Source organism: Panthera leo, chromosome B1, assembly GCF_018350215.1.
Source record: "Panthera leo isolate Ple1 chromosome B1, P.leo_Ple1_pat1.1, whole genome shotgun sequence".
Classification (NCBI taxonomy): Eukaryota; Metazoa; Chordata; class Mammalia; order Carnivora; family Felidae; genus Panthera; species Panthera leo.
The window spans coordinates 54002226-54074314 of NC_056682.1; the positions used below are offsets into that span (position 1 = coordinate 54002226).

The window sequence follows — 72089 nt, forward strand, 5'->3', positions numbered from 1 at the left end:
TTCTTTCTACTCCCTTGTCCTTGCTCTCAGATCTATTTCTGACATCTCGCTGGTTCACAGTAACAATTAAGATCATGTTCACCCATTTATGGTTAAATTTAAATTTCATTTTATTCATTATTCGCAATCACTTACATCTCCTAATTCTTTTTCCTGTTGTTCCCATTTAAGAAGTACCAGGGAGCCATTCCAAAGTACCTGGTTTTCAATTTTATCTAATTATTGCCCCCTTCCTCTAAATGTTTTGCTAAAATCCAGTCCCTTGAAATGTATTCCAACTTTGCCAGGAACTCCCCAGGATAAATTAACATCTAATGATCTTCCTAGTATTGTGCTGGATAATTTCACATCCGTCTTATCACTTGACCTGCCTGTTGATATCGTTATACAAGCTATCATCCTCATCTCAAATTTTATATAACTGACCTGAGAAAGATTAAGTAACTTGCTTCTGGTTACACAGTTGGTAAAGTAGTAAGCGGGGATCGATGTCTACTGCTCTTTGTACTTTGGGTGATTTCCCTTACCACTCTTTCTAAAACTCATCCAGAAAGAGCTTGGTACTTAGCACCACCTAACGAGACAGTTACCCAATGCCCAGTGTCTTATTCCTACTATACAGTTCTAAAATTTGCCCAAATATAACAACAGTGTCTTCCAGAAATATCATTCATTTCAATGCAAGTCAGACAAAAATAGTAGTATGTAATAAGCCTCATGAAACTTGGTAGACTTTCAAATGAGCCTGCTTGGGATTCTCTCTCTCTCTCCCTCTCTCTCTGCCCCTCCCTTTCTCCCTCTCTCTCAAAGTAAACAGACATTAAAAAATTAAAATTATAAAAAAAGAAGAATAGAGGGACAAGGCATAGGCTGTGTCACATTGGTCATTTATGCCATTTCTAATATTTTTAATGGTGTGAAGTCATACAATTTACTAAATATATCGGAATCTCACTTTCCTCTTCTGTAAATCAGAAGAAATAATCATTCCAACCTCACAGCATCATTTCAAGGAAGAAATGAAAGAATGTGTGTAAACCTCTAGGTTTAAGGCCATCACTGAGAAAAGTTAATTTATTAACTTAATGAATGTTAACCACCATCATCATATTCACTGTCATCATCATCATCATCATCACTATTTTGGAAACATGCACCAGGAAAAGAATGCACATCTGATCTCACCCAAACTGGCCACTGTAATCCGAAACACAGAAATAAACTCCTCGTAGTCTAACGTGAGGTTCTGGGTGATTTTCGGTATCTGTAAATCTTGTTGTTGTTTTCTTTAGGAAGATGGTTATGGAGCACAGAATGTTCTCGCTGGATCATTTGATCTAGCTTTCAGATAGGAACCAGTCAATAAGAACCGTGTGACTGAAGAAAAGACACCTTATTGCTTTATTCTGCTCATGCATAACATAAAGGAATTGGGACAAATCATAAACAGCAAAGACTCGATCCGGATCAAGGTTCCGAGATTATCTATTGGCCAGGTCCACCTTATGATAATTAACATCTGGGGTAGCAAAGAATAAATTGCTCTCCAGTTCCAATTCACTAAATTGATTTCTAGCTCTTGGAGAGAATTATTACATCATTTTAACTCCAGAAATAAAAAGACACAAAGGCACTTCTCTCTAGTAGAGATTAATAAAGTATTTTATCCACCCCCCCCCCCCAATCAATGCAATGCCAAATAGACATAGTAGTACATTCTTTGGAATAAGTATAGTCACCTGCCATGATCTATTACCTCATTAACTCTCACAAATTCCCTATAAATCACTTAAGCAGTATGTTGCAGAGATATTTTTGTTTTAGGAGAAAAAAAATGTATGTAAAATGAGGAATTTGCATATTTTGCCTAAATTGTCCCATAACATTGAGGAGAAATCTGGAAGAAGAAACTGAATTTGGGAGCTTCCATTCCCGTGTCCCTAAGGAAGACGAGACATTGTGAAATAAACAGATGAGAAGTATAGGGAGAGGAGAGATCTTTTTCCTTCCTTTACTCCAGCCTGGACTGCCTCCAAAACCCAGATCAGGCAAATTTCCAAAGTGTCCAATCTTCTAAAAAAAGTTTACGAATAGTGGTATTCTCTCCATACAATGGAACTGTGCAAAAACTGTATTTTTCTTCACAGTGAGTGACTGGGAAGACAACTGATCTTATCTGACCATTAAGCCAGTCATGTGTATTGCCACCGTTATTGAGAGCTGCCCTTCCTGAACAGTCACTGTGCTTCACAGCAGACAGACCTTGATTCCCAAGCAAGGGGGTTGAGATATGCTAATGTTTCCCTCCTTCCCTTTCGTGTACTCCCTCCCTTCTTTCTTCCTTTCCTCCCTCCCTCTCCCCTTCCTTCTTTCCTTCTTTCCTTCGTCCCTCCCACCTTCCTTCCTTCCTCCTTTCTTTCCTTCTTTCCTCTCTTAGTTTTTGTCTCTGTCTCTGTCCTCTCTCTCATACTCTTCTTTCTAAACTAGACTATCCCCCTAATTTCACAGGATACTTAGGCTGCTTGCAATAGTTACGATTAAAACCCAAAGGGGCTATCAGTAGGGACTTTTTCTATAGTTAGCTTGTACTGTTATTTACACAGTGTAATATAAGATCTCACCTTCTAGCTTCAAAAGGTTGACAGCAATTAGGAAAACTAAATTCCAAAGCAGAGTGAAAGCAAGCTAGCATATTTATACAAAAGTAAAAAATCTTGTAAAGACCTCAGTGTCAGGATTCAGTTAAAAAACTGATAGCTCAAGTTATCTAGATATGTCCAAACATATTTTAAATCAAAATGAAACAAACTGTAACATTTTTTAAAAGGAGTATCTGGGGGCGCCTGGGTGGCTCAGTCAGTTGAGCGTCCGACCTCGGCTCAGGTCATGATCTCATGGTTTGTAGGTTCGAGCCCCGCATCGGGCTCTGCATTGACAGTGTGGATCCTGCTTGGGATTCTCTCTCTCTGACCCTCCCTGACTTGCACTTTCTCCCTCTCAAAATAAATAAATAAACTAAAAAATGTTTAAAAAAAATAAAAGGAGTATCTGGAAAAATACACTTGTCCTAACTGCCTTGATTATTTGTGCTCTTTTGTGACTCATAGAGAAAATGAAAGGGTGAAAGGCTGCTTTGATCAGGGATAGCTCTAAAAGTTCTAGCATATTCCCTGATCAATGAGAGAATATTCATTAAATGCACTCAATAAGTTATAACACACTTAACTATTGCTACTTGTTATTTTTAGATCATCTCAAAGAAGTCAGTTCATAAATATAGGACAATTACAGGTCAATGACAATAACTTAAGTACAATTTTTCTCAATCCAAAAGTTAACCTACTTGTCCCCATTTGAAGTAAATCTGTCTATTCATAGGCTTCCGACATAAAGATGGCCAGTTCAAATTCTATAGTGTAATATATATTATTTGTTGCAGTTTGTGTTATTAAATCCAATATAGCAGAGACCTACACCATAAATTTCATAGTATTAGCAAATGTTATATCTAGCCTTCATATTGTTTTCTTTCTAAAGATTTTAATTATGTTGTTGTACAGCGGCACGGATCTTTCGCAATATTTCAGGGGCAGAGAGCCTCTGATAAATGGAATGAATAGATGTGAACCGTTGCAGCCTGTGGTCTTAGCCCTGTCCTCCTCTCTCCTCCTAGCCATGTTGCCTTCTCTCTTTTCCCACATTATCAAGGGTTCAAGAAGCTCTGAGAGTCGGGTCCTGTAAGAATCACCCACAACAATCTCTTCCCTGTCCTATTATCATTCTTTGCTTCCTGTTTGCAAAAATGTCTAAGCCTGACTTAGAAAGAGTATGGGGGGAGAAAGGGAGGAGAAATACAGAAAAAAGGAGGAAAGAGGCAGGGGATTAGGGAAGCAAGGAGAAGCAGAATCCTTAGAGGGACTCTCCACTTTACCCAAGCTGTGATGTTACAGCTGAGAAACCTGAGCATTTGGTCTGCAAATGCTCACATGTGGCTTATTCACATGGGCTCATACCAGGGCAAATTCTCTTGACTTGCAAGTCACAAATCCTAAAAGTTTCCAAGTCTGGATTTCTATTGTGTATTCTAACTCTTTGTACCAAAAATAGATTCACTGACTGTTTTTTTTGCCCTAATTTATGAAGTTTGTTAAATTTATTACCTTAAAAACCGTAAGAATTTATGAAACATGGAAAATCACATATTAAAAGAGTCTCTTCAAAGTTTAGGCAATGGGCTTTTGAACATTACCCTTTATTGTTACCAGGTACTAAAGACCAGGACCCGTATCGACATCAGCTCAAAAAATTCTCATCACCAATGGCATATCAGCAACATTCACACATTCTAGACTCTAAATCTTCCCTCTACAGAGGATTTTGGTTGTACATTTGAGTGTATTGAGGCTTAGATCAGTTGTCCTGATACTTTCCGGAAGGCTTCCTGTCTGATAAGGCCTCCTCTCCCCAAAAATGAATGCAGTAGTTCTCGCCCTGATGCGTAGGAGGGTCGGAAAATGATAAAGAATCTCCTTACTTGCAGGAAATTTACATTTCCTTCTACTCACCATACTGGGAAATGCGAAAAGACTCATCTGATTGCCCTTCTCTGACCAAGACAGTTAAATCGCCAAAGAGACAAACAAGCCCATCCTAAAAGATTTTCTAGGATGTTACCCAAAACTTCAGCAAGAATAAATAACTTCCCACAGATGAACAGCTCAGCTCAGTACAAAAAAAAATTGCCTTCCCCAAATTTAAAACCCAAATGTGCAAAGTCCTAATATCCAGAATTATATATATATTTTTTCACTTTTATAAAGGGTGCTACCAACTCTAAACAGAAAACAAGCCAATGCAAACGTGAATGGGCGATTGTCACCAGAGATTTCATTGATGTTCTTCTGCTTGATTCTGTCCTGTGAGGTTGATTCTAGTGGTTGGCATCCTGATGGAGTCTTCAACTCCCCTGCTGTCCTTACCAGTGTTCGAATCCCTTTGTCCTTCCCAAGCCCCTAAATTCTGTAACAGTACAACAGGATAAATACAGTCTTGCCCCTGACTTCAACTCATTCTCCAAGCACAACTAAGCTAATCTTTCAAACGCCAAAATCTGAGAGGTCTCTGGTTTTTAAAACCATCCAGCGACTTCCTACCATCCGAGAGTGAAATCTGAAGCCCATTTCATGGCTTAAAGAGTTCTTTGTGGTCTGGTTCTCGCCTTTTTCTCCAGCCTCATCTTCTGCATTCCTATCCCCCACCCAAGCTCTCGTCTTTCTTCTGACGGTTTGAATACATAGCACTCTCCCTTCCCGTTAGACCCCAGAATCTTCAGATCTCCCTGTTTACACCACCCTCTCTCCTGCTCCCTCGAGGAGAGACATCTGTCAGGTTTCAGGAGACCTAGCACTTTCTCAAGGAGACTAGCCTCTCCCCAGTCACACCTTACTATGTTACCTCCCTCTGACATGTGTGTGCTCCCACACACCTGCCTGTGTCCAAATTATTGTCTGCCTCCCCAGTCAGGTGAGGTTTTAAGCTCCATGGGAATAGGGCCCTGTGTTTATTTTAATGCATGTTCTCACATCGTGGTGCTGGACATATCTTTGGTGCCTAAGAATAAATCATACAAGTCATATAAACATAACATATTAACTAGGCGTTACTTGAGAGCAGTTGTTTACAAATGATGCTGACCAGCATCAGGTACAGCAATTATTCAGATTCTTTTCCCTCAATCCTCAGATCTCCTGCAAGAAAGGGATTTCTTTTTCCTCTCCCTCCTTGTCACAGATTACCAACACATGAGCATTTGGCAGGTATAACCTTGACCATTCTTCTCCCATTATTTTTGCCTCCCAGCCCTTACTATTCACAGGACGTGTCGATTACAAGTCACAAAACTGGCTCAATCCTTAATGCGTGTATAGGGTTCCCCAATGCAGTGTAGTCAATAAGCAGACTTCCAGTTCCAAACTGGAAAACCTATCTGTTGTGGGGTGAATTGTGTCCACCGCCGACTTCTGCAAATTCATTGGTTGAAGCCCTCGGTACCTCAGAATGTGAGTATATTTGGAGATGAGGTCTTTAAAAAGGTGATTATGTTAAAAAAAAAAAAAAAAAGGAAAAGAAGGCCTTTAGGGTTGTCCCAAATCCAATCTGACTGGTATCCTTCTAAGAAGAGGAAATTTGAGGGGCACCTGGGTGGCTCAGTCGGTTGACTTTGGCTCGGGTTATGATCTCACGGTTCACGGGTTCGAGCCCCGTGTCAGGCTCTGTGCCGACAGCTCAGAGCCTGGAGCCTGCTTCGGATTCTGTGTCTCCCTCTCTCTCTGACCCTCCCATGCTCATGCTCTGTCTGTCTCTGTCTCAAAAATACACAAACATTAAGAAGAGGAAATTTGAATAGGCAGGGAGACACCGGGGGCATGTGCACAGAGGAAAGATCAGGTGAGGCCACAGGGAGAAGGCAGCCATCTGGGAGCCAAGGAGAGAGGTCTCAGGAGAAACCAGACCTTCCAACACCTTGATCTTGGACTTCCAGCTTCCAGAACCGTGAAAAATAAATTTCTGTTGTTTAAGCCACAGCGTCTGTGGTATTTTGTTATGGTGGCCCCAGCAGATGGATACACTGTGAAAGTTTGAAATTAATTACCTGTATTCTGGAGGTGAAAACCTATCCTTCTCATCACGGTTTTTCCATTTTTAACAAAGTCTTTATATCTAAATCCAGGAAGAAATATGAACATTAAGGAAGAACTTAATACTAATAATTCATGGGTCACCAAATATGTGCCAGGCACTGTTCTAGGTGCTTCATGGTATGTCAACCTATTCTGCACTGAACAGCTCAGGAAGCAGGACTACAGAGGTTGAGCGATCAGCTCCAGATCGTACAATTAGCAGAGAGGAAAAGACCACATTTGAATGTACACCTGCCTGAGACAGCAGAGTCGTAAAGGGAGCAAAGGCTCTGGAGCTCCATGGCTCGGTTTGGACCCAGGTTTGCTGCTAAAAGTCAGAGTGTGAACTTTGGGACAGGTCACTTGTCCTCCACGAGCCTCAGTTTCTTCATCTGTAAAACGGCGATAATAACATTGATCTTGTAGGCTTGGCAAAAGGATGAAATGAGAGAACACACAAAAGAACAAGAACATAGTATATTTTCAAAGCTCGCCTCTTCTAGCTCGTGCAGGCGGAGTCAAAATGAGAATCCTTGACCCTAATCCTTGCAGAAACTGCCTTATTTTAGCAGTGCTTTTTGGTTTTAGTAAAGAAAAGAATCTACTTCTATATTGATTTATATGTGAGCATTTAAAAATTAATAAGCTGATACCTATCAGGTGACTGATTTGCCTCTCTCTTTAAGCTGGGCCTGTGACTAGTTGTATCTTGGGATGTCTGCGTTCACCCCAGGCAGGGGATGTAGGAAAATCAAGTTAAGACTGGCTTGTCTTAACAGGTCAGAACTGAACCAACAAAGACTAGTGTGTGTATGAAAATATATATATTTGATTGGGAATTCTGACTTGAATTTAAATCTATTTTTAACTTGTATTTCTTAAATCACGATTTAATCACGGCTAAAACTACTGCTCTGCTGTGATTACCTCGAAATGAAAAATTTAATTAAAAACCAAAAGGGACGCCTGGGTGGCTCAGTCAGTTAAGCATCGACTTTGGCTCAGGTCATGATCTCACAGTTCGTGAGTTCAGGACCCTCATTGGGCTCTGTGCTGACAGCTCAGCCTGGAGCCTGCTTCAGATTCTGTGCCTCCCTCAATCGTTCTCTGCCCTCCCCCCCTCATGCTCTGTCTCTCTCTCTCAAGAATAAATAAAACATTAAAAAATGCTTTAAAATAATAAATAAATAAATAGCAAAAAGAAAAAAGAAAAAAGTACCACTCAGTACCACATCTTGACTCAAAAACACTTCCTTCAATTTTCTAGGTAGATGACCTTGGCCAAATTCCCTAATGTCCTTAAACTCATTTTCCTCATCTGTAAAATGGCCACAATGATTCATTGTTTGGTCGTAAATGATAAATGCAGTGATACACACACACACACACACACACACAAACACACACACACATATATGTGTGCTTCGAGAAAAAGGCATTTTCACAGCATTTGCTATGTGCCAGTCACTGGCCTGAGCACTTTACCTGAATTTATTTAACTCAGTTTAGTCTTTACAACAACCTTATGAAGTAGGTATTATTTCATCCTCATTTAACGGATGAAGAAGCTGAGATTCAGAGAGTGAAGTAACTTATTCAAGGTCACAAAGCTAGTAGGTAGTACTGAGAAAAGCCACCCCTTTTAATTTGACTGTTATTGAATTTCATTTTATCTGTTTTCATTTAAACAGAACTTTGTTCAAAATTACTAAATAAGGGGCACCTGGGTGGCTCAGTCAGTTAAGCATCCGACTTCGGGTCGAGTCATGATCTCGCGGTTCACAAGTTCAAGCCCCACGTCGGGCTCTGCAGCTAGCTCAGAGCCTGGATCCTGCTTCGGATTCTGTGACTCCCTGTCTCTCTCTGCCCCTCCCCTGCTCATGCTCTGTCTCTCTCTGTCTCTCAAAAAATAAATAAATAAACTTAGGGGTGCCTGGGTGGCTCAGTCGGTTAAGCGTCCGACTTCGGCTCAGGTCATGAGCTTGCGGTCCGTGAGTTCAAGCCCCACGTTGGGCTCTGTGCTGACAGCTCAGAGCCTGGAGCCTGTTTCGGATTCTGTGGCTCCCTCTCTCTGACCCTCCCCCGTTCATGCTCTGTCTCTCTCTGTCTCTCAAAAAATAAATAAACTTAAAAAAGTATTAAATAAAATATAACCTATAAATAAGAGTACTTCACAAAATTATGTGATGGTTTGTTTCAGATTTAACTTAGTTTTACCTAGGAATTATTTTTTTAAGTGTACAAACTATATTGATGATAAAATTGTATAGCTAATGTAAATGAAACTAAATACTGCTATCACATAGAAGCTGAGAAATATATATTAGAAACCACAGGGGTGTGCTTACTGGGTATAGAATATACTATATATAATGTCCTGTAGACATATTTTTTAAAGTTTATTTGTTTATTTTGAAGGGGGGTGGAGAAAGTGAGTGGGGGAAGGGCAGAGAGAAAGGGAGAGAGAGAGAGAGAGAGAGAGACAGAGAGAGAGAGAGAGAGAGAGAGAACCCCAAGCAGGCTCTGCACTGTCAGCGCAGAGTCTGATGCAGGGCTTGAACTCACAAACCATGAGCTCATGAACCAAGCTGAAATCAAGAGTTGGACACTTAACCAACTGAGCCACCTGGGCACCCCTCCTGTAGATAGTTTTAAGTCAAAATGTACATTTAATATAAAATATCAAAACACTCCGCTTCAAAAATTACCATACCAATGTACTTTTTTCCATTCTTACTTTTATGTTATACAAAAAGATAATCATAATATACAGGAAATCTCACCATCTAGTTCAAATTTTCCATCTTCTGTCAAACACATCTTTCATATTTATCTGTACTTTTCTTCACCCCACATGTGCAAGCACACACTTTGGGTGGCCTTGTACTGGATGCTGGAGATATCCAGAGAAAAGGACCCTGAGCTGGACACATAGATGGTAAGCTCATCAGAAGGATATGATTGGTGTTTCCACTGTAGAGTTTTCATAGATGAATTGGAAGACAAGAAAAGAAAGTGGGTGGGGAAGTATCCTCAGGCAAGCAGACAAAGAATGGCAAAGACCTGGGGCTTGGAAAGTGGAGTAGGTTTGAAATGATTTTGCTTCCTAGACTATAAAGAGGAACTCCAAGAAAGATGTGGGCGTGGAATGCCCCACCTCCTATGCAGTGTCCTAGAGTCTGGATATTTTAAGGACATTAAAAGCAAGAATGTCCAAACGTGACTGGATCTATATTTTAGAACTTTTACTGGGAAGAGTGTGGAAACTGAATTGGATTTAAGAAATTTGTGGGCAAAGTAATTCAGGATGTTAACAGCTACTGTGATCACAGGAGAAAGTATAAGAAAGTATGTGATCACTGAACAAAGACAGTGACAATGGAAACTGAGAAGAAAGGTAGTTAAAGGTGCTAACTTTGCTCTAGATCCCAGTCCTTCCTATGTGCTATAAACAAACAAAAAACTGTTTCTCACATTTTTTTCTATCTCTTGTATATTATTTATTAACAATCCAGAAGTAATTAGTTAAAACAGATATTTATTGTATTACTGTGTACCAGGCATTAGAATAGTGCTTTATAAGTAATACCTAATTTAATTTTCACCAAAGTCTTATAGGAACTGCTACTTTACTAAGAAAAAGTCTGAGGCACAGAAGGTAAAGCAACGTGCCCACGGTCACCCTGCTGGTCAGTAGCAGAGGCAAGATCCAAACCCATTTTGTCTGAACCCAAAGCTGACGCTCTTATGTCTCACCCACCCACCTCCAGACTGTTTCCGGTTCCTCTTACTCTCATGGACTCCTTGCCTCATAAACTGAATCAGTCCTCCTGTCCCTCCTTAAAGGACAAACTTATTTTCCCTCTAATCTTTCCAACTGCTGTCCAATCTATTTCTTTCCATGTAATGTCTTGAACTCCTGCAATACCTATCTTCTTGCCAGCCATTTTCTTCTTAAATCTCAGCCCTTTGGTTTCTGTGCCTTGTAAATTTACTCACACTAATTATTGTTTTGAAAAATTCAAAGCATTTCTCCATCCTCCTTTTCATTGTGCTCTTTAGGATACTTTGTGTAATTAACTGCTCCTTTCTTCTTGAAGCTCTTTTCCCCCATGTGTGCTGGCCTTCCCAGCATGGTCCGATGCCACTGTTGCAGTTCCTTCTCTGTTTCTTTTGTCAGTTCTTTTCTGTTGAAGAACTTGTTCTTCTATCCTCTGTGCATGCTACTTGAGGTTTTTATTTCCTTTTTTTTTTTTTTTTGTCCTCTGCTGTTCTCTTTCAGTATGATCTCTCAACTTACTCTTCATATTATGACTCTTTTAATTATTGTGATGGAATGTAAGTCTCTCTCTCCCTTCATTTCTCAATATTTTTTGAAGATCTAATTTCAAACTAACTTGGAGGTCTTTCTTCCGAGGCTTACTGATATGTATTTTACAGGGCCTTCCCAGCTTCCCTAAACACCTTCACTGCTGACCGGGTCACCTTCCCCCATATCTCCTGTAAACAGCAAAGTACACAAAGGATTCATTCTGCTCTTAGTTTAAAACCTTTTTCCTGACTTTCATCTCCCTGGTGCTTAGATTTCTTTGTTCATAAAGACAAATGCCAACCTGGTATTATGCTTACAGGATTAAAACTGAAGGGGCGCCTGGGTGGCTCAGTCATTAAGTGTCCAACTTCAGCTGAGGTCATGATCTCGCAGTTTGTGGGTTTGAGCCCTGCTTCGGGCTCTGTGCTGACAGCTCAGAGCCTGGAACCTGCTTTGGATTCTGTGTCTCCCTCTCTCTCTGTTCCTCCCTGGCTTGTGCTCTGTCTCTTTCTCTCTCTCTCAAAAATAAATAAACATTACAAAAATAATTTTAAATAAAATTGAAACCTGCAGGTGATAACAAGGGGGGAAAAAGTGACTAGGTCAGAAGAATAGCCATGGCGAAAAATAGCCATGGCTGAATCCATCTTGGATACACAGCCGGCACTCAGGCTCCTGAAAGAAAACTTTCTGTCCCATACTTGCAACTCAGAGCCTCCACAGCTAGTATGATTCAACGAGTAAGCATTCCATTGAACCAACAGTTCACCAGGCTAAAAGCGACTCTGGAAGTCCTGGGCAAGTAAATGATTACCATTCTTGTGGAGCCCTCTCAAGATGACACACGGTTGACACTGATCTGAAACAGAAGTGCCAAACCTTAAAGTCCCAGCCTTGAAGTGATATGATTCAGGGGTCTTCGGTCAGAGCGCAGTTCGATTATCTCTAATGTCTGTACAAGACTGTCAACCGCACAACTAAGTTAAAAAAAGAAATAAAGAAAGAAAGAAAGAGAGAAAGAAAGAAAGAAAACAATGGTGCTAGTTACCTCTGCACCCCACCCCCATCCGCACCCCAATCGCCATGAGATGGGAATTCAGACATAAACTTGGATACAGACAAACAGCAACACCCCTAAAATTTCTCTTCGTTTGCTTGTTTTTGTTTCTGATTCGGAGGAGTGGGGGGTAGCAGAGAGAGGAGGCCCTGAGGGTTGGAGGGGGACACCAAGCTCCCAAGCCCCTCCCTCCTCCGCTCTCCTTTTATCCGGGGGGGTGGGGGGGTCTTCGGCGCACTGAATGAAGGTAATCTTTTTTAGAAACAACTTCTCTGTTTTCCCTGTCAGCGCCCTGCCAGCCACAGGCTCTGACCCGGGCAGCGAGTCAGGAAGGCAAAGATCGCGAAGCCTGGCGCCCCGGAGCGCTCAGCGCCAGGTGACACAGCCGTGGGCTCCCCGGCGCGGGCTTGACAGTTTCATCCCCGCCCACTCGCAGGAGAGCGCCCCGCCGGGCTGCACGCGCGCGCGCAGGGGGCCATAAAAGCTGCGGCGGCGCGGAGACGCCGAGCTCGCCCACCGCCCGGAGCAGCGGCCGCGTCATGCATGTGAACGGCAAAGTGGCGCTGGTGACCGGCGCGGCGCAGGGCATCGGCAGGGCCTTTGCGGAGGCGCTCCTGCACAAGGGCGCCAAGGTAAGCGTTGGCGCCCGCCCCCCTCCCCCCCGGGAAACGTGTCTTCCCACCCGGAGACTCGCCCACCGGTCAGAGGACTCCCGGCGAGCTCGGGGCGGGAAGGGGGGCGGGGGGTTGCTGCGCCCCAGGTTGCCCACCTTTGCCACTTTCAAAAGCTGCTGAGGCTGACGGTCTGGAGCAGACCTCGAAGGCGGTGGGGAGAGACCCCGAATTTTAATTGCGGAGTTTGAGGTCCAAGAAGGGGGAGCGTCCCGGTGTGTATTTACTGTTCGTCCGGCTGTTTGTTTCACAAGCTGCGCAGAACCTCGATTCCTCTGCTCTTTATAGGTAGCGCTGGTCGACTGGAACCTTGAAGCAGGTGTAAAGTGTAAAGCTGCCCTGGATGAGCAGTTTGAACCGCAGAAGACTCTGTTCATCCAGTGCGATGTGGCTGACCAGGAACAATTGAGAGGTAAGAGAGGGGAATCAGTCCATCAGCACGGAACATGCCTTGAACAAGCAACAACCTGAAGGCAGCCGGGCCGCAGCGCCAGCTTGGTGCAGGCATATGCAAGGCTACCTCCTGGAGAGCAGCTATTTAATAAGCTCCAAGGCTACCTCCTGGAGAGCAGCTATTTAATAAGCTCCGAAAGATAGCTTGGACTGTTATGTTTCCTGCCGACATCCCCATAGCCATGAAAACTAAGAGGGGGAAAACCAAGACTGTTTGAGAAATCTTTTATTTTATTTTTTTTTTAATTTTGGCAGCACGTAATGTAATCAAAATTCCTTTGTGTATTCAAAGACCGTGCTGCTACAGGGATTATTAAATGATTGAAATTGCAGATGGAACTTGGAAAGCTGAAGTAGGCTAAGGGACTGTGGCAAACAACTTCTTCCAGAATGCTGGAAGATGCAGAGTTCAATGACAACCAAATGTGGCAATGTTTCCTTTTAAACATACTAGAATGCAAGATCAAGGATCATCATCGCAGACGTGCTAGATGCAATCAACTAAATGTTCTCTCTGGGTTTTCCCCTATGAAATGGTACTTTAAAAATAATAATAGCTCTACTGCAGTGTTAGAATCACAGAAGAAAAGTTTCTATCAGACTTTCCTCAATGCTTTCCTGTTTCCGTCTACTCCCTTAAAATAGACCCATCTACTTGTGAGAGATCAAGGACGGTATTGGCACGGAGACTAAACACAATTGGTCATATGGAGGTTTGGTAGATCTGCATGGAAAATATACATTTTTTTTTTCTGGAAAAAAAAAACCCAGAAAAATAAAATATACATATTTCACAAAGTTTTATTGGAAGACTCAGTAAATGTGGGGCACATCTTTAATGAAGGGGCCAGAAATTTTCCATAAAAGTCATGCTAGTACTCCTGTTCTTAAAGAACACTGGATATGTGAATTTCTTTGAAAGTGTTGGGCTATTCTGTAGGAGAGTAAAGATGGAGTGGTACATTAGAAGCGGGTTTTCCCCTGCTGTTAAAGGAAATTGTTTTATAGGAAATTATGTAATTAAATCTGAAAATGCTAAGACTTACAATATGACTTACAAGCTTAAGTAGAAGAGATCTGTGAACACAGTGCTAGTGGAACATATTTTGCAAGAGGGTAAAGTTTTGTTGATTGTGCATGATATTTAGGATCAAGGATAAAGTCGTGCCAGATCCCAACATCCATGCTGATGAAATAGGAAACAGTATAGATCATCTGAAAGCTATTTCTGCCTGAATTTATGTAGTTTCACATGTGACATTTAACCTTAATTGTTTTGCTTCCCAGTATTTAAAATTAGTATCTTGGCTGTAAACACATTCCTTAAGGATTGTGGAGGAAGAAATTCAGATACAGGAGTGACCAGGAGAAAGCATGTTGATCATGAGAAATCCACACATTGTCTGGACATCAGCATTTATTTGCATTTAAGGAAGACATGGCCTTGACTCTTCCAATTTCAGGATTTAATTCTGTGTACGAGTTTTGAAACTGTTTAGGTGGCGGCCGAGGGAGACTTCATTAAAATCATAAAAATACAGAGGTGAAAACTGTCTTAGAGATGATCTAGACAGAATTCATTTTGCAAATGAAAAAAATAGTGTGGAGAATTTAGGTAAATTACAGAGTGCCTCAGCTTATAAATGTCAGCAAGAGCTTAATCGTAAGCCCCGTGAGCCCCAAATTCAGTGGTAGATCAGAAAGAGAATGATGTATTATCTACTGATATGGGCAGAGTGTAAGGTATGCAGTAGAGACCAGGAGGAGGGAAGAAGAATTAAAGAAGCAGTTAGACTTACATACTTAACAACCGAAATCCTATAAGATGAATGTGGGGTTTTGAATTTTTTTTCCTAACGTTTATTTATTTTTGAGACAGAGAGAGACAGAGCATGAACGGGGGAGGGTCAGAGAGAGGGAGACACAGAATCTGAAACAGGCTCCAGGCTCTGAGCTGTCAGCACAGAGCCCGATGCGGGGCTCGAACTCACGGACCGCGAGATCATGACCTGAGCCGAAATTGGCCGCCCAACAGACCGAGCCACCCAGGCGCCCCGAATGTGGGATTTTGAAGAGTAGAACATGCTTAGGATAGATGCAAAAATAGATAGATAGATAGATAGATAGATAGATAGATAGATAGATAGATATTCCTTAGATGTTTTCTGCTGGAGGACCTTTTCCAGAATCAATTTGACATTTTAAGCAGTTTAAAAATTCCATGAAAAAGTAAACAGCTTTTATTTTGTTGTTTTCTATTCCAGTATGGTAAAGTACTGTAAATAATGGCCTTCGTAATATTTCTGGCAATTAGCTTGCATAGTGATTTACCCACTTGGGAACTGATGAGCCCGTGTCCCCCTCAGTATGTCTCACGGTTGTTAGTAATTCTAGATTTCATTTCAATCAAAATAAAGTTTCTGTGACTTTACTTTTTTCAAGGAACTCATATACTGACCTTAAGACCAGAGAAGACATTTCTGTCCTGTGGAAGAACAACCCCAATTGTTATCTGTAGTCTCAAGTAATAGAACTAGAACCAATGGTAAAAGGCCCAAGGAATCAGTTTAAATCTATAGAAGTATGTCAAAAACTGCTTTGATGATAAAGCCAAGTATGAACTGGCTAAGGAGGGTTTGCAAGGACTGGATATGTGGTTTGACAATGCCATGAATGACTTTCATGCCTTAGCATCTATGTGGGCTTTTACCCTGGTTGAACATAGCTTTTATACAAACTAGGAATACAAAACAGCAATAATAGTGAGAAAGAGAAAAGAATGAATGGTACATAATTCAAGTTGCAGTACCCAAATCAACTGAATGAAGTATGTACACTTTTACTTCCTGGGCTATTAAAACTCCCTGAAATGGCCATAATGGATCTGAATACACAAGAAGACTTATGTTTAATATTACACTTTATAAAGATAGTACAGCTTATTGAGAAAGGATGTTTGTCATAGTCTAAGCCAGAGAGCTTCAATAATGTCTTAAAGACAGACTGATACTGGCTGCCCAGATGGATTTGTAAGAGCTCTTAGTTTAGGATGCTCAGTTGTCTAAAATTTACTTCATTAAATTAAGAACTTCAGTGTATACGTACAGGTCATCTACAGACCTTATTAAAGTTAAGATTCTGATTCAGTAGGTCTGTGGTGGTCACAGATTGTGCATTTATAACAAGTTCTCAGGTAATGCTGATTGATGTTCCTGGCTCACAAACAGTACTTCGAGAAGCAAGGCATTAAGTCACTATCTAAGAGTGTAATTTTCATTATAAGAGTGAATACATGAAAATTGATTTCAGGGCACAGGGTAGGACTGAAATGTATATATGGAAAACAAGAACATATCTATATAATGTCTTCTTTTTTGGAGGCGCCTGGGTGGTTCAGTCAGTTGAGCGTCTGACTTCAGCTCAGGTCACGATCTCGCAGTCTGTGAGTTCGAGCCCCGCGTCGGGCTCTGGGCTGATGGCTCAGAGCCTGGAGCCTGCTTCTGATTCTGTGTCTCCCTCTCTCTCTGCCCCTCCCCTGTTCATGCTCTGTCTCTCTCTGTCTCAAAAATAAATAAATGTTAAAAAAAAATTTATAATGTCTTCTTTTTTTTAATTAGATACTTTCAGAAAAGTTGTAGACCACTTTGGAAGATTGGACATTTTGGTCAATAACGCTGGAGTGAATAATGAGAAAAACTGGGAAAAAACTGTGCAAATTAATTTGGTAAGCTATCTTAGCCATGTTTTTACTGCCTGAACTTATTTTTTAAAAATGATGCTTTTAAAGGAAAAAAAGATTCTTACATTCATGAAATCAATACAAAAACCTACAACGTAGAAAAAGGGAAGTTACAGAAAGCTAGGAAAAAAAGCATTTCCTTTTACAAATAGGAAGATATTTGAGACTTCTAATTATGCAGATAAATCTGTCTTAAAATCTTCAAAGGAAATATAAGAAAAAAAAACCCACATAGTTTATTGCATAACTTAGTAGTTGGCAAACTATGACCCACAGGCTCACCTAGCCTGTCACCTGTTTTTGTATGACCTGCAAGCTAAAAATGAGTCTTATATTTTTTAATGGTTGAAAAAATGTAAAAAGAAGAATATGAAGTACATAAATATACGAAATTCAGATATCAGTATCTATATAGTTTTATTTGAACACAGCTACAGTCATCCATCTGCATATTGGCTGTGGCTACTTTTTGCTACAACAGCAGAGTTGAATAGTGTGACAATGACCTTGTGGTGCACATTGACTAAACTATTTGCCATCTGGCCCATTACAGAAAAAAAAAATCTGTTAACCGTGGCTTAACTTACTTACTTAAAAACTAAATCATTTTTAAAAATGTTTTATGTTTATTTATTTTTTAAAGAGAGAGAGAGAGAGAGAAAGTGCAAGCGGGGGAGGGGCCCAGAGAGAGGGAGACACAGAATTGGGAGCAGGCTCCAGGCCCTGAGCTGTCAGCACAGAGCTGACGCAGGGCTCGAACCCACAAACTGGGAGATCATGACCTGAGCCGAGGTTGGAGGCCCAACCGACTGAGCCACCAGGGTGCCCCTGAAAACTAAATCTTAATTTAATTCCAGAAATTTAACAGAAAATAAGGCTAAAGGGACAGTGAGACTTTGTAGTTATTAAGATTTTTATCTTGAAAGTCGGTATGTGTGTACGTGTGCGTGTAATTTCTACAATGTTTGATGATCGTTTAGGTCTTGCTTAAATTACAAAAACGTCGAATAAAGAAATAAGATTTGTTTTATCCACTGTATTACAAGGTTGTTGGGTATCTCATTTTATAAACACACTTGACATAAGGTATTGGGATTTAGTAAAACTTAAACCTTAGCCAAACAAGTTGTCGGAGCTAAGCTGTAGGGGGGGGTCATCCCGCCCTTGGTAAGGCCATTCGACTAGTTTTGCAAAGCAGGGATGTGTAAAGTACAGAGAGGCCACTAAGTGTGTTTAAACATACAAGGAGTGGCCCCCTCCTTCATGATACCCTCCCGGGAGATGATAAACACCTTAAAAACAGGAACTGAGTTATGTTTTTGCTTTCTCTCTTTCCTTTCCTTCTTTCTTTCTCAGTAATCAACACAATATCTTGAAGATAGTGCTTAGTCAGTAAATGTTTGACTTGAATCTACATTCCCAGGAGTGATTGCTTAACAGTAGTAACGTGGTGGGAGTAATGAGAATTATACTACCTCACAAAAGAGAGGAATGCGTGAACACTCTGATAAGGATACAGAGTTGTTCCCCAAACTTGACAGATGCCTAAAGTCCTTTAACCAAGAGTGAAAGGTACTGTTTTAAAATACAAACAGGGGTGCCTACGTGGCTCAGTCGGTTGAATGTCAGACTCATGACTTCAGCGTAGGTCATGATCTCATGGTCTCAAGATCGAGACCCTCCTCCCCAAGCTGGGTGTGGAGCCTACTTAAGATTCTCTCTCTCTTCTCTCTCTCTCTCTCTCTCTCTCTCTCTCTCCCCCTCCCCCATACTCTTTCTCTCAATCTCTCTGCCCCTCCCCCATATACTTTCTCTCAATCTCTCTCTCTCTCTCTCTCTAAAAAAAGAAAACTAAAGTACAAACACTCTCCTAATTCTTTTTAAAATTTGTCACAGGTGTTCCTAGATATCATGAGATTTCAGAAGAACTTTAAAATGTTATTTGTCAAGTTTCCCCCATATCTTTCTGGGATATATGTGTATGTTTAGAGACCTGTCAACTTTTATGTTATATTTGTCTCTTGCTGACAATATACTGTGAGCTCTTATTTTTAAAGCCATATGTGAGCATATCTGCATTGTATATTTGTGAATTTAAGCCACTTTTATTTTTTACCCTTCTTTTGGAACTTATTTCTTACGCTTTAGTTCATATTTTAAATTTACTAAGTTTTCTTTTTGTTTTTGATCTTTTTCCATTCCTTTCTTAAATTCCACTGGATACCTCTAAATTTTTTTTTTCGCTGTTAAGAATATTTTATTAATCTTTGGTGGTTGCCCCTGACTTATTATGAACCATACTTCATTATATACTTTGGTTGCCAGATTTAAAAAAAAAAAAATGAATGTACAACCATTTGAGAACTGCAGGAATAGTTAAGAATACATTTTTATAAACTTGATGGCACTTTCCAAAACCACATAACGTGGCAAGAATTTCTTTGAACTGAGTTCTGCTGGTGAAAAAGCACAAATCCCACAGCCATTTTCTCCCTGAAGCATCACTACTGATATTTTTAATAATTTCATCAGTGCTGTCTACAGATATTTTATAGATAAAGTTCACTAGGGTATAAAATTCCATATTGGTTGTATTCATAATGGACAGCTACTGTGTCTCTTCTCTGAGAAATCAGCTGTCAGAAAGCAGTGTGCAATGATTAGAGCCAATATAAAGAACGTGAAAATAGTGAAGAGATTATCTTAAATAATAGGATTCAAATTGTCTATCTTCATCTGACTGAGAGGGAGTGTTTGCTCTAATGTAGCCTGGGTGAATAAACACTTGCTGCGTGCTAGAAAGTTCTTACATTATCTGCAAATAGAAAATTCTGGAAAACCAGGAGAATTTTATTTGGCTCCTTTGTCTACAACTCACTCTCCTGGATCCTTGCTCATTGAAATTATCTGGCGTTTATTTTTCTTTGGCCTCTGCTGACATAGGCCACTCCTTAGCTTAACTCCAGGAACTAATATTTGTTTAATTTTACATCGAGAGAGCAAGATATAACCTTTGTTACCTATATATAACTCGAAAACATGTTACTTCCCTTCCTACCTTCAACACCCATTTCAAGAGTAGATTAGAATCTGACCAATCATTATCCTTCCAACTTGATTATGTCTGTTAGTATAATGCAAATATTTGTGTTAGGTTTACATAACATATATTTTTTTTCGACTCTGAATGTAATTTGCCTCCTTTTACAAGATCCTGTGTGTGCTTTTGCATTTTTCTGTGCTCCTGTCCCTGTCAAGAGAAGAACCCTTTAGTTAAAGAACCTTACCACATATCACTCCCTCTTCTGGAATCTTGTACAACATTATTATACCATTCTTAGAAAGGCTTACAAATTTAAAATTTTTATTAGAATTATTTTTTATACCCATGCACTATATGCCAGTATACTCTGAGCTCTTTCAGGGCACAAAATTTGTGTTTTGTGTACAGCGTAGGTGTTCAGTGAATGCTTATTGGATAAATAAACTGTCATTCGATGACATTTTGCATACAGGGGTATTCATTTTTGTGTTTTAATACACTGTTGGGATTATTTCCTGATATATCAGCGTTGCCAGGCTGTATCATCTGTCCTTCCACTTTTCACTCCTTACCAGACTTACCCCTTCCTTATCCTTAACTCCACAGATCTCCCCACTCTCCCCACACAAGAGGTACATTAAACCTCTTCCCAGTCTTTTGTTCCCACAAGGCTAGTCTGTGCCTCCTCCTTCATCTGGAGCCAACTGCGCTATCTTTATTTCGAACTGCTCAGAGCTAAGAATGTTCAGGAAAGAATGAATCTTTTCATAGCTATCAAAGGTTACTCTGGCAATTGGGTGGAAGTAGACTTGACTTTGAGAACTGGTAAAGCCATTCTGTGATGTATTCCTTTTACTCTTTGACCCTTTAATATGCCTAACTTCTTCCCGTTCAGGTGGGATTTCATAACCTAATTTGGACACGTGACTAATGTATATTGAATCCCTTAGTGTACTCAAATAAAAACTAAACAAAATAGATAGCTTATTGCTATTGATTATTTTTGTCAGACGTACACGGGTTGACTAAAGATTTGCACTGGAAAGGTCAGTCAAGACTGGATTCGGTCAAAAGTAGATTCCAGCCCTGAATTTAGAATGCATGAGCTTTTATTTCATTTCTGTGGTCTTGGGTTTCACGGTTGTAAGAGGATGGGGATACTTTCCTTGCCACGAAGGATGGTTAAACTTAAATAAACCAGAACTTGCACGAAGTATCCAGCACAGTGCCTGAACATAGTATTTACTCACTAAATCATATTTCTCTTCCAGATTGTAAAAACTTACATTGTTTTCATTGGCACAGTCTGATTTCTATATGAGGTTGATTTCTCTGCCCTTCTCTACCTCTAAGGAAAAGTTGAGGAGGTAGATAGGAATGTTGTCAAATGTACTCCCTTTTCTTGGTTCCCAAGGATGTTAATTACAAATTAAATTAGTAACTTCTTTCTGTTATTGCTACTCAATAATATCTAAACGTCTAGTTGAGCTCTAATGGTTAGGCAAAACTTGCTAAATTTTAAGTAGTTCTACAAGGGGAAATATAATATTTACTGCATAAATGAGTAAAAATGGGAAAAGACTGGACACAGAAACAAAAGATAAAAAAAGGATTTCAGGGAAAAAAATGGTCATCTATTTTAGTATTTCTTGAGAATTGGGCTGGTGAAAAGACAAGAAACCTGAAAGGCAATGTTTCATGATTTAGATGACAGAATTTTTAAAATTAGAGGTAGAATGTAGCACAAGAACCGTAAACTAAAAGGGACTCCAGATCGGAGGAAGGGAAGGGAAATGATAGATTCGGAAATTTCAGTAGCGAATGCACAGGCACACTTGTATTATATATATGTTATAGAAATATATATGTAATACATAACATTGTATGTTATATATAATACATTATGTATCTATAAACTAAGAAGACATAATGTCTGATAAGAAGAGTTAAACAAGTAAGCTACTACCATTTATCCATTTATCTTTGTTACAGGGGAATTTACGAGTGGTTTTAACTTATAGAGTGCTTTAATCTGTGGAAAAAACTAATTTAAGATCTGGAATACAGTGCAATTATAATTTTGGTTTTACATATAAAAATTGCTCGTAACCAAAACTATGGAGTAAGCATGTGTTAATTAGGTCATTTGGTCACTAATTGAATTTTTATTCATATTATGTGAAATTAGACACAAGATATACTTTCTTTCTTTCCTTTTTTTTTTTTTTTTTGTTTTTGAGAGTCAAGTACAAAATGTTTTGAAGGTCAAGTACAAAATTGAGGGTACCTTGGGGCGCCTGGGTGGCTCAGTTGGTTAAGCGTCCAACTTCGGCTCAGGTCACGATATCACATTTTGTGGGTTTGAGCCCCCATCAGGCTCTGTGCTGACAGCTCAGAGCCTGGAACTCACTTCAGATTCTGTGTCTCCCTCTCTCTGCCCCTCCCCTGCTTGTGCTGTCTTTCTCTGTCTCTCAAAAATGAATAAACGTTAAAACAAATTTTTTTTAAAATTGTACCTTTATATAATGGACTGAAATCATACTATAGACTCCAGCTACTTTGTGTTTGTAGCTAGAGCATGTCTGTAGTTTTCATTTTCTTATTTTCCCCTAGATGCTTGGTATTATAATGACCAGATCTATGTGGTATATAAACATTGCCAAGGGACAAGAAAGATATTTAGAATTTAACAACAACAACAACAAAAAAAACATTTTGTTCTGTGGTTTCCTAATATTTCATTTAATATATTATCTGTATAAGGCAGAGATTGTTATAGGAAAAGAGGTAAAATACCCTATATGCCCCAGCCAGAGCATATCAGACCCTGTTTTGTAGATTTATTCTGAGAACACTTTCATTTGAAAAGTTACTCAGTTTTTAACCTGATACTGGATGGGAAAATAATCCTTTGTCCTCCACCACCAAAGACCTGGAAATAAATCTTCCTTCTTTAAAAAATTAAAGCTTAAATATTCCCAAACTGTCTAACTGGCTGCATCTTGTAGATGTTGAAAACACAAAAGCAGGGTGTCAGCAAAGCTGTAAATACCTGAGAATAAAAGCATAGCGCCAATACGCATAAATAGAAATTCTGTCCAGACATGCTAGAGACTTAGGCAGAAACTACCAGAATCTGACTGACTTCAGTAATTTCAGCCATATACATTTTTTCCTTCTTATATAAACCATCGATGTTTTGGGTTTTTTTTTTTTCTTTTTAAAGGGAATCATGGGGAGATTTTTACTTATTCTCCCTAAGCCTACTTAATATCAAACTGACATGTGGCTTAAGTGAATAGAATCTTCAATTTACTTTTTTGTTCTAGGACTACTGTTAGGTAGAGAGGCAAGAAATCTTGTTAAGAAAACTCTAAAAGGACTTTAAAGAAAAAAAAAAGGGTAAACACCAATGTATGCCCTCAGTTTCAGGCTCATTACCTATTTCATCATTATCTTTACAGTCTCGTAAAGAATGAAAAAAGTAGGAATAAAGATGTCAAAAGAAAATATCCACCTTCTAAAAGTCTAAGTTGGAAAGGAGAGCAGTTCTGACATCTAAAAGGGAAAATAAGGTTTCAAATATAAGTTTTGTATCACAAGTTACTCTGGGTAGTGGTGAATTCTTAAATGTCAGACTCCTGCAACAGAAGAGTTGCCTACGTGTGGAGATAGGTAACAAATCAGAGTAAACTCTCAGAAAGACGGTGCGAGAGTGAGGAGCAAACTTACGTGACAGACGTGACTGAAGATCCTATGTCCAGCTAACGGAAAAGTCAGGGTGCTGAAATTGGGTAAAAGAGTTATATGATCTCACACCACACAGGCTTCAGGATTGCTTTATACTGCAACACAGTGTTATCAGAACCTAGTTTCTTTTCATCTCTCTGCTCTGTCTTCCTTCATGGAGGTTTCATCTTCAAGACACTGGTAATGTAATGATTTAACCCAGCCATCACACCTTTATGAAATGATGCAAAAGGAAAAATGGAATCATTTCTTTCTGGTTTTCTTAAAAGCAAAAATTTTTTCGGTGACCTCCTCTCCCACCACCCCATCACCTACCTGGACCCCCGCCCCCTTTTAGCTGACTGCTCTTCAGATCTCACCACCTAGAAGTGGGTCACCTACAGGCTCCTAAGCCAGTCACTGGCATAGAGAATGGGCTTTCTGTGACTGAATTAATCAGTATCTACCCTAAACCTGGGGAGATCACCTTCCTCTGCATTACATGGGGAAAGAAGTGGATACAAATGCAAAATAGACTTTTTATTAGGAAAAAAAAAGATGAAAACTGTATAGGAAATCAAGGGTTTCCACTATTATAGATTCCCAAATCCAAAAGAGTTAAACACAGCAGCTGAATATAAAATACCTGAATCTGAAAACCTTACGCTAAGAAGGGTAAATACATTTTGTGTCCAATATTTAGAAAAGAGAAAGAATACTATACACAGTACGGTACACACGAAAGAATGCTGTAAACTGTGTACTGGAAGGTGCTGCGAATTGAGGTCAAGTGACAAAACACCACGGGTATACAACTTTATTCATAAAATATCAGGCGGGGCAGTAAGTGAAGATTTGCAGAGATGTGACGGGCTCCACAACAGTAGGCAAACAAAGGAGAATGCAGTCAACGACTAGCTTTAAAAAAAGGCAAGCAGTCACTTGAAAAAGCTTTCAGGGGTAGTATTTGCGGAAATCTCCCTGGGTATCTGCAAGAGCAATAAAAACTTTGCTGTGTGACTGTGCAATGAAGTATAATGAATAGCTTTTCCCATTTATGCCTCTGGATTAGGTTTCTGTTATCAGTGGAACATATCTTGGCTTGGATTACATGAGTAAGCAAAATGGAGGTGAAGGCGGCATCATTATCAATATGTCATCTTTAGCAGGTAAGGACAGTTACTACATTAATAATAATTTCCTATTGGTAATTTGGGCCACAAAAGTGAATCTTCAGAGGATATTCATTATCAGTTCAGGTTTGGAATTGAAAATGTGCTTAATAGTTTTGTTGTTACCGGCTCTATGGGATTTTCTATTGCATTATGTCAGAAGTTTGAAGTAAATGTTTATTTCTTTTAATTAATTAATTAATTAGAGGGTGCAAGTGAGTGAGGAACAGAGAGATAAAGAGAGGGAAAGAAAATCCCACTAGAGGGAGGGAGGGAGAGAGTGAGTGAGAAGCGGGACTCACCTGACTCGAGGCTCATGTTATACCCGACATGGGACTCGAACTCACGAACTGTGAGATCATGACGTGAGCCGAAGTCAGATGCTTAACAACTGAGCCACCCAGGCGCCTTATGTCTATGATTTTAAACTGTGACTTTTCAAGTTCCCTTACTGTGGCACTAAGCAGTAAGGCACGTGAAAGCATCTTTGACAGAGTCAAAAATGCTAAAACACCATTAAGGTATCTCTACTCCCCTGTGACTTTAGAAAGAGAATAGAACTTAAAAACACGGCACATACAGTTGTTGGGATCTGTTGTGGGGGAAGCCAGATTTTACTTGTAGTTTCTCAGGGTCTCTGGCTGGGCCTGAGAATTAAATTGACCTAAGACAGATTTGCAGGAAAAAAGCTTGTGGATTTTTATATGTCCACGAGAACCCCTATGGGAAAACAGAGACCAAGGATAGCTAGGCCTAAGCGTTTATAAACAAGGTTGAAGGTTGAACGAAGAAAGGTAATTGTGGGAAAGTGACTAAAATATATGGGGGGGCCTAAAGGAAGATAAGAGTTATTTTAACAAGGTCTGTACGGATTTCCGTTGGCCTCAACTCCCCATCTCTGGTGATAAGCATGTTTCTTTGCCACATGCTCTTGCCTAGGAAGGCCCTATTTTACATGGGAGTTGTAGCACCTGCTTTCAGAAGGAGGAGAGGTCAGAGTACCCTTCTCGTACCTGCTGATTTTTCAAGTGCCCTTAGGTCAAAATAACCCTTATGCCAAAGTGCCCCATTTGGGGTGAACTGTTCCGCCACCCATCAATGCTAAACTGCTATAATAAATAGACCCAAACATGTAATGGCTTAAATATAGTATAATCTTATTCCTCACTTATATATCAGCCCGGGGCAAGATCGTTGTTGCCAGGAACCTCTTCTATATGCAATCACTTGGAAAGTCAGGCTGGCAGAAACCCTTTGGCATGGAGCTTCCACAGTTAGGCTGGCAGCGGGGCGGGGCGGGGGGGGGGGGGGACTCCTTTCTCTGCAGCAGAAAAAAAGAGAACACCGAGGAGGCAAAGCTTCTTTTCTAAAACCCCAGCCCAGTAACGGCACACCTCATCTCTGTTCATGGCCCGGTACAGGATTTGATCTCCTGGGTCACCTAACTCCAGGGGAGTCTGAGCATGTGGTCTAGCCATGTGCCTAAGAATGGATTTCAGTAGACTGCTAATCATCTTTGCCACAACGTACAATCCCAAGCTACGTTTTATTCAGAGCAGGAGGCTCTAATACCATCTGATACCATATTACTCAACAGTAGCTAGAATATTTGGCAGCAGCTTTTTGAGCCACTTAACCAGATGACTTTACTTTTAAAATTCTAGGGGGAAAAATCATCAATGGTTCTTGAGTAGTTCAAATGAAATGATGAAGTCTTAGAAGTCTGGCCGTTATTGAGAGCAAGTCTCAATTATTCGTGTCCAGGAGTAGTGAGACTGTCTTAAATTATCTGGTTGGTTTCAGTGAGTGTGGTAATTGTAGGGGTTCCCCATCTCTCCCCCTTCTGCCCCACCTGCCAGTTCCGGTTGTATTTCAGGAATCCGTTTTGGCGATGCCTGTGATCACACCGGAGTCTGATTCTCTTCGTCTTTACCTTCTCCTTCCTCTGAGAATCATTGTCAGATGGCCCTTAAGCTGCGGCAACCATGCCCCCAGTGGAGACCTAGAAACCTCCTTCCTTACAACTTCTCCAAAGCAGACTAGCATCTCATTTTCTGGGTTGCCGAAAGACAAAATGACATCCCTAAAGTTATTGTAGAACTGATGCTATAAATTTTTCAGGGTAACTGGGTTATTTTTCCTAATGCAACATCTCCTTATAAATGATAACACTGCAACTCTGAGGATACAGTAAAAGGTGACAGCACGGACCACACTTACAAGAGATATTTGGCCTAAGGGAAGGCCACGTTTTAGATTCTGGGAGGCCGAAACCCTGGAGTCAAATTGTCAAGGCCACATACGCACTATTTTAAAATGAAATTATAAGGAAAAAATACACAAATGACTGGAGAAGTAACAAGAAGTATTTAATATTTTATTAAAAACAGAAACTTAGAGGGGGGCACCTGGGTGGCTCAGTCGGTTGAGCGACTTCGGATCAGGTCATGATCTCACAGTTTGTGGGTTCGAGCCCCGTGTTGGTCTCCGTGCTGACCGCTTGCTCAGAGCCTGGAGCCTGCTTCAGATACTGTGTCTCCTTCTCTCTCTGCCCCTCCCCCGCTCACGCTTTGTCTCAAAAATAAAATAATGTAAAATAAATAATAAATAAATAAAATGTAAATAAATGTGAAATTCTCAAAAATAAATGTAAAAAAAAAATTTTTTTTTTTTTTTTCGTTAAAAAAGAATCGAAACTTAGGGGCCCCGGGGTGGCTCAGTCAGTTAAGCGCCTGACTTCGGCTCAGGTCATGATGTCACAGTTCATGAGTTCAAGCCCCACATAGGGCTCTGTGCTGACAGCCTAGAGCCTGCTTTGGATTCTGTGTCTCCCTCTCTCTGTGCCCCCTCCCCCACTTGCACGCGTGCTCTCCCTCTCCATCTCTCTCTCTCTCTCTCAAAAATAAATAAACATTAAAAAAAAATTTTTTAGGGGCGCCTGGGTGGCGCAGTCGGTTAAGCGTCCGACTTCAGCCAGGTCACGATCTCGCGGTCCGTGAGTTCGAGCCCCGCATCAGGCTCTGGGCTGATGGCTCGGAGCCTGGAGCCTGTTTCCGATTCTGTGTCTCCCTCTCTCTCTGCCCCTCCCCCGTTCATGCTCTGTCTCTCTCTGTCCCAAAAATAAAAAAAAATAAAAAAAAAATTTTTAAATAAAAATAGAAATGTAAAAAAAAAAAAAAAAAACAACAACAAAAAAAAAACGTGGGCTTTTTTTTCACCACCCGGGGTGGTGATCAAGAGATAATTCCATGGATTGTGTCTTAAAGCCAACAGGCTAGAAAAGCTTGTTGAGCCACAAGCACTGTACAGGGAGCCCCTCGCCCTTCTGCCACTAGAGGTACTTATTTCATTCCCAGGAAGCCTGCAAGGCTCCAGGGCTGGATCAATTTAGGATTCTGTGGGAGACATTCTATACCATAAGGGGAGGCTTGCTTGCATCAAAGTAAGTATGAATAGCAAAATGCAGTGTAGCACTGTCTTTTATCCAATAAAGACATTTAAATGTGTTAACACTTCACATTCATTGAGCACTTGCTGTGTATGTGATACTGTTTTAAACACTGCGTGAGCATTACCTCATTGAATACAACAGACATGAAGTAGATTCCGTAATCCCCATTTAGTAGATGAGGAAATCAAGGTAGGAGAATTTAAGGATCTTGCACAAGTGTATATGGCAAGGAAGCAGGGAAGCTGGAATTCACATGCAATCAACCTGCTACGAGACCTCTTCTTTTTTAACCACTAGATTATCTATCTCTTCTCTCTGGGAGTTTGTTAATTTGTCTCTCCATCCACCGCCATTTTGGCCTCACTGTGAAGTAAAAGAAACAGAATTCCTATAACTTGATTAAGCCAGGGAAACTTCTTGAGGCCTGGGCACTGCTCTAATCTAAAGACGACAAGACTAAACCCCGGTGATATCTTAAGCTTTTGCCCATTTGACACACATAGTAAAGCCCTGAAAACATTTGAGGAGCTTACCAAAGTCACAAGTCAAAACACGTCACTGAGAAGAACAATTTAAGGATTATAATTAGACGTCCACTTGGCTCTCTTGTCTAAGAGCTTGCTCTATCACACTACCCACCCCAGGGTATTCTTTCTCTCCTTCCCTATTTCAGGGTCAACATTTGGAACCGTGTGTGGGTCTTTCTCTAATTATGCAGATAAGACAGTGATTAGATCCCAAAATCAGTGATAAGATCATTTGGGTTTTAAATTGCCTTTCTGGCACTCTTATAATTTAAAGAATATCCTAACCTTCCTAACTGCATCTCTGCCTAATATTCCTCCCAGCCAGCAGGGTAACTCTATTTATAATGGTTAAGTAGTTTATCTTTGTCCATTCTGTATGACTCGGTGCCTCCATCCTTGTGAAGAAAGGTTCATAATGCCTGACCACCATACCTGTTGCCTTTCTACTATTTGTCGCTGGCCAGTCTGGACAGCCCTGGACCAGGCCCTGCCACCTCTCCTCCCACCTGGGCTTTGTCATTAAGGTACTTTCATCTGACAAACAGTATTAAGATGTACTATCTTGTATTTTGTCCACTCACCAAGCGCTTCTATTCTTCCCATAATAAGATGAGTTCGATAAACATTCAGGATTTTGTAATGGTAGAAAAACAGAACCTCTCAGGTGTCACACTTTCCTCAGAAATGTGATAAAAAATTGTCTACCCTTGAAGTCACAGCATGATGGGAGAGGCCAGATGACCAAAAGAGTCTTTGAGGAGTTACCAGAGTCAAAGTAATTTTTTTTTTCCAGTTTTATTGAGGTATAGTAAACAAAATGTAGAAAAAAAGCATTTCTAACGCTTGCTTCCTCTGTGTTTTCCAAAAGTGCTTTCCAAACTTTCTCTCCTGACAGATTTTTCCTCTTTTTCCCCTTACTGCTCACTCTATGAAGGGAATAGCTTTGGGTCCTGTTGAACTCAACCAGTCTTTCCTCACGGTCTCTTACATAGATTCGGTGGAGTCCTTCACTGTCAGTAAAACCTTAAGTTGAAACACTGGTTTGGGCAGAGAAGTTAATGAGTAATGACCACTGACGCAGCCCAAGTATCAAATGCAATTAATTAGTTTAACAAACAGGAGTAAAGCGGAGAGTGATCCCTCAGCGTACTGAGGGAAGGGTGTGCTCCATCTGGAAGCTCCACAAGCTGTTCTGATCACTGTTAACCACACAGACTCTTCCGTAGGAGTTTTTGTCTATAAACGTAATATATACAGCTGAGCTCATTTTGCCACATTCATCATTAACTATTAAAATTTTTTTTTTTTTTGAGAAGAACAGGGTGACGTCTGGTGTCATGCAGGTAATTAACCAGCTGTGCTCTGAGCCTAGGACATCCTGTAAGAGTCAAGTTTGCTCCTTACATAGTTGCTTCAAACAGGGAAGGACAAAGCAGTTGTCAGAGGAAAAGCAATCCCCTTGCTAATCCTGCTTCCACCTGCCTGCATACTCAGCTGCTGAGGTCTTTCACTGGGGGCATTCTCTGTGCCTCTGACAGTCACTCAGTAGCATTTTGTGAGAGATCCTATTAGGGTCTTTTTTTTTTTTTTTTTTTTTTTTTTTTTTTTTTGCTAAGATTGAAAACAATAAATAAGAAAACTTATTTTCTGAAAACATTTAGAGTCTCAAGGAAATACGTGAGCATGTCTTATATACCAGCCCAGTAACATACTTATTTGAGGCATACATTTCATCTAAAGGAGTGTAATTAGCTTGCCATTTGTGTTAAGGTGGATGTGCCAAAGTTACCACTTTAAGTAACAAATTCAACTTAATCATACATACCTTGGGCATGTACAGAGAGGCAAATAGGGATGTGAAAGTAACGAGGCAAAATTTCTGCCTGAAGAGCCGCATATCGGTATCTCTCATCAACATGGCAGAAGTAAATAGAATGACATAGACTTTTTAAGCAGAAACATGATATCGAATTGCAAGGCGCTGGGATTCCCATGGCCTGATGAGTGGTAGTTGGACTGGAATGTCGCAACAGACCAGAAATATTGGGTGACTTAGACTACTGATCACCTTCTTTCATCTCCAAGCCAACAGTAAAAAGAATCAGGTGGTACCACCCTCTGCAGTATTCTTTTTTTTTTTTTTTCAATAAGCGTTTATTTATTTTGAGAGACAGGCATATATAGAATGAGCAGGGGAGGGGCAGAGAGAGAGAGGCAGAGAGAGAATCCCAGGCAGGCTCCCTGCTGCCAGTGCAGAGCTTGACGCAGGCTTGAACTCACAAACCAGAAGATCATGACCAGAGCTGAAACCAGTAATCGGACACTTAACCAACGGGGCCATCCAGGCACCCCAGAACTAATAAAGTTGATTCTTAACAAACAAAATTACCTTTCCGGAAAGATTTTCATTACAGAAGATGCAGTAGTTTTGTGAATGCTTACACCACTTTTCATGTCCTGTCACACTTGCAAACGTGACTTGTTAATGGCGCACATGATACTGATGGAAAAAAGCAGCACCAGATAAGGTGTTCTGTTATGTGGAAGATCGCGTATAACGAGGAGGTGCACCGACTACTTGGGTCAGCTGTCTCCACCAACCTAGATAAGCAGATTCTCATCACTTCTTCCTTCTCCCTCCTCTTAGAAGAGCGATGGTTGAAAACAGAAAGATGGGTAGATGTTTTCTTTTTTGACCGTAAAGAAAACGTGAGGGGTTCACATTCCTGCTTTTTGGCTGAGCTGCTGAGCTACAGTTTCGCATGCGAGGATTGGTGTCCTTGGATTCTCAGTTTGTTTTCCTAAGTGGAATTTCTTCAGCACTTCTGTGTAATCTATTTGACATGGCTTCTGTCCCTTTGAAAGGAAGTATGTTTGGTGATTCAGTACAATTGCCTTGTCTGAGCAGATTTGCAGTTTTTTACCTTCTATGAGATGTAAAGGTTACAGCTATCTGTTGTAAATATGGGCAGAAAGAATATTAAAGATAGAAGAACTAATGTGGAAATGGAAAATGTATTTTTCTAAATGACTTCCTTCTATGTTCTATAATTGCATATGTAATTTTCAGGTATTTAAATTTTTTTTTGTAATTATCTCATCCAGTCATTCGCTATTTGGTGTTATTATCCTGAGTGTTTATAGAAAGCATTTATTTTGTGGGTAGAATTTCTCCTTCCATTGATTTTTTTTTAACTTTTTTAATGTTTATTTATTTTTGAGAGAGAGAGAGAGCGACCAGGGGAGGAGCAGAGAGAGAGGGAGACACAGAATCTGAGGCAGGCACCAGGCTCTGAGCTGTCAGCACAGAGCCGGATACGGGGCTGAAACTTACGAACTGTGAGATCATGACCTGAGCCGAAGTCGGACGCTTAACCGACTAAGCCACCCAGGCGTCCCTATTGAATCTTTTTTCCCAAATGAATCTATACTTAGGGTGGACATAAACCTGTAAGTAATTAGACCTATTATGTTTTGGAGAGACTCATTTTGCAATTCTGTAAGTCAACTTGCATCATGCTGGGTCTAGACTAAGGATTAAAAAAAAACTATTCTTTTTAAATAAAGTTTATTCTGAGAGAGAGAGAGAGAGAGAGAGAGCGAGAGAGGGAGGGGCAAAGAGAGAGGGAGAGAGAGAATCTCAAGCAGGTTCCACACTGTCAGTGCAGAGCCCAGTGTAGGGCTCGAACTCATGAACTGTGAGATCATGACTTGAGCCAAAATCACAATTTGGACGTTTAACCGACTGAGCCACCTAGGTGCCCGAGTATAAGGTAACCATTTTTAAGCACAAATAATAGCTTTCTCTTTCGCAACATTAAACAAAACGTCATTTCTTTAGAGACTGCTATCTCGTTGTCATAATCCTTTGTTTTGTTGTTGTTCTTAAATCCTTTAACATGAATATCCTGTGCATATCGGTATTAATTTGCAAGATGTTAAAAACCCACATTAATTCCAGCCGCTGGCCAGCTAGTTACATACTGGCAATATTTCCTTGAAGTTGGATGACTGGCAGTGATCTGGCCTTTCAGCACTGGAGGGACTCATTTCAATAGAGTATATTTTAAATATGCTTCCCTGTGCCTTGTACTTGAAACAGACTAAACACATAGATCTCAAACGAATGTACTTCTGTAAATCCTCTTGAATTAGGATTAGCAGCAGCCCACGGTTCACCAGGTTCAGAAACCCAACCAAGTTAGGACATTGTACCAGATTTGTGGCATTGTAGTTCAAAAGTATACATTTTCAGAAAAAGATACAATGTGGAAAAATAAGTCTGTAAAATGAGATTTGGGGATACAGATCTCTAACCCACCCTTCCTGTTCGGAACATAAGAAGTAACAGTTAAGATCTATATATGCTGGGAAGATTAAAAAAAAAAGTCTCCAAATTAACTGTGGCTTGCCTAAGTAACTGAAAAATAGAATTCTCTTAACTTGTAATACCCTCAAACTGGAAACAATCCAGATATCTATCAACAGGTGAAAGTATATGCAATTGATGGGTATATTCTTACAGTGGACTAGTATTCAGAAAAAAAAGAAAAGAAATTAGCTATTGATACACACTATGACGTAGGTAAAGCTCATGATTATCCTGGGTGAAAGAAGTCAGACTGAAAGAGTTTACAGTATGTGATTACGTTTATATAAACTTCAAGAAAAGGAGGACTGTAGTGACACAAAGCAGATCAGTGGTTGCCTAGAGCAGGGAAAGGGAGGCAGGAAGCAGAAGGAAGGGGTGACAAAGGCACAAGAGGAGACTTTTAATTGATGGATGTGTTCATTATCTTGATTGTGGTCATGGTTTCATGGGTGTTTACATATGTTGGAACTTCTTGAACTGTGCACTTTATGTAGTTTATTGTGTGTCATTTATGCCTTCATAAAGTTATAAAAAAAAAGGACAATTTCTGAGTGTCTGCTATTGATTTATACAGCCTTTGATCTGAAATCAAAAAGCGAAAGCAAAGTACAAGTCAACATTTTGCAGGATCGCAGTGAAAATGTCATTATAATGGTACAAGATTCATAAAACCAAGTGCCGCTTTAAAAATGGAAGCAAATTTTTCCCATTCTGGTTGCATTTACAGTTGTGCCTTTAAAGAGAAGTATATGTTTTGTGCTTGCCTGTTTAAATGCAACCCACCTAACAGTACTTGATTTACTTCACTTCTGTGATACTTTGAACCAGCTTGGGTTCAGAAGTTCAGTACCTTCACAGAAGTTACAAAAGTCCATTTCAAGTTCATCTTTGACAACATTTATGAACAGCGCCCTTGTGCTTTTTGTTTCTGTGGCTGTGTCAGCTTTTCTCTGCCTACGGCTCCTTCTGCACTTCCTACAGTCCGTGGACACGGTCCTACCACCAACTGCCTTTATCTCTTAGACCTTTAAGGAGGGTCAAAGCCACGACTAACTCAGAAGAACAAGATGCAGCAATGCCTGGCTGCACCTGCTTATTCCCTTTATCCCAAAGTCCTGATACACGGTGATACACAGTCCTGTGTACACGGTGGAGGCATCATGAATTCTTGGTGGCTGACCTTAATGAACTTAATTAACTGACACATTTTACTAAACCTAAAAACAAAAAACAAGAAGAGAACCACATGTTATAATACTTTGAGGTCACTGGGTGGACGCACTACGTGTGATCTACCATCAGGGATTTAAAGTGCTCTTGAGCAAACATACTTTATAAATTGAGACCTGGCAGGCACCCAGGGAGTGGTTAAGGTCTGCATTTAGTGCTGAACTTTGGCACAACACACTTGACTGATTGGTGGTGCTCTGGGACTAGTTAGCTGGGTGGAGATGAACATGTCTCAGCAGAATAATTTAGTATTATTAGCATGACATTTGATATTAATAACATTATAATAATCAGAGATCGCTGTCCCTTGACTCAGAGAAGTCACAATGTTAAAAATGTTAAAATGAGTTAATGGAAGAAATTTGTTAAAAACTGAAATATACAAATGGCTCTAGTTGAAAGTTTCACTATTGATTAGAAAATTGACAATTCTGAGAAATAAACTTGGTAGTAGTAGAACTAGAAATAGAATTTGTTCAGGAAAAGGTTTTTCCTGTTGTTTTGTTTCTTTTGGGGGGTTGTGCCAAGAGGTAGGGGGACAAAAGATGCTGTGCGTGCTACAATACTATTTCTGCAGGCCGTGAATTTAATCATGCATTCGAATAGTTACTGTGCATATGTGGAAAATTAAGCCAATTCTAAAATTGCTTGAATTGTGTTAGAGTGCATAATTATGAAACGAAATAAAATGGAATCATACATTTTTAGTTGTGGCTTGCTTTCTTTTTCCTTTCTTTCTTTCTTTCTTTCTTTCTTTCTTTCTTTCTTTCTTTCTTTCTTCTGGTTTTCTTTCTTTTCTTTTCTTTCTTCTGGTTTTCTTTTCCTAAGTCATGGGCAAGAAGATCTAGGCATCTACTACAGATATAAATCAAATGAAGTTACTTTGAATTTTCTTAAACACTTACAGGCATCATTCAGTACAAGTGGTGATGGGGAAATACATACTAATTTATAGCAAGGACAGCTAATCTCCATATCTCGCTTAAGAAATTTAAACTTCCTCAGCCATTTGCAAGTCTTACAAATATAGAATATATACTTTTTAAGATCCAGCCTTAAAAACTGAAAATTGATGGTAACTTACTGGAATTTAAAGATGATTCCGTTTGTGATTTGTTTGTTTATTATTTTTAAGAGAGAGAGAGAGAGAGAGAGAGAGAGAGAGAGAACGAGAACGTGAGCAGGGGAGGGGCAGAAAGAGAGGGAGGTACACAATCCGAAGCAGGCTCTAGGCTCTAAGCTGTCAGCACAGAGCCTGGCGTGGGGCTCAAACTCAAACCATGAGATCATGACCTGAGCTAAAGTCTGACGCTTAACTGACTGAGCCACCCAGGTGCTCCTGTTTGTGTTTTAGATAACACTGACTTCTCTTGACAGAAGGTCAGGGAGACAGAAGGGCTTACCTATCACTCTTGACTTCATTCCTAGGCTGTCACTTATATACCATAAATTCTGGACAGTATAATAGAGATCGTGGAAGGAAAGTTGTCCAATAATGATTTTAGTGTATTTTGTAGAATAAGCTTAAAATAGACACAAATTATCCATTTGCATAGCAACTATTTCTTGGTTTTTGTCTGCTTATTTTTTAGTTAAGTTGTTGAAATTTTTTGTTTGTTTCAGGACTCATGCCTGTTGCACAACAGCCTGTTTATTGTGCTTCAAAGCATGGCATAATTGGATTCACACGCTCAGCAGCGGTGAGGATGTAACAACTACAGTGTCTCCTTTTCTCTTTCTGTACCTGCATGAAACATGAGTTCTAGAAAGTAGAGGGGAATAAAATCAGAATTCAATACATCTGGATTAAAAATAGAAAAATAAACTATCCTTTAATCTTTATTATAAAAAAGAAAATGGTTCTCAAGTCACATCAAGGGGCAAATGAAGACTAGATCCTTTTAAAATGAAGTCGGTCCTAAACACAGATGTGGTATTGAAAAATCTCCTAAGGGCAAAAAATGGGAAGATACTCTTTATTTTTAAAATTGGCTCCAAATTTAAAAATTATTGACTTTAGCCCTCCTTGAGTAGAATATGCAGTGTGCCCCAGATATTACTTATCACTGGAAATATGACAAAAAGGAGAGCACGGGGGGGGGGTGGTGGTGGGGGGAATAGGCATTTACCAGAGAGTAGTCAAGGGGGATGTCTCCATGGGGGCCTAGGGTAAGAGGTGCACAGAGCTTAGAAGAATATTTTAGGCCTAACTGACCACATGCATTGATGGCATGAAGTGAGAATGCTTGCCTTTTTATAATAACTGAAAAAAGGCCATTTGAATGGAACCTGAGGAGGAAGGGGAGAGTCGGAAGTAGGAGCCAGATAAAAAGCAGCTTGTGCCCCACAGTAATGAGCTTAGATTTATTCTAAATGCAGCTACCAGGGGGTCTTTTATGCAGAGGAGGGACAAGATCAGGTTTCCATTTTCTGAAGACCATTCTGGCTACTGTTTAGAGAATGTATTAGGACAAGTATAGAAGAGAATAGGACAGTTGGGAAAGTCTCTGCAGTGGGCTAACGAGGTGAGACAAAGAGAGGAGGCAGACAAATACAGAAAAGATGGCGAGAGAGGAAATAGATGCATGAACAGTAGATGTGCAATCAAAAGGGAAGACAAGCAGCTCTCCTCCTCTTAATTCAAATTGATTGGAAATTTTTATTTACTTTGCAAAGACTTACTCTGTAATTCAACTTTCAGTGAACGCATAAAGCTATTACAAACAAAGCAAATCTGAAATACCAGAAACTCCCTCTTTACAATGACAAGAATGGACAAGAATGGACACCTGTACAGTCAGTTCACTCGCAAACGCTGAATTAGAGAATACTGAACTGTTGCTCCTAGGAGAAATACAGGGTTACATTCTTTCGAGCCTCTGGTCACAGCATTTTTGATCAACCATCCATAGCCTAGTTTAAATGTATTTGTATTTAAATACATCTTATTTAATGTGTATTGTGTTCAATATGTATTATAGTAACATGACCAACAGCATTTATGCCTCATGCCTGCATCAGGCTTATCTAACACATGTAGTTTCTCTATAAGGCACATCACAGCCTTCCCACACTTAGGAACACCAAACGGCACTTCACCACTAGGGTTGGGAGTCATTTCAAATAGCCAAGTCACCAACAAAAGGCACAGAAGTGAGAAAAACATGGACTAAATATATCACAAAAGGACCTTTGTTTATAAGAGCTGAAAAAGAAAGAAGTGCATCTTTTTTGATCTTAGCTGAAACATTTGTGTATAGCAACTCAAATTTCCCACTGCTCTGTGCCTGTCCATAAATGACCCCAAAAGCTCTATGACTGTTGATTTTGGAGGTTACAAGAAAGCAAACGGAATGGAAAAATAATCGACTGCATTTTGTTCTACAGATACTTTAAGTAAAATCAGTAGGTGCAAAATTAAGCCAAAGAATGCTACTCTGAAAATACTTAAATTACTTTCCAGATAGTACATATTATCAAGAGTATCTTTAGAATCCATCAAAGTTGCAAACTTTCCACTAACAGTATTTTTTAAGGAAATGTTCTTTGTTCTACAACCCTGATCTTTGAAAGCAAACCTGAGATATTAATTCTGAGCATTAGCTTTTTACATTTGGGTTCCTGCAGAATTCAGTAGATAAGATCAGCTTAAATAATCAAGTATTTTCAGGAGTTTCCCAGTAAAACTAATTTTTGAAGAATTAATTGAGGCTTTCAGGAATTCATTCAGCATTTTAGGTATGTATTCTTTTGCTTTCTGCTACCAGTCAACCTTACCACTGTCATTGTCCTATAGCTAGAAGGATATCTGACTAGCATTTTTCACTTCAGACTCTTTGAAATGGTTTTAATTATCAGTGTGCCCCATGGTATACATTTACAAAGCTTGAAACCTGCAACCTTCTACTTCTCATCAACAGATGGCAGCTAATCTCATGAACAGCGGTGTTAGACTGAATGCCATTTGCCCAGGCTTTGTTAATACACCCATCCTCGAATCCATTGAAAAGGAAGAAAACATGGGACAATATATAGAATATAAAGATCACATCAAGGATATGATGAAATTCTATGGAATTTTGGAGTAAGTACTTATTTTCCTTTGTACTGTGGTTTAAGTACCATCTAGTCTTAAGTGATAAAGAGGGGAAAAATAACCTTTTAAATTTGAGAAGCTAACGCCAGCTTTGACGTGTTGGTTCAGCAAACTCTCAAAAGAGAAATTTTTTTTTTCTGGGCTCCTAATGTGTATGTTTACACATTATGAATTTTGAGATACAGTCAGTGCATCGTAATTGCCTTCAGCCATGATGAGATTTTTTTTTTTTTTTAATGTGAGGCTTTTGGAAGTAATGATACCTTTATCTGACTAAATACCAAGAAATATTCACATTTGCCTCCTGTGACATCTCACATGGCCCCTTAACTCCAACCATTTTCATAAGAATCAACACACATGGTTGGTGAATAGTGTCTGTGTTTGAGCAGTTGGGTTTCACAGCGTGGAGTCGTAACTATCAGGTTGAAGGAATCCCTCCCCCCCCAATCAAATCCTGGTTCTATCTCTGACCAGAAACGTTATCTCTCAACCTCTGGGTACCTCAATTTTCTCACCTATAAAATCGAGACAACACGAAAACAAACAGGGGACTTTTGAAAGGCCGTGAATACATTGATACATGGAAGGTACTTAAAATAGCACCAGATAAATAAGAGATGTTCAAGAAGCGTTATCTCTGATTCTTCGTGATTCGATTTTAAGACCCTTTTCATCTGATTAAGTCTAAGATCTGTAAGCTCGAGGGGAGAAAATAATCATTGTCTCAATGTAAACAATAAGCCCCTGAGTTCTTCCTGTCAAAATGACAGGGTAGGCAAGGAAATGTATGACTAAGGTTGTCATATAATTTAGTTCATATCAAATTGAATAAAATAATGGAGGTAGCAATAGCTTCATGACGTGCATTTCCTTAATACTTGTTAAAGCTAGTAGATTCTCCAAAAACAATTCAAAATGTAGTGATAGTTATGCCTCATACTGAAATTTAAAAAAAACAATGTTTCCTTTCTTTTTAGCCCATCAATGATTGCGAATGGATTAATAACGCTCATTGAAGATGATGCTTTAAATGGAGCTATTATGAAGATCACAACTTCTAAGGGAATCCATTTTCAAGACTATGAAACAACTCCATTTCATGCAAAAACTCAGTGAACATCTTCTAGATCAGCCATAGCTGAAAATAAGAGCTAATGACTTCTATTAGAACATATCTTCATTTGAATATAGCTTTTTAAAGGAAATGTCATTGTCTGAAGCTTTCCTTCGTGTATTTGATACTAATTTTATTTCTAAATGATTAGTGGAGTATTTGAATAAAAAAATTCAGGAACTGGGGCGCCTGGGTGGCTCAGTCGGTTGAGCAACCGACTTCGGCTCCGGTCATGCGGTTTGTGAGTTCGAGCCCCGCGTCAGGCTCTGTGCTGACAGCTCAGAGCCTGGAGCCTGCTTCTGATCCTGTGTTTCCTTCTCTCTCTGTCCCTCCCCCACTCATGCTCTGTCTCTCTCTGTCTCAGAAATAAATAAACATTAGAAAAAATTTTTTAAAAAATCAGGAACTATCAGAAATACGACATGAACCAAAGCTAACTTTTGATCTTTATAGTCTGAGTAATGATTAAAACAAAGGATATTCAGGGAATATTCTACCTTTCAGAAAATGTATTTAAATTTGTGGTACATAAATATTGTTTTTCAGAATATCAGTTCAAAGGAGATACTTGAATTGTTATTTAAATCAAACCAGATGTAAAAATCTCATTTTGTTTTTATGTTCTCACTTCAAAAGAGAGAAGCTACCTACAATGGCAAATTTTTAGGAACAATAACTTACATACCACATTTCAGCTGAACATTTCAGCTCTTTAAAGACGTGGCATATTTGGGGGCCAGATAAGGAATAAATTACTGTGTGAATATATCCCAAATGAAAAATCTGATGTATGGGAAAGTGACAGAAAGTAACTGGCTGAGATGTTGACCCACAGTTCGGCCTCCCATCTAGGAAAACCATTTCTCTCCTATTTGCTAGTTTTAAGAAATTTAATTTGGGGGGCATGTGGGTGGCTCAGTCAGTTAAGCAGCTGACTCTTGATTTCAACTCAGGTTATGACCTCACGGTTCGGTTCGTGAGTTTGAGTCCCACATCAGGCTCTGCACTTCATGGAGCCTGCTTCGATTCTGTCTGTCTGTCTCTCTGTCTCTCTCTCTCTCTCTCCCTGCCCCTCCCCCCCAAAATAAATAAGCTTTAAAAAAATTATATAAACAATGTAAAAACAAATAAAAAAATATAATTTTCTCCAGAAATCTCAGGAATAAACTTGTACAGTTACAGCAAAAAGGATAGTTAATGCTCTTTAAATATTTTACTTAACATAGCCTAATTAAGAAAAAAAAATACAAATACAATATTTTTCAGATAACTTCTTTATCTGTACCAATTTCAAAAGTGCCTACTTTTCAAAATAACTTTTTTTTCTAATCTCCAGAAGTTACTTCGTGTTCTATGTATAGCTGTTGAAGAAACTAATTTTGTCACAGCTTCAATTGTAAATGTTTTTGTGTGCTCAAAGTCATATTAACAAAAGGTAAAGATAGCTGTGATATTTTGCTATTTTCCCTGTCTGGTGGTTTAAGATCAGATCAGTAAGTGCAGCTGCATTGGGTAACATTATTTGCAAGTAATAATTAATGCTAATAATAGTGAAAGCACAAGATTTCCAAATCAATCTTTTTTTTTTTTTTTTTTTTCCCATAGAGTATTGTATGAGTGATTCACTCTGCCTGTGAAGTCCAAAGCTCCCTGCTTGGAGCAAATTCCATCCATTTGAGATTGATGAATATTTTCTAGAGACACTGGAGTGTTTTCCTATCTTGTTCTGTTTTAATTCTAGCATAGAGAACTATTGCCTTCATTTTTAAGGAGTAATTTGAATATGAATAACTTATCTAGAGGTTCATATAATGTATTTGAAAAACAACAAGAAATAAACATCAGTGAATGTCTGATAGAGAAAAGTTGTAATAATGCAAAAACTTGTTCATACATTGTGGCAGGAAGCCGTCAATAATAATATAGGCATGTGGAACGTCACTTATCTTAACAGATTTTCCTACTGTAATGTTCAATGCTATAGCTAAAACTTTTCATTCATGGATAATTTTCTGTACTGGCAGCCCTCAATATACTCTGTGCTTTGAATTGGAAATTTTTTCTCAAATCAATGAACTCTGCAGACATTGGAAATCAAATACTGAGTAGAACTGAAAAAAATGAGTTATCTGTTTTAAAAGTTTATTTTACATTAAAATGTATCTGCTATAAATAGCTTTAAATAAACCTATAATGTTATATGATATCTCTGTATACTAATTGGGAAAAAAATATTAAATTTGGGGGAGGGGAAGCATTAGTTTCTTTATATTTTTTTCAATGAAAATCCTAATGTAAATAATATGCATTTTTTTTGAAATGTATTTGCCTTAATAAATAGGGCAGGGCTCCCAGAACAACAAAACTAAAAGTATGTGCATGCTGGAAAAAGATTAAGACTTGAAAACGGCATTGAAATGTCCAACAAACTTAATTTTCCCTTATCAAAATAATTTGATACTTGTGCCATTTACAATACAAGTGATTATGTGAAGATTTCTGTCTTTTTTTTCCCCCTATCTTCATAAGTTTAGGACATTGAAGAGGTCTGAAAGTGTAAATTTTTAATAAAATTCAAGTTGTTTTGCATACTAAATATCATTTGAAGGGTAGCTTCTTTTTTATATTTGAATTTCAGTAGGCAAATTTACTAGTGCCCGGTGCATGGGACGAGGTAACTGGCCCCAGGGTCACAAATGGTGGCATCAATCAGTCTTCATCTATTTTCCTCTTTTTTTCTTTACTGAGAGAGAGAGGGAGAGGGGACAGGCAGAAGGAGAGAGAGACTCTTAAGCAGGCTCCACACAGGGCTCAATCTCATGATTGCGAGATCATGTGAAGGGAACAAGAGACAGATACTTAACCGACTGAGCCACCCAGGTGCCCCTCTTTCCTCTTGTTAGCTTCCCTCCTAGGCAGCAATGTCCATAGGATGGCTTCACGATCTGTAGCCTGATTCTCACCAGCTTCCAGTCTGGCGAAAGAATCGACAACAGAGCTCGTTGGCCTTGCTTAGGTTATGTACCAAGTACTGAGACAGCCCTCGTGGGCAGAGAGATGATCATTCTGCTCGGCCAGAGCCAGATGACATGCCTCTCCCAAAGGTGGTAGAGAAAGGGTGGTGGGGGGACAGGAGAGGTGGGCAGGAAGTTGACCTGAACCCAATGGATGAAGACAAGGAGAGGAATCATTTCCAATTTGCTGACATTACCAGAAAGGGGGTGATCATGCTGAGCTAACAAAAGCAATCGTCACTACAGAGGAAGAGAATGAACAAGGATTAGTTACATCTTAATTGCTTGGATAAATTTCCAAAGACTATTATGGTTCCTATAACATATGTAAAACCGTGTTTTCATAACTCCGAGTATCACATTGGAGAAGATATGATGAAAGAGAAGAAAATGAATAGAAAATACAGCAGTTTCCTCATGCATATGTAATTGTACTCAACATATGATCTCACCGTGAAGCACAGTAAGGTTCAAAAAGTTTCAATAACTACTTGCTTTAATATTGACTGTAATCATTACCTCTCAACTTTGTTTTTGAATTTCTAACTATTTTAACTACCATTTTAATCCTATGGGTCCATTCAAATGTTTTAGCACCACTTCTAATTCTTGGTACTAAAATTTCATCATCAATGTACAGTTACACTAAATTTCAGTAGGTTCTTTTAATGCTTTTTTAAAGTTGATTTATTTTTGAGAGAGAGAGAGAGAGAGAGAGGGACAGAGAGTATCCCAAGCAGGCTCCATGCTGTCAGCACTGAGCTGGACATAGGGCTCGAGCTCGTGAACGATGAGACCATGACCTGTGCCAAATCAAGAGTCAAACGCTCAACTGACTGATCCACACAGACACCCTTTAACAGAGTTTTTAAGTTTAACTTTGAGCCATTAAAATATCTTTTTTCTTCCAGTTTTTTTTTTTTTTTTTTTTGGTTTTTAGATACATGTACTTTTTTTTTTTTAATGTTTATTTACTTTTGAGAGAGAGACAGAGTGTGAGCAGGGAGACGGGCAGAGAGAGAGGGAGACACAGAAGCCGAGGCAGGCTCCAGGCTCTGAGCTGTCAGCACAGAGCCTGACATGGGGCTCAAACTCACGAACTGTGAGATCATGACCTGAGCCGAAGTCGGACGCTTAACCAACTGAGCCACCCAGGCGCCGCTCTCCCAGTTTTTAAGTAACACTTTCACCCATAAATTCACTCATTCAACAAATAATTCTTGAACGGTTATTTTGTTGGTAAATTTATATATCCAGGTTTCAATATATTATATTCTATACAAACATTACTGCATATGTACATTGATTAAGGTGTGGTCTGGGAAACAGCATTCAAGTCTAAAGGAATCGAATATGGGGAGCTAGTTACAAAGGTATTAGAAGAACTGAGGAGCCAAAGAAAAAGGATGGGATGATAAAGCAACCAGCAACAGCAGGAAAGCACTACCTGAGTTGGAATGCTGGGGGAAGGCAGCCACTGCCAGAAATGTCACTAAGAGAGGGTACAAGGAGGAAATAACTCTGAAATCTCCTATTGGCCTTCCCTTCAGTATTCTGTCAGTGTCTCCCAGTTCAGGAGGAAGTTGGGAAAAGACAGCTCACAAGGTCTGCCCCTTGTGATACAGGGCTGAGCAGTAAGATGGAAGGGAATGGATTTGAAAATAAATAGTCAAGTGACAGTCACAACATACATTTGAGATTTTCCTACTATAATCATAGATTTGAGCTTGCTCCTTAGCACACACTAAAGCTTATTTTTAAGATTCATGAGTAAAGATAACTCTAACTCCATAAAAATAAAATGGTGCAACGGTCTGGGGTCTAGTTGCACAATAGCTAATGACCCTGCAGACACCTTGCATATACGTAACAGCCTATGCACTTGAGTATAGAGATGAATGGATTTTTACCAATTCCTATCACTAATCATTAAGATCGTTAGTCTTTTTTTTTTTTTTTTTTTAACGTTTATTTATTCTGAGACAGAGAGAGATAAAGCATGAACGGGGGAGGGTCAGAGAGAGAGGGAGACACAGAATCCGAAGCAGGCTCCAGGCTCTGAGCCATCAGCCCAGAGCCCGACGCGGGGCTCGAACCCACGAACTGCGAGATCGTGACCTGAGCTGAAGTCGGACGCTTAGCTGACTGAGCCACCCAAGCGCCCCAAGATTGTTAGTCTTATTTGTCTTATGCTGGTACTTAACATTTTTTTTTCTTAACGTTTATTCATTTTCGAGAGAGAGAGAGAGAGAGAGAGAGAGAGAGAGAGAGAGAGAGAGAGACGGAGCTCAAGCAGGGGTGGGTAGAGAAAGAGGGAGACAGAATCCAAAGCAGCCTCCAGGCTCTGAGCAAGCTGTCAGCACAGAGCCTGACACGGGGCTCAAACCCACTAATCGCGAGATCATGACCTGAGGTGAAGGCAGACACGTAAGCGACTGAGCCACCCAGGCGCCCCATTATGCTGTGACTTTAGATATGTACTTAAGAAATACTGTCTCACCATCACTGTATACATTCTAAAAAGGATTCATTGATACTAAAACATGTTTCCTGTCTTACTAAATCCTATCAGATTTTTGGATTCAACCTGCTGAGTTTAAATTGTAATGAAGTGGTAAATTCCTGGATTTAGGTTGCCCTAAAGTAGTCGCATGTTAATCAGACACTATTATCTACAATATAAACGTATAAATATAATTTTTTTTATTTATCTGCACTTAAATTCGTGTATATATATATGTGTGTGTGTATAAATTACACATATATATGAAGTGAAGATGATAGATAGATAAGATATATGGATGGATGGATGGATGGATGATAGAAAGAAAGAAAGAAAGAAAGAAAGAAAGAAAGAAAAGAAAAGAAAAGAAAAGAAAAAGAGAGGAAGGAAGGAAGGAAGGAAGGAAGGAAGGAAGGAAGAAAGGAAGGGGGAGGAAGGAAAAGGAAGGGAGGGGAAAGGAAGGGAAGGGAAGGGAAGGGGAGGGAAGGCAAGGGGAGCGGAGGGAAGTAACTGGAATAGATCAGTGGCTTTCAAATGTTTTGCTCCTGTGCTCATAAGGGAATTTTTAGAACTATGTATACTTGTAATCATTGAGTAAGAGTAGGAGAGGATTCAGATAAGCCTCGAAATTCATGACTTAAAGTAATAGAACTTTTTTCTTTGCTCACACAGGAATCCAATCCTTGTATTCAGCGAGCAGCTTTCTATGAGGTGATTCAGGATCCTTCTGCCTTGTAGCTCCACTGTCTAGGTCTTTGGAATCATTCACTTTCAGCCAGTAGACTGGAGAAGAAAAATGGATAAGGTATACCTGCTTCTTAAACATGTCAGCCTACAAATAACATAAATTATTTTTACACATAGCCCATTGGGGAAAACTAGTCCCATGACCCTATTCAAATGCAAACAATGCTGGGAAATATAGAACCTGTAGACACAATCCTCCCCAAACCAACTCTATACAGTAGAAAGGGAGCATGCATTTTTGATGGGCAAACACATCTTTTATGTTTTTGCCACACCAAATATCTCTATAAATACTGAATATACACACTGTCCCCCACACTGAATACACACACCCCCACTCAAGGGAAACATCCAAATTTCCCATGCAGTTACTACATGGAACTCAAATCTAGATCCCGGTAGATGCACAGTCCTCTCCACTAGTACATGTGGCTTTTCATGATCTAGTGACCTATGAACTCAAAAGATAATTTGACCTGTGCGCACACACACTGCATAATGATGACCAAAGGGAGAAAATCTACAATAAATTCTTTCACGTGGAAAAGGAAAGAACAGGATCACTGGTCAATAGCAGCGATAACAATCCTACAAGTAGGCACTGTGAAGTCTCTGCTTTGGAAGTGAGGATCTCCTTGTCCACTATCCACGTAGACTCTGGGACTCTGAATGGTTGGGGGAAGGGGAATGTAGGATGGAAGGAGCCTGAATCCTTAAATCACCCTCTTGGAATGCTGCCCACTCTACATCTGCATTGAATTCTTGTGTCTGAGAGGGGTAAATTCTATTTTGTTAAGCTCCTGCTATTTGGGGATTTCTTTCCTACAGCACTGAATATTACCTTAGCTAATACAGGTGACACAGAAGTATAATGTTGCCAAACAACAACCAAATCCAACATAAGTACATTGGCTTACTAGGTGGGGAGCAGGTGAGGCTAGAAAAATGAAGGACCACGTTAAGCAAGGATAAAACATTTGATCACTATATTGTCTTCTATGCCTACTGAGGCTGATTTCTAGGTGAAGAGGTTGCAAGACAGAATGATGGTGGTGTGGTTTTGTACTTTTTGTTACATTTAGCAAGGTATAGAACCCAGAGGTAAGCTCAGGCTGGAATTGGCTGGTTGCCATTTGTAACCATGTGGATGGAGCTAGGAGAATACTATGCTAAGTGAAATACGTCTGTCAGAGAAAGTCAAATACCATATGATTGACTCATAGGTGGAATTTAAGAAACAAAACAAATGTGCAAGGAGACCAAAAAACGGAGAGAGAGACAAACTAAGAAACAGATTCTTAACTATTGAGAATAAACTGGTGGTTACCACAGGGGAGGTGGGCGGGGGGATGGATTAAACAGATGATGGGGACGAAGGAGGGTACTTGTGATGAGGGTACATATGGAACTGTTGCATCACTAGATTGTACACCTGAAACCAATATTACACTGTATGTTAACTAACTGGAATTTGAATAAAAATGTAAAAAATAATAATAATAAAGTATAGGTCTATCACAAATCGCAAGTGTAGAGTTCCATCCAAGCCTGCCTATCTCAACACAGCTGCCATCATGTTGGAGGAAGAGAAGAATGGGGGGAGGAGGTGCAAAGAAACATATCAAAGCTTGATCATTGTGACTATTATGACAAAGATTGTTTCCAGGCAAACAAAACTGACTAGAGCAAATAATAAGTCTACTAATTTTTTTTAAGGAATTGTCCATCTAAAAACAATTACAAACCAGACTGAAAAAGCCTTTAACTGTTTAGATTTAAACCTTGGGTTTTGAAACTTGCATTGATAGTGCAGAACATGTAAAAATGGCATAACTTCCCCAAAGATTTGGTACCCCAATCCCCCCCAAAATGGAATATAATAGACCAAGAAGAAACTTTTTTTGCCCAGATGGCTTCACACTGGTTAATTCTCCCAAAGATTTAAGGAAGAAACAATTCAAACTTTACATAAACTATCCCAGAGTACAGAAAAAGAAGCCAATTCCCAACTTACAACCTTGATTTGAAAACCTGCTAAAGACATTATAAAAAAAAAAAAAATTATAGGCCAATCACACTTTTCCTATAGCGAACATATGTCTAAAAATCCTAAAAGTTAACACACAAAAAAATTCTTCCATGTCAAAAAATAACAGAAAACAAGGTGGGTTATTACGGTAATTGAATCTGGTCCAACATCCAAATTTATTCAGTGAGAATTATCATATTAACCAAATTAAAAGAAAATCATATAATTGTCTTAATATATGCAAAAATTTGATGAAATTTAACCTCTTAATTGTAACAAAATGTAGAAAAATGATAATAAAAGTGTGATTTCTTAGCCTTACAAAAAGTATCCACCAAAAAAGTACAGCGTATTAACAGTGAAATGTTTAATCTAGGGCACCTGGGTGGCTCAGTTCTTTGAGTGTCTCTCAGTTTTAGCTCACATCATGATCTCATTCGTGGGTTTGAGCCCCACATGGGGCTCTGCAATGACAGTTGCAGAGCCTGCTTCAGATTCTGTGTCTCCCTCTCTCCGCCCCTCTCCCACTCGCTCTCTGTCTCTCTCTAAATAAATAAAGTTAAAAAAAATTTCCCTCTGTAATTGGGAACAAATCAAGAATGTCCACTATCTCAGCTTTTATTTGAAATCAAATGATCTATCCAGTGCAATCAGACAATGAAAAGGCAATATAAAAATTGAAAAGAAAAAAAAAAACTATCATTATTTGCTTTGGATGTGACTATCAATCTACAAAAGTCCAAGAAACTTAAATTATTAGAATTAATGATGTATCAAGCATGTGGACTGTAAAAAAAAAAAAAGAAAAAGAAAGGGCTGCAATTGTTTCAGCTTCCTTCAACAACAAATGGGGTCTGTTTCTGCACCCCTTGAGTATGGGCTGGCCTCGTGACTTCCATCGTCAAAACAATGCAGGAAAATCAATACGGTATGATGTCCAACATGAGGTTTTTGCTTGCTTCTACTTTCACGCGTGGAATCCTGCCTCTTCACGAACAAGGCTGATGCTAACCTGCTGGTGGATGAGAGACCGCGTGGAAGAACACCAAAACATGCTAATTGGCCGGTTCCCAGCCACTCCAGGAGGCAGCAGCAGCTACATGAGTGAGCCCCATTCGAGATTAGACAAGCCTAACTCATGCAGCAGAACCATTCAGCTGAGCCCAGACCAAAGTGCCAACCCACAGAATTTAAGAGATAAATAGTTTTAATCCACTAATATAAGCGTTCTTTGTTATGTGGCAAATGCTACCTGATGTAAGAAGGCTTTGAAAACAAAGATGGTATAAAAAAAAAAAAAAATGTGAAAATCTTAAAAAAAAAAAAAAAAAAGACTATTTAAAATACAGAATGCTCCATAACGTAAAAATTACAAGTAGGCTCTGGCCTTGATGGGCTGCAAGTAAGAAAGGAAGAGAGGGAGGGAGAGAGAGACAAAGAAAGAGAAAGAAAAAGGGGGAGGAAGGGAGAAGAGAAGAAAGAAGGAAGAAAGGAGAGATAAAGAAAAAAAGAAAACTGAAAAAGCTTGATTGAATAATAATAATAATAATAAAACACATCTGATTTGATGGAAAGCTACCCAGGCAATCAGAATTTTGAGGGATCAAGATGCTGGAGAGAAGAGAAACTCAGTGAAATGAGCTTGGTGTTTTTCCTACTAATCCTTGGAGACACTGGCTGAGTTTTAAATGCTCAGAGATGCTGACAACAGTAGAACATGGCTAATGGCTACCAAGTTGCAGAGAAGCAGAATAGACCAGAATTAAAATGTCAGACGGCACAGCGTGCCTGGGTGGCTCACTCTGTTACGCATCAGACATTGGCTCAGGTCATGATCTCACAGTCTGTGAGTTCGAGCCCCACATTGGGCTCCACACTGTCAGTTTGGGATTGGGATTCTGTCTCCCTCTCGTTCTCTGTCCCTTCCCCACTTGTGCGAGTGCCTGTGTGTGTGTGCGCACGCTCTCTCTCTCTCTCTTTCTCTCTCTCTCTCAAAATAAACAAGTAAACTTTAACATGTTACATGGTTGGAAGAAAACTACTGGACTTTAGGATGACCAAGGAGCCAGAGGGAAAGATTATAGAGAAAGAAGTACAGAGAAGAAAGCCTAAAGCTCTGGAAGCCAATTTCAATGCAAGCCAGTCAACAACTCACAAACAGCTGGGTTTGAGAGGCAGACAAGCTCATATAAAGTGGCTGCTAAGAGACTGAAAAACTAAGCATAGTTCTCATCAACATCACATGTGGGAGAGAAAACAGTAAAAGTCCCAATTTTGGTGGGGAGGTAATAGAAAGTAGCCTCATGTGGGGCCCCTAAGGCCATACTCTACAAATAAGGGCAAACCAGAAATAGAGACCAGGCTCTACACAGACGAAAAACCAGACTCGAGCCATCTGAGTCCCTTTTAGATTTAACTGATACACTACTATTCTACTCATCTACCTTTAGCTAATGAAAACCTTCTCTGGCAAAAAGTAATCAGCCACAGCTTCTATAATTGTTCATATACGATTCCTAGCAATTAAAAAGTAGCAGAGATACAGAGAAACAGTAGAAAAGTATTTTGTTTGAAAAAAGACAGCCTCAAGGGACTAGATATTGGCGTTATCAGGAGTGGACTTTAAAATCTAATTTGGGGCCCCTGGGTAGCTCAGTTGGTTAAGCGTCTGACTTTAGCTCTGGTCATGATCTCCCAGTCCGTGAGGTTGAGCCCCGGATCGGGCTCTGTGCTGACGGCTCAGAGCCTGGAGCCTGCTTCGGATTCAGTGTCTCCCGCTCTCTCTGCCCCTCCCCCACTCATGCTCTGTCTCTGTCTCTCAAAAATGAATAAACATTAAAAAAAATTAAAAAAAATAATAATTCTAATTTATACGTTCAAAAATTAGATCACCAAGATTGGGAATTTTGCTGAAAAACCAGAAACAAATAAAAGAAGACTTTTAGAACTGAAAATACAATTACTGAAATTAAGAAAACAATAGATGAAATAAAAGATTAGACAAAACTGAAGAGATTTGTGAATTTGATCTGTGAATCAGAAATTAGGCCAGCAGAAAATCTCTAGGCTGAAACCAAAGATAAAGAGGGATGGCAAATACAGACATAGGGGTGAAAGAAGTGTGGACTTGCCATGCCTGGGTGGTTGAGTCGATAAAGTATCTGACTTTTGGCTCAGGTCATGATCTCTCAGTTTGTGAGTTCAATCCCTGTGTGGAGGTCTGTGCTGACAGCTTGGAGCCTGGAGACTGTTTCAGATTCTGTGTCTCCCTCTCTCCGCTCCTCCCCTGCTCATGCTCTGACTCTCTCTCTCTCTCTCTCTGAAAAATAAATAAAAATTAAAAAAAAAAGAAAGAAATGTGGACTTAAAATTATCTAACATAAGGGGGCGCCTGGGTGGCTCGGTGGGTTAAGCACCCAACAGTTGATTTCGGCTCCCATGGTTCGTGGGTTCAGGCCGCGCATCCCAGATGTCCTAGAAAAGAGTGCTAGAAAAGAAGAAAAGAGAAACTGAGGCAGGAGCAATATTTGAAACTAATTTTCAAGAATTTTTCCAAAGTAATTCAAGCTGCTGATTCGAGAAACAATACAAATGACAAAACAAAAGCACATTTTGCTAAATGATAGTAAAAAACCACTGAAAACCAATGACCAGAGGAAATCTTAAAACCAGCCAGAGGGGTGAAAAAGTCACATTATTTTCAAAGGAGAAAAAAAAAATTGGCAACTGACTTCTTACAGAAACTATGTAAGTCAGAAAACAATGAAATGATATTTCAAAGTCCTAAAGCAAACAAAAATCCTAGAGTTCTATATGCAATAAAAAAATCTTTGGGTCACCTAGGTGGCTCAGTCAGTTGAGTGTCAGACTTCGGCTCAGGTCATGACCTCACCGTTGGTGAGTTCAAGCCTCGTGTCAGGCTCTGTGCTTACAGCTCAGAGCCTAGAGCCTGCTCCGGATTCTGTGTCTCCCTCTCTCTCTCTGCCCCTCCCCTGCTCTCTCTGTCTCTTTCTCTCTCTCAAAAATAAATACACATTAAACAAATTTTTAAAAAAAATCTTTCAAAATTGGGGGCACTTTGGGTGGCTCAGTTGGTTAAGCGGCCAACTCTTGATTTCGCCCCAGGTCATGATCTCACGGTTTGTGAATCTGAGCCCTGCATCGGGCTCTGTGCTGACAGTGTGGAGCCTGCTTGGGATTCTCTCTGTCCCTCTCTCTCTGCCCCTCCCCTACTAGCATGCATGCACACTCTCTCTCTGTCAAAAATAAATAAAACATTTAAAAAATCTTTCAAAATTGAAGGCACAATAATATTCTGGGGGGTGGGAACCTGAGAGAATTTTTCACAGCATATCCCCATTCAAAGAAATAAAAGCAAGGAGGCTTTAAGCCACCAGAAAGGATCCCCAGATAGAGGAAGAAAAATTCAGGAAAGTATGAAAAGTAATAGAAAAAAAAAGTTGTGATAGATAAAAAAAAATATTTATTTCACTAAGCAACAAAAATAATGACTTACAGAATTTAAAATATATGAAAGAGTAGACATCAAGAGGGAGTAAATAGAGTTAGGGTTTTCGGGTATTTATATTTTCTAGGATTTGGTAAAAACCACAAATTAATGTTAGGTATTAATAAATTCATCATGATAAATAATGTTCACCAAATTCTACACATGAAACTAATATTACACTGTATGTTAATCAACTGGAATTTAAATAAAATGTGGGAAAAAGATAAATAATATATAACTAATAAGCTAATTGAGAATTTCTTCTATAGATAAAAAAGGAGAATTTCTATATTTTATTATTTTTTATTTATTTCTTTATTTTAGAGAGAGAGGGCACATGAGTGGGGGGGAGAGAGAGAGAGAGAGAGAGAGAGAGAGAATCTCAAGCAGACTCTGCCCTCAGCATGGAGCCTGTTGTGGGGCTCAATCCCAAGACCCTGGGGTCATGACCTGAGCCAAAATCAAGAGTCAGATGCTCAACTGACTGAGTCACCCAGGCACCCCGAGAAGAAATTGTAATAATAATTAGCTGATGAGTCCAAAGAGAGAAAGAACAGTGCATATAATGGTAGACCCAACAGAAAACAAGTAAGTGCATGAGTGATGAAACTGTAAACTAAATCATCCCACACTTCTCTTTACAAACCCCAGGACTTCCCCTTGCTGTTAAGATAAAATCCTCTTTCTGGGATCTCACCTGTTCTCACTTCCTTTGTTTCTGACTTCCCTCTAGACTTATGGCTTCTCTGACCTTTGAATGTGTCAAACTTTCCCCTTGGGGCCTTGCACTCACTCTGCAGCCTTAAGGGCCCTCTTCCCATATATTTCCAAGACTGGCTGGGCTCTAATGTTCCCTCCTCAGTACAGTCCCCCATGACTCCCATTCTAATCCAGCCATATAGTCCTCCTACCCGAGGCTATCACATCACAGTTGTTTTAGTTTTTGCCTTCATAGCATTGATTCTCTGTGAATTTATCTTGGTCATTTATTTTTTCACTGCATGATGGTTTTTCTACTCTAATACAACCTCTATAGAAACAAGGACTTTATCTGTGTCTGGTCTCCATCTAATCCCAGCATATAAAACCGTGCAGGGAACGTGATGTGCATCGAGTAAAGATTGTTGATTCGATGAGTGAAATGTCTGTTAAGTGGCTGAAGCATCCCAGACTGTCTTTAAAAATATAAGTTCCCCAAACCCCAGAAGTTACTATTCCACTGTTCTTTGTATTCATCATATGACTTCTAGGATATTGGGTCGGAGCCTAAGTAGCACATTTTAAGAAGACTTTGGAAATCTGGAGTTTGGATTTTTATCTTAAGCGCAATGGGAGAAATAGACAAAACTTCAAATACTCGGAGTTGTTTTCAGGAAGAATAGACATAGTTTTCTCCAGGGAACAGAACTGTGAATAAGTAGAGGCACAAGGGATGTGGTTTAAGCTACCATGAGAATGAGGACACTCCTGGGGCGCCTGGGTGGCTCAGTCGGTTAAGCGTCCGACTTCGGCTCAGGTCATGATCTCGCGGCTCGTGAGTTTGAGCCCCACATCAGGCTCTGTGCTGACAGCCTGGAGCCTGCTTCGGATTCTGTGTCTCCCTCTCTCTCAGCTCCTCCTCTGCTCACGCTGTCTCTCAAAAATAGATAAATGTAAAAAAAAAAAATTGAAAAAAAAAAGAACGAGGATACTCCAAATGAAATATGCTGGTCCTGGAGGCACAAATTTTGTTGATCGTTGAGATGATTGAAGCTAATACTAGCACCTATTAGGGATGCTGTACCCAGCATTTCTGCACAAGTGAGAAGTTGGCCAAAAGAGCTTTAAATCTCTTTTAACTCCGTTTCCATTCTACAGTACTACATAATGGTCTTTGCCATTAAGTTTATACAAAGTAAAAACCATTTGTGGCAACACTTTCCTTAACTGTAAAGGGTCACTATGGTATTTGTGCATTATTCTGCTTCCTTTCAAACTTCCCTTGATGTCTGATTCTATGCATCGTGGTAGGAGGCTTTCCAGAACTGTGTGGTCCTACTTTGCTGCTTGTGTAGCTGCAATCTGGCTGCCTTCTTCTAGGCTCTGGCGAGGACCTTTTTAAATGAGTCACAGTGGCCACCTAATTTTGTATAATTCCAATGCTTACTTTATTCAATTTTGTGGTAAAAGACTTACAAAATGTTAGTTAACGACTGGCTCCATTCTTTCTGCCCATGGAGGTGGGGGTGAGGAAGTTTCTTGGGTAAGGAGGATGATTTCAGCATCACTTTTCTTAAATTCATCATCCTTATCTGATGGCTGCTAAAGTGATACGATAAAATTTATCTTTTTGTTGTTGTTTCCTCTTCCCATATCTTAGGAGGGAAGAGATGTTATAAATTTATGGGATTCCACAAGTGGACACCCAGGATTTCATGGTGGTGAACATGCTACCTCTTATAAAACTGAGACAGAAAGTTGGATCTTTCTAGCCTGGAGCCTCTTGTTTTTCCTATGTCTTTTCTTTTTCTCTGACCCACATCCACTGCCTAAGATCAGATTCACATAATATCTTACAGGTGCTAATATAGTTTGATTTTCCTCATAATTACTCTCAAGCCTCCTGTGTCTGTCCTGGTCAATTAACCCTAACTATTGTGTTGGTGTAATCTAATCAGGTCACTCCCCTGCTCAAAACTTCCTGCCTCCTGTTTCCAGAGGCATGAAGTCCAGGAGATCTGGCCAGACATGCCAGGTCTTTCACAATCAGACCACAATTTGCCAGGCCTGCCTTATCTGGGGCTAATCCTTATCAAGTTACAGGCTTTCCCAAATCCCACCTCTGGCTTTTGCTTATTGGATTTCCCTTTTATCCTCATCTCTAAGTCTTTCTCATGTTGAAGGGAACAGGAGAATGTGCAAAGGGGGATGGTTAGAATTCCTGCAAATGGCAGAAAATTAAAACTGAGGGGGTGGGTGTTGGGGGTGAAGGGAGTTTTAGGCTTAAGATACTAGGAAGAGATTTAGATAAACTTCAGAGGAATATGTTTTTCAGATTTAGCCTGGCATAAAAGCATAAGGAATAGATTTCTGAATTTAATTGTCTGTATACAGATGTTTGTAATCAGTGTTGATTCAGATTCAATTGAGCAATGAATACGTTTTTCATATTATAATCATAGCACCTAAGACAGAAAAGCAGGCCTTTCACAGTTCCCAAAACCTCACTGGTCCAAGGAAGTGCCTGTTACTTGCTAGTTGATTTGAACCCTTTAATGGCCGGAGTTATCAGCTGTAATCCAAAATGGACCCACCCATCACAGGACTTTATCCCAAACATTTTTTTTTTTGTCCTGAAAGATCACCAGTCAGTGGCCAGGCTTGCTGGGTTGCTGCCTCTCAGTATCTCTTCACGCACGATACAACAGAGCAGTGACTGATCTCTGCTTTCCACTCTCTTTTTTCATCTTATTATAAGTTACGGTGAGTGAGTAATGAGGAATGCTGCACTCCAAACAATCCTGTTTCCTGTCATTGCTATAAAACATTCAAAATTTAAAAAAATAAATAAATAACTAAGTGGAATAACACTTTTTGGAGAGCTCTTTACACACACACACACACACACACACACACACACACACACAGAACTTGATGAGTAGAAAGCCAGGAAGGATAGAAATGGCAACCTCCAATAAGACTTTCTCTTTCATAAAATTTTTTTTAATGTTTATTTATTTTTGAGAGAGAGAGAGAGGGAGAGGGAGAGACAGAGTGCAAGCAGGGGAAGGGCAGAGAGAGAGGGAGACACAGAATCCAAAGCAGGCTCCAGGCTCTGGGCTGTCAGCACAGAGCCCCATGTGGGGCTCGAACTCACGAATCTTGAGATCACAACCTGAGCCAAAGTTGGAGGCTTAACCGACTGAGCCACCCAGACACCCCTAAAACTTTCTCTTTTAAAAGGCTGCTTATTTTGGGGGGTGCTTGGGTGGTTCAGTCGGTTGGGCATCTGACTCTTGATTTCAGCTCAGGTCATGATCTCATGGCTCTGCACCGACAGCAGACCCTGCTTGGGATTCTCTCTCCCTCTTTCTGACCTTCCCTTGCTTGTGCTCTCTCTCTCTCTCTCTCTCTCTCTCTCTCTCTCTCAAAATAAATAAACTAAAAAAAAAGTCTGCTTATTTTTAAAAGTTTCTAAGGCAAATGCCTGTTTCTTTTTTCATTTACCTTGTCTTGGCTGCGTAAGCATTTTATAGTAGAGAGAAAAGACTGAGTATCCCCATACTATTTCTCAACCACAAGCTTCTCTGATTCATCGGTTTTGGTGTTCTCACCCTTAACATGGACACAAAAAGTAAATAAATAACTAGTTCTTCTTAAAACTCCCAATACAACAACTCTGTTGTATTGCAGTTTATCTGTGACAAATCCTACTTTAACGATGTTTTAACCTACATGCAGAAAGCAAGTAATGGGAAAAGTTTTTCTGTTCTTCCCCATCTCACTATCTAAAGAGACAAACTTGCTTTACTTTAATTTAGTGTTCCGTAGTCTGAAGTAGTCCTTTTCCCCAAGAGAAGAGAAATTTGTGAGGCAAGTTAAATTTATTGAGTTTTTTCATTTAATTTACTTTAATTTTAAATTACATTTAATACTGTCCATTCCAAGAATAGCAATAGATCAACCTTTCAGTTTTACATACGTTTATTGAATCACCACCTTGCTTCAAGAACAGTACTAGACATCAAGGAGCCAAGGATGAGTAAGTCAGTCACATGCCTGCCTTCAATTGTGTTTGGGAAACAAATGTATAAAGGACAAAGTCCATGTTTTAAAGATTTTAGTGGCTTTATGGTTGATGGGAAGATTGTAATGGAAACTTTGCTTGAGTGAGTCAGGGAAGAAGCTTCACAAACAGGGAGATATTGAGCGGAGCCTGAAAGATTTTTTTTTTTAAGTACAATTGTTATGTGAAATTTATTTCTTTTTAAGTTTATTCATTTGGGGGTGGGGGAGGGGCAGAGAGAGCGGGAGAGAGAGAATCCCAAGCAGGCTCCGCACTGTCATCATGAGGCCTGATGTGGGGCTAGAACTCATGAACCGTGATCTCATGATCTGAGCCGAAGTCAGAAGCTTCACCCCCTGAGCCACCCAGGTGCCCCCAGCCTGAAAGATTTTTAAGACTTTGGGAGAAAGATGTTCCAGGTAGAGGCGAACCGCATAATTAGTTTAGCAAACGAGAATCAGGTTTCTATAAGTTTAGCATCACAGGTAGACTTGGAAGCTGCCATAAAGCATCCTGTGTGCCATCCTAAGAGGTTTGCACTTTGTGTTGGCCGTAGGAAACCTTTTGTGGGTGTTATGAAAGGGGTTGTGTTTGAGAAGATAATCGTGGGGTGTGGTCAGAATGGAACCGATAAAAGCTGTCCTGAAAGTCCAGATAACTAAGTGGGAAAATATTGCAAAATCCCATAAGAGAGATGATAGAGGCCTTAATACGTGCAATTAACGGAGGGAGGTAAAAAGAGGTAAGCACAGACAGAAGCACGATAGGATCAGAATCAGCAGTGCTACTTGGGAAATGATCAGTGAAAAGGACGGAGAGCCCTGGGACAACTGTCAGGTTTTCTCTGTGCCACATGCAAAGATTAAAAACAGATCAGCATCCTCAATGGCATTTATCGCGGGCTTACTCTGTGCCAGACGCCTTGTCAAGCACTTTGCTTCAAATCTTGTTAACAATCTTCTAAGACAGATAACCATTATTATCCCAATGCTACAAAATAGATGCAGTTTAAACTACCCTTGGGAGGGGCATTGAAATGTAAACTGGAATATCAGTAACCTTGAATATTCTTTTCAATACATGATGAAGTTTATTATTTATTTTCTCCATATCCTCAGGAGGCAGGGGTCAAATATTAAATTCACTTTGCTTTCATAAATGGGAGGGGTGCCTGGGTGACTCAGTCAGTTAAGTGTCGGACTTCAGCTCAGGTCAGGATCTCTCACGGTTGGTGAGTTCAAGTCTCACATTGGGCTCTGTGCTGTCAGCTCAGAGCCTGCTTCAGATCCTCTGCCCCCCTCTCACTCCGACCCTCCCCGACTCAGGCTCGCTCGCTCTCTCAAAATAAACATTGCTCTCTCTCAAAGATAAACATTGAGAAAAATAAATGGGAAATTGGTCTGAAAAAAACAATGGCAGCTCAAGAGAGAAACTCTGGATCTCATCGTCCCCATGCTGGAGGGCTTTTCTGGACCTCACAGAGTTATTATTATTAGAGAAGGTACTATCTCTAGTTTGTATTTCACAAATTACATTTCTGCAGAAGAGATTCTAGGAAACAACATCTTTGAGTTCAGGCTGTTAGTTTCAAGTGAAAAAAATTCTAAGCACACCAGGGAGTCTTTCAGAACTCAAGGACAGGGATTCAGCTAGTGGCAGAAACAGCTAGAAGGGAAGATCTCCAAGGTATCAGTACTGTCCTTTTCTTCCTACTATTTGAATTTTCTCTTTCTCTTCCCACAGACTGGCTTTTGCCAATGTAAGATTTTATTTTTGGATGAGGATCTTTTTTTGTTTTGTTTTGTTTGTTTCATTGTGTTTTGTTTTGTTTTCTTTTTGCCTACAAAGGACAAATCTCAGCTACTGGGACTTTTAAAAATTAATATTCAATTTATTAAAGTAAAGGAATTCAAAAATTTAGTTTCCCTTAAACTTTTAATTTTCTTTTGTATATATCACAGAATTCTATTTACAGATTTAGTAAAACTTAACAATCACTTTCAGGCTGGTCTTTGCTATCTGAGTAACTCATGATGCAGAAATCACTAAACAACCAGGCCTCTTACAAATTAGTTAATCTAATTGCCTTTAAAATTTTAGACAACATTTAAAATTAACACATTTGTTGCCTGATCTGACCTGACCCAACAAGTGAAATTTTCTCAGGTACTTTCTTAGATATTTAAACAGCTCTAGTAAACCTAATAAATTCATAAACATGGTCAATCTGAAGTTCTCTCGAGCATCTCAGCATTGTTTACGATCTTAGAAAAAAAATTGTCTCCTGATCTTCAACTAAATTACAGGTCAATCAGTTATTCAACTATACTTTTAAATTGAAATAAAAATCCTCAACTGTCAGATTTTCCAATAAGCTGAATAGAGTAGACAACCTCCAAGAAAGCCCCAGTGATTCTTAACCTCTTCATAGTCACTCTCTTATATAACACCTTCCCCTTGGAGGGTTGGTGTGTATGTAGTGACTTACGGTGAATTTCCAAAGAAATGACACTATCTTATTTCCAAGATCTGGTTATAAATAACAACAACAACAACAACAACAACAACAACAACAAATGACTTTCGTCTTTGGTGATCTCTCTTCCTCCCTTGATTGTTTGCTCTAATGTAGCCAGCTTCCATGTTGTGAGCTGCCCCTATGGAGGATCCATGTAGCAGGGAACCGAGGGAGGCCCTCAGGTAACAGCCAGTGAGGAAATGGGGCATTCAGTTCAACAAACCTTGTGGAACTGGATCTTGCCAATAATCAGGTGAATGAATTTAGAAGCAGGTTGGGCCTTGAGAGGAGACTACAGTTCCAAGAGACATTAAGGCACAAGCATTCAGCAAAGCAAAATATTTTTGTTGCCTTAAGTCACTGAATTTTGGAGTCAATTGTCAGAAATATGTATTAGACAGGATTCTCCAGAAAAATAAACCAATGTCTGTATGTGTGTGTGTTGCGGGGGGAGGGGGCAGGGTGTGTATAGAAGGAGAGAGCGTGGGAACTGGCGAGTCCAAAATCTGCTGAGCAAGCTGGAAGGCTGTCAATTTCAGCAAGAGTTGATGCTACAACCCTGAGTCCAAAGGCATTCTGGGCCAGTGGTGGTATGGTGGCAGAACTTGTTTGTCTTTGAGGGACCTCTATCTTTTTTCTTAAGGTCTTCACCTGCTTGGATAAGGCCCATGAACTTTACAGAAGGTAAATCTACTGGTAAATACTAATCACATCTAAAAATTACCTTCACAGCAACATCTGGACTGTATTTGACCAAACAACTGGTCACCATAGCCTAGCCAAGTTGACACAAATCAACCACCATAGTGTCAATAGATAATAAATAAATATATATAACGTTATAAATATTTCATACCAAATATGAATATATCACTCTTATCCTAATACCTAAGTATTAACTTGACGTACTGAACATTCTCTATTTTTCATTTTAAACTTGCACAAGAGGACGATTTTATTATTCAAAGAATTGGTATTGCCATTTCCGTGTGTTAAAATTGCTAATGACCTTGGGGCTTGCCTTGGGGCTAGAATGAAAGACCTGGGGCAGGTAGACATACAGACTGACATCAATCCTGCCGCTGACATCAGGGTTCAAGACATTCTTTTATAGAATATTTCCACCTGAGTTGAATAAATGGAATTCTGCTGCCTGAGACTCTAGCTAACTTGTTTTTTAACCACTTAATTAGATTTTACACTTTTTTAATGTTTCCTTTTAGACTTACATAACATCTATTGGAGCTTGCCTATTTTTCATAACTTTGTTTGACTCACATATCACACTAGTGAGTGCACCCTGACTTCACCTACCCACAGAATAGAAAACATGGCCACTAACTGCTTCCACACTTCCACCTTTATACCTACATTCCTCGAGTACTAAAAGATATTGATTTCCATTTCTTAGTTTCCATATCTAAAATCCCTGTAAGGATTCCAGTTGATCCAGTTCAGATACGGTGTCTGTCTCTAGACAGAGCAGTGATACAAGGGAGGGATTATAGAGAAGGTCCTATAGCACTCATGAGAATAAGGGATGCTAGACAGACAATCCCCCAGATTTTGTAATGCATAGGCATGAAAACTCATGGTATTAAGTTTATACTGCCTTAATTTAAGTTGGTGAACAAAAAATATTTGCATGCTCAGCTCTAAACATGAAAGATTTCGTAGTAACACTCTTCCCAGTTCCTTACCTGCTGGACTTCTACTCAAGGGCCAGTCTTAGATCTTCATATCCCCATTTTACCCACAATGTCTCAGCCATGCCTGTCCTTTGGAGGCAGCAAGAAGAGCTTCACATCTATTCTCCTCTTTCAAAACTGGAATTCTGCAGCATGTAGGTGAAAAAAAACTCACACAGCCAGGGCCAGAAAGGCAAGGGCCAATTATCTCACATTTCAACTTCACACAAAGGTTCGATCTGCATATTAGCAGCGCGTTCTTATACGCAAGCCATTTTAAGCATTCCAAAAAGCAACCTTCTGAGACAATGTCTAAAAGCAAATAAGGCATGATTCTATAGGAAGAATTCTAGGCATCAGACGCAGGTAAAGAGATATTTTTGCATATAGAGACTCTGAGAGCAGCGGAGGTTGGAGCAGGCCTGCTACAGTCCCGTATGTCAATACCAAGCAAAAAACTAGTTATTCTCTGCTTTCTGCCACTTGGGTTGTCCCTAAATATGTAAACATAATGAGCTGAAAGTGAAAACATTGAAAACGCCTAAAGAAAACCACTGTACTGAAGCAGGAGCTATAAAAGAACATCAGATTAAAATTCTTAATTATTGCTTATTAGAAAACATGGTAGCAATAGAACCAAGAATAGAGATGAAAACAAAGGAAACTGAACCCTGGATAACTCTTCAAGCAGCAAGTTGGTTCTTTCCTCAGAATTCTGTGCGTTTTTTTTTTTTTTTAATTTGGATATTTAGGGGCGCCTGGGTGGCTCAGTCGGTTAAGCGTCCAACTTCAACTCAGGTCACGATCTAGTGGTCTGTGAGTTCGAGCCCCGCGTCCGGCTCTGTGCTGACAGCTCAGAGCCTGGAGCCTGCTTCGGATTCTGTGTCTCCCTCTCTCTCTGCCCCTCCCCCGTTCATGCTCTGTCTCTCTCTGTCTCAAAAATAAATAAACGTTAAAAAAAATTAATTTGGATATTTATACACACCTCTCTTCAGTCTCAAGTTAAGCCCTATAACCCTTACACCAAACCACATGGAATGTGTGTAACTTTGGCTAGGTATCGTCTTAGTCCTTTTCCTCTTAAATCAGTTGTCTGTGGTATCTCAGAACTTCCTTACATGGCTGGGGGCTGGACGTGTTATTTAATTATTTGGTACTTAGAATCTCTCACATGGCTAACTGTGTATATCCAGTTCTAAGAAACGAGTATAGTTTTGCTTACTATAGAGTAAAAAGAAACTGCCAAACTAGATATGAGTCATATACAATTTTTCTGTTTGGCAATGAGGTCTCTGCCTCTGTTTTTCTGTACATTTTTCAAAGGTTGAAAGAATATACTTCACTTAAAAGGAACTTGGTGAATAACATTTAGTTACGTACTTAGAATTTATTCCACCTTATTAACTGCACTCAGATTTTTCTTTCGAAATGGCCTGCCCTCATTTTGCTATAGCCATGAACTTTGGATGGATTAACACCATCCCAGCTCCAAGCTATATTAGTTTGTCTGAATTAAAACAAAGATTGTTTCAGCAGGGAAGCCCCGATTGACCAGCATTTGATTTCTTCCTGGGCACAGTGATTGGCTCAATCAGAGTAAATCTCCAGACTTTTGTTAAATGATTATAGTGATAGTCTCTCTCACCTTGGATATGAATCAAATAACATGTTGCCCTGGTTGCTATTGGCAGCCATTTTGTGGCTATGATGGAAGCCAATCTGAGTATGTAGCCAGAATACAGAGAAGAACACAGCCAAGAGAGTCGCAGAAAACTGAGAGACTGCCTTAATCAAAACATGTCTGGACTTTTCAGATATGAGAGCCAATAAATCTGGTTTATCATTTATGCTAATTTGAGTTGGAGTTCTGTTACTCACAACCCAAAACATCTCAACTAATATATTAAGCATCTAGGAAAGTAGACTTATCTAGAAAATGAATGCTAGGATATAGTAAAATTTAAATGAATGACTATGTATTCCTGTTCAGTGAAGTATTTCATGGATTCATGAATATCAGACAGAAAAAATTAAAAGTTAATCAGGACCAAACACTCTTTTAATAATGTATATATGTAGTAGTTGATTCAGTCTTGTTAGAAAAATATGCCACAAAAGGTGAGTTAGCTGTTTGAAGTTTGCTTTGTATAAAATTTTTCTCTACCAAACAAATTTTTCTCTACTAATTATAAAAAATACCCCCAATTGGTCATTCTTACAAGAGAGGCTTTGAAAGATCTTAATATGCAAAATTATAATTTTAGTTGGGCCAGATAGGAGCAATCATTTATTATTAAACAACTCACCAGGCATTAGTTTATCAGATTAGTTCCAGCAGAAATAAGAACCCTCAGGAAATGGAATACACATTTTATTAGATGGAGCAAAGACATGAACGCAAAGAGTTGCAGGGGCACCTAGGTGGCTCAGTCAGTTAAGCATCTGACTCTTGATTTCGGCTCAGGTCATAATCTCACAGTTAGTGAGTTCGAGCCCCGCATTGGGCTCTGTGCTGACAGCATACAGACTGCTTGGGATTCTCTCTCCCTCTCTCTCTGCCCCTTCACAGCTCATGTTCTCTCTCTCTCTCTCTCTGTGTGTGTGTGTGTGTGTGTGTGTGTCTGTCTCTCTCTCCCCCTCTCAAAAATAAATAGATAAACTTAAAAGAAAGGGAAGGAAGAAAGAAAAGAGTTCTGTCTACAGAAGAAGGACAGGTGCGGGTGAGGAAAGAGTAGTAAAGTGACAAAAATTATTCTAAAAACTAACCTCACTTACTTCAATTTCCTCCAGAGCCAGTCTATGTAAAGAACGCTGATAAATTATATCTTAATGCTTAGACTACTTATTTATATGAGTATGAACCCTGACACCAACAATTGGCAAAGTTTTAAGAACACGTCCTAGAACTAGAAGTGGGTTCAAGCCAGAAACCTACAATAAACAAACTGAATGGACGCCACATTTCAAACTTGACAATTTGCCCTTCTACTCCGTTCCCTAGCCCCTCCACTCTCCCTGATCCTGCCAGTCAATGACTTTCTTGGCAATCTGTGCTTAGAAGATATTTGCATGGCTTCTCCACTCGACTTTCCATCCTGGAGAGGAACCAGTTTTGGAAAAAGTTCTACTTGTCTCAACAGAAAAAAAAGGCAATGATTAACTACTAGAACTGCATCCACACATAACTGAAGTTGGTTCAGCTCTTATTTCGCACACTCTGCTTTTCCAAAAGAACTGTGGTCCTTCTTCCTTCCATTCTATCTACTACATTAACTGCCTTTTCCCTAACACATTAAATATAACGTCGCTTGATTTGAGGGAGCTTTCCAAGTATTTATGGAGTAGCTTGAAAGAAAGTCTTTATAAAATCACTTCAGAAAAAATATTTTGTTCTTCCTGCAGGAAAAAAGACCTTAAAATGTGTTTTGATTCTTCCTAACTGAAAGAGAGAGAGAGAGAGAGAGAGAGAGAGAGAGAGAGAAGGAGGGAGGGAGGGAGGTACTAAGCTATAAAACTACCACTTGACCATTTGGTTTCCAGCTAATATTTTATTACAAATTATAAAGGAAACTCTTTGGTGTATAAAATTCAAATGGTGAGAAAAACCAATGCTACGTACACTTTTTCGAAGTGAAAAAAATCTTGCTGTATATGTCTGGTTTATGGTTTTCTTTCAGGAAAAAAGAATACCATCCAAGCCTCATTTAAATCCTGGTACTGTACCTATTTACCAGTAGATTAATGTCAAGTCCTGCTATTTTTGAGATTCTGACCTTTTACTTTTATTTTGTTTAATCAGGAAATATTTAAAATTACACTGTTTAGGCTTCTAGGTTTCACATCAGCTCATTTGCCAGTAGCCTGTCCTCCTCCATAGGGGTGCTGGCAGAAGCAGACCAGCCTGGTAGAATATCAAAGTTTATCAAGCCACAGGATCTACAAAGTCTTAATTTTCCTCATTACTCCGCCTCCCACACACCCAGCCCCACCCTAGAAAGTAGTAATGTGATCCAGGAAGAAACGTTGGAGTTAACTAAATCGAATAGAGTAGAGCCGAGAATCCTAGACTCTGAAGAAAGATTGATTTAAATTTGTTTACACATCACTAATGAACCATTTGTAAGTATGAAGCCAAAAAATTAAAGTTGAGAAAGTTTATTAGCACACCATCCTCATGATGGCCCCTGTGGCCAATTGATAATTATACTTCACTTTTAAAACCAAAGAATTTGAACCCAGCTTCTAGAAAATATGTGAAATAGTTATCAGAGAGAAATTTTTCTCATCTCTCTCTGAAAATCTCTACCTCAAAAGACAGAAGCTATGATTATCTAAATGACAGTCTTAGTATATGATGCTTCCTAAAATCTTAAATTCCTCAATATGATTCCTAACCTTCAGTATCCTGGCATATTCCAAGAGGCAAAACAAAACAAAATGGAATTACAGAAGCCACAAGATTCTCTATTTAAAAAATACTGAATATATTTTTTTAATATCAAGATTTTCAACATCAAAGGATCCATCGTAGTTTTTTATTTGTGTCTTTCTTGCTCCCCAGATACCAGTAGACAACTTCTAAAAGAAATAACTTTTATGAATAATATAGGTAGTATGACTGCAAAATTTAGATTTTTGAATATAAAGGATAAGATAAATGAAGTAGACACATGATCTTTCATATTCCTCCTTTTTATCGGGGCGGTTCTTCGGTGACCCATGGACTTACTTCTTTCTGTTTCTCCTCTGCCTCTCCCACACACTTTCAAGGAAATGGACCAAAACATTCATTGAACATTGGAAAAATTGAGCTCTAGAGGAAAAATCTTAGGACTATAGCAATGGGTTTTATTTTCTGATTATAGTAAAAATGATGATAATATCTTGAATTTAACATGTCTTTCTTTTAAAGCATTTGAGCATATTGTTTTTGTTTTTATTGTTAATAGATTACCCAATGTTCCCATGACATACTTAAAACCACTTGACTCATTCGTAGAGCTAAGACTAGGAGCTAAGCCTCCCACTTATATGTCTAAACTTCATTCCACTAGGTTATATATTGGCCAATTCATAAAGTACCCACCTCAATAGTCCAAAGCCTCTGAATAACAGTTGAAAGTCACAGTAATTAAGGTTACTTTCCCTCTGGGTGTGAGCTCTTTGCTTTGTGCTAGAGCTAATTTTGATGTTTCAAATCAGCTCCTTGCTTTTTCCAGCACAATTGTTACCTGAGGAAGGAACTGTCTGAGCTGCTGCCTTTGGGTTTAACTTTTGGTCCAGTCATTTGCCTACATGGCCTTGAGCCTGCCACATGGGAGAACGTTCTCAAAATCTCAATCAGGAAGCCAGATCTGGATAGCAATGAATACATGGATTTCCATTTACAATAAGTAATGTACTTCTTTCTACCTCATTTTTTAATATAAAAAAGATTGAGATAATAAAATAGCAACCATCTCACAGGATTTCTGTGAGTTTTAAAGAGAACTTGTTACATGTGTGTGTAATATATTATACATAATATATTTTATATACATGATATATTACACATAACTATATTGCAATGTTATTTATAGAGCACGGTAAGAGGTGAGTAAGTACTCAAGCAATTTTATTTTATTCTTATTTTTTGGTTTGTAGCATTTTATTTTTATCTGTACTCTATTAGCAATTACCCCAACAGATCCAGCATTGAGCTCAGAAATATCAACCTGCTGTGAGCACCTTACAGGTCCTTAGGCCAGTCTGTATAGGCCTTTAGTTCCACCTCCATTCCATCCCTTCCAAAAAAATGATTAGGGAAATTTAGCAGAACTACTTTGATCATCTTAGCACATCTACTCAAAGCTGAAAATATTTGAAGAGCCTGGTCATTCCTTAATCTAAATACGTATAAACTTTGTAAAACTCATTCATGAATTTGTCAATTGAATCTTCACAATATGCCCTGATGTTTAAAAATTATGTGGATATATATGTGTATATTCATATATATGTATATAAATATGTATTATATGTGTATAAATGAGGTGAATATAATACATATGTATACATATTCAATGAAAGATATGAAATAAATCTTCATGTATTAAATTGTCAAGTTTCAAGAATGTTCAGTAATAATGTAAGGAATATGTTTAAATTACTGAATGCAGAAGATGATCATAAAAGGAAAGAGACATTTTTCCAAAAGTTAAATGGATTTCCTTTAAGTATTTCAGTTTTAAGTATACAGCTTCACATACAGGGACAGCTTATGATACTAAACTTTTTAGTTTATGGATTCTTCTACAATCCATATCTTTAACATTTTCCATTCCATTATTTTCTCTCAAAAGACTGGTTTGTTATTTTAAAATTGTTTATACAGACATGATGAAATTGCAAAATCTTTTTTTTTTTAAGTTTGTTATTTATTTTTGAGAGAGAGACAGAGAGAGTGAATGAGGGAGAGGAAGAGAGAGAGGGAGAGAGAGTCCCAAGCAGGCTCTGCACTATCAGCAGGGAACCTGATGTGGGGCTCAAATTCACAAACTGTGAGATCATGACCGGAACCCAAACCAAGAGTTGGACACTTAACCAACTGAGTCACCCAGGTGCCCCTGGAATCGCAAAATCTTTAACTGGGAACTCTTTCAATTTTCTTTGTTTTTAAAATAAATATAAATATTTAAAAATTTACAAACCTTGATAAATATTGTAAAACAAACAAGAAAGTCTATCAACTACTATACATGCTTTCGTTAAAAGATAAAGTCAAGGGGTGCCTGGGTGGCTCAGTCTGTTGAGCACCCAACTTCAGCTCAGGTCATGATCTCATGGTTGGTGAGTTCTAGCCCCATGTCGGGCTCTACGCTGACATCGCGGAGCCTGCTTCGGATTCTCTGTCTCCCTTTTCTGTCTGCGTGTGTTCCCTCTCTAAAAAATAAATAAAAATTACTATTTTTTTAAGATAAAGTCAAGAGGCCTTAAACATACTAAACTTCATGTAGGAGATAAAAGTTTTAATTTTTAGGGGTTGTGGAGTTTTGTACACCTATAAATCAAGTTTGCACCAAATAGTCACATGTCTGGATGTTGATGAATGTCTCCCCTAGGTAAGCCTTCATCATCTTAACTTCCTTATTCATACTGTTTCTTTTTGATTTCAGTTTTAGCTTTAAGCATGTTGTATTGTATAGCAAAGACTCTAGGACATGGTTGTTTGCAAATATATTGGATTTGAGATTACCTCAGGAGCCAGAGCTACATATAATTCAACCTGTGATAAATCATAGAAACATTTCAGTCTTTGTTTAAAGAAGTAATTTTTATTGTATGCCTTCTTATTTTTTTTTTTTTTTCCTGAACAAGGTGTCTTTACTTGCCCCATTTTCTTCTGTTTTATCAGTCTTCTTTATTTACATAACAGTTTCCTTCAACTTCCAACTTCCAAGTTGCCTTGACATGAAGCTGTTTCTTTCTGGAGCAGAAAAAGAAAATATGTCATGTACTATTATTCTTTTTTTTTTCATTAAACCATATGGACATCTGGAAGCAGAGTCTAAACCTGTCAGCCTCTCATGATATAAGGCAAATATGCGTTATTCTATGGAGGAAACTAAAACAGAGGCTTTCTTTCCTCGTCTCTCCACCTCATGGAAAGAAACTTAATTTATGGGGATTTCTGGGAAGGGCAGTCTGCACCAGAGAGGAAGGGCTTAGCAATTACCTCAAAAAAACAAAAACAAAAACAAACAAAAAAAACCACTCAGAGTTCCATCAAACACCTCCCAGATCTTTGAAAATTTGCTTAGACTCCATTTTATTTTCAACAGAGCCTTCAGACACATAGGAAGTGAAGGATAACCTTCCAAGCCAAAATGTTCTTTACAGATGGCAACTGAGGGGGAAAACACTGGCGTGTTCTTTCCTCAGCCGTTCGGCCAAGTTTGTATTGTAAGACTTTATAAACAAGGAGTGTTTACAGCATCCTGTGGCTGTGAGATGTGCCAGGTAGCATGTAGAGTACCCTCAGATAGAACTAAGGTGTTCCATTTCCTAATTTACCCTCTCAAAATAACAGAGTTCCATCCCGGTATAGTGCCTCTGAACAATTAAGAGCAATAGGTAGACGCTGGGAAGGTCAGAGGATCTAACCCAGTTCAGTGTTTTCAGTCAGCTGAAAACAATTCATTCTCGGGTAATCTGAGACTTAAAGGGACATGATACATATACATTAATTGTTTAGCCCACTAAATCCATGGCTCAGTTATCAAAGTATCAAAGAATTAGTAATAGGAGCTGAAATAGCAAGTGCCTTTCCTTCTCTATTCTCACATAGGATTATTCTCTATGAAATAATCACATACAATATTAAAAATAGCATTTTTATATAAAACTAACTTTTCCCACCTTTCACCTTGATTGAGAGACTGGCTTCTTCTGCCCTCTTCCCCTCACTACCATTTATAGGATTGAAGATGTGTTTAGGATTCTCTGTGGCCCATTCTAGAGATCCTATTCCATTCTACAGATTCTGTTCTACAGATTCTGTGTGGCCCATTTGTCACCTGTCACTGGTGATGGGTATCTAGGCCTGCAGTTCATGCTGGAAAAATAAGATTTGGGTTGATGAGAGACTATACACATGCTAAAAATTCTTTTACTAATATTTTACAACTCTTCTCATTGTCTATAGCTTTCCTTGATAACTGGGCCTCTGCCTGACTGGCAGCTTAAGTCTTGTAGGTTTCTGAGAGTTTAGACTACTTCAAGCTAGACTTCTAGAACTTGAAAGCAATTTTGAGAGAGCAATTTCAAATCTTTGCTCTAAGAAAGTACTAACAGAATTTCCTATTATAACTATTCTAACATGTACCTTTAAAGAACCAAAGCCAATGGATTTTCATCAGGCTCAAAGAAAATGCTGGTGCTCTTCAAAGTCCACCCCAGTTTCTTTACAACCCAGCTCTTCACTGGCAAAATTCTCTGGATTATATTTGGAAATTCTGTGGCATATTTTTAAATCACAAGTTGATGTGTTTTACTTTAAATGAAGACTTCCTGTATATGCTATAGAAGAAAATTTACCATCATCATTGGATCTTTGCACCTTAGAATAAACTTTATTTTAAACCACACCTTTCTGTGAGGTTTGACAAAAGAAGACAGCCAGATCTAGAAGGTTATGAGTTCTGTGATGGAACTTGATTCATGGTTTCTAATAAAGATATTTTAATGCTCCTGCCAAGTTCAGCAGCAAGGCTTGCCAGAACATAGACTCTCAAGTAAGCCTACCCCTTAATCTTGTGTGAGAAGAGAAAACAGGCCCAACAGCAATACAGGCTGGATATGAAAGTCCTTCTCTGCATTACTTTCCCCAGTAAAGGTCATCTGTACCACCAAGAAATAACACATCAGTAATATCTGGTGGTATTCAGAGCCTTCAGCAAGAAGGGGGGCTTATGGTCAATTGAGTATTTATTTACATAAGAAAGCCCCTTTTGTGAATTACCCTTTTAGTACAGACATTTTTCCCCTTAAACAGAGACAGCTTTTGATTATTCAGGTTAGGTGGGATGGAAAGGAAGGGGGAAGGGACAAGACCACTCAACGTGACAGACAATGAAAAACTCAACTGTGGTTGGCTTTCAATTTTGTTTTTGTACTTTCATTGAAATATGGGTGTGTCTGGTATTCTGAGAATTTGCATTTCAGACAAAGTAATAACAGTAGACCATAGAGACCTGACTCAGAAAAGCTGGAAAGTCATTTTAGTTCTCTATCTGCTCAACTTTTGGTCACCCCATTCCTTATTGGGGGTGGACATCTCCACTTCTCCAATTATTACCTGACTTAATTAAGTGGAGTGGAGTATTTCTTGGTTTTCAGCCAGAAAATGGAAGCACAATTTCCCATGGCATGATGATATAAAACTTGAGAAATAGACATTTAACTGCTCCATAGGAAAATTAGTGGAATAAAATCAATTCACTACTTAAACTGTAGCTTGTCATACATTTCAGAGATACTTAGCCTAATACACTTGATAATTGCATACAATTCACAAAACAAGATTGCTTCTAGAATTTTTACCTGCCCCCCTCCCCCCAACACACACATACACTCATCCCACATCCCTCAGACTGAGACACGAAACAAATATCCAGGTAGTGGCACAGGAGGATGAAAAATCCAGTAAATACCAGAGAGAGATTTTTCATGTAGCCATGAAAATAGTGAGAGACAACCCAAGAACATCTTTCACCTGGAAGGGAACACCCTCCCCAATGCCGTGTGAGTGACATTACAAGACAAAGAATATTTTAAATTTACTTAACCTACACATTCTTACATTTTCAAAGAGGTAAACATTGATAACCTTTGGCAGGTGGGAAAAGCTAAATGTTCATTTGCAGAGATACTGCCATTTCTGTGGCTGCTTGGGGGGAAAAATGTTTTAGTACATGATTTAGGATCATTACCCTAATGCCAAATCCTTGGAGTCACTGTTTGTGATGAACCGAACGGGGTGCACAGACGCCTTAAAGCTTGGAAAATTGCTCACCAGAAAGTGTTTCATTTTAGTCAGAGTTGTCTCAGAAAGACAGATCTCTCTAAACAAAACTAATTCAGGGACTTGGCTAACATATTGGAAATGGAAAGTCATGCTCTCTTGCCA

At 39.3% G+C, this 72089-nt stretch overlaps 1 protein-coding gene across 2 annotated transcripts; it reads left to right on the forward strand.

Annotated features, from left to right (window-relative positions):
* Positions 1–12386: 12386 nt before the first annotated feature.
* On the forward strand, positions 12387–39740 carry HPGD (15-hydroxyprostaglandin dehydrogenase). Of its 2 annotated transcripts, XM_042935048.1 has the most exons (7): positions 12387–12681; positions 13009–13132; positions 16791–16897; positions 24757–24853; positions 36060–36136; positions 38357–38520; positions 39513–39740. In XM_042935048.1, the coding sequence occupies exons 1-7, from the start codon at positions 12589–12591 to the stop codon at positions 39649–39651; spliced, it is 801 nt and encodes a 266-aa protein (XP_042790982.1). In that variant the 5' UTR covers positions 12387–12588; the 3' UTR covers positions 39652–39740. The 2 variants fall into 2 exon arrangements, with proteins under 2 accessions (XP_042790982.1, XP_042790983.1); XM_042935049.1 differs by lacking the exons at positions 12387–12681; positions 13009–13132; positions 16791–16897 and adding an exon at positions 18385–18484.
* The last annotated feature ends 32349 nt before the right edge of the window (positions 39741–72089 follow it).

Excerpts from the sequence above, each read along its gene's own strand:
- HPGD (XM_042935048.1), top strand. The coding sequence starts at position 12,589 with ATGCATGTGAACGGCAAAGTGGCGCTGGTGACCGGCGCGGCGCAGGGC. Across the intron at positions 16,898-24,756 it reads AAACTGTGCAAATTAATTTG|GTTTCTGTTATCAGTGGAAC; the intron begins GTAAGCTATCTT and ends CCTCTGGATTAG. Across the intron at positions 24,854-36,059 it reads CAATATGTCATCTTTAGCAG|GACTCATGCCTGTTGCACAA; the intron begins GTAAGGACAGTT and ends TGTTTGTTTCAG.